The following is a 70,884-nucleotide window of genomic DNA, read 5'->3' on the forward strand; positions in this document are numbered from 1 at the left end:
ACTCACGCGATAAAAACCTTTTAACAGTGCAAATGCAATAATAAGTCTACCAATGCATATGGAACAAATAAAGTTCCATAATCCGAATTTAGACCAAACAAAACTAAGATGGTTGTTGATATTGAGTTATAACTCAAATGACATAGTCTTTCCATATTCAATTAAAAGGTTGCGGATTTGAGTCTCCTATCTTTGATATAAAAAAAAAAAAAAAACTAGGTGGTTGTTGATCTATAATTCTATATTCTAGCTACTTTGCGAATCTCAGAGCGATAATGCAACGAAATTAACATGGGTCGCACTATGGTACAGATGCTATTTGGTATAGATTTACAGATATTCCATCTGCTTTAATAACATATCAACACATGGCATTGATAGATATAAGTCTTGGCAGGGCTTGGATAATGGCTGTGGCTAAGCCAAGCCTGATAAATGAAAATGGTAGCTACTAACTTGTAAAATGGACTTTAACAGCAATAGATCACCGAATTGGGTATCCAAAAAAACAAAAATGAACTTGAAGTGATTTTGATTTTGTTAATATGAACAAAAAAAAGTTAAATCCATCTTTATAGAAGGTATTCCAGTTCAATTAAATAATTTATTTTTTAAATTAGTTCAATTAATTTTAAGCTTTTGCTAAAACATAGAAGATTTTAGTTTCTATTGTTATAGAAGAAATGCACACAATGATTTATTAAATTAAACGTATTAAAAATTATTTTTATTAATCAATACTTTAAGGTTCACTAATGGTACTAATTTATTAATAATTTATAAATATTTTTTTAATTAGTTTAATAATATTAAAAATTAAATATTTAACTATCTTCCGACTAAATTCAAAAACTAAATTCTTGTTAATATCTATTAATCTAATCAAATAATTTATTAATTTATAAATAAAGTTTAAAATATTATGATAATGAAATCTAAGTAAATAATTCCCAAACTCAATATATGAGCGTCATGTCAGCATTTTAAATTAATTCAATAATATTAAAAATAAAAATTAAATTTTTAACAAGTTTGCTAATAAATTCAAAAACTAAATCTTTATTAATATCTAACAACCTAACCAAATAATTTATTTTTTATTAATTTGTAAATAAAGTTTCAAAAATTTCTAACGACAACACCTAAGAAAATAATCCCCAAACTCAATATATGAGCGCTATGTCACCAAAAGAACTTTTTATTTGTATTACTACTAGTGTTAAACCCGTGCGATGCACATACTTATATTTTAATTTGTCGTCTTCGTCCAGAATTAGAACCTTGAGACCACTACGACTCTTAACTCTTGACAAAACAACGTAAGGGTGAACACTGATTTTGACAAATAAAGCCCTACATGTGATAATAATTGAAATAATAATCACCTAAGCAAAATAACTTAAAATTTAAAAAATAACAACCTAAGCAAATAACTTAAATTTAAAAAGTTACAATCTAAGCAAATAATAATTTATAATTTATAAATAAAATTTTAAAAATTCAAAAGAGTAATATGCAAATAAATTAAAATTAAAAAGTAACAACTAAGCAAATAACTTCAAAATTTTGAAAATAGCAACTTAAAGCAAATAAAATTTATAATTTTTAAAAATTTCTAGTGACGACACCTAAGCAAATAATTAGTTCAACAATATTAAAAACTAAATACCTAACAACCTAAAAAAACATAATTTAAAATTAAAAAAAAAACCACCTAAGCAAATAATAATTTATAATTTATAAATAAAATCCTAAAAATTTATAATGACAACACCTAAACAAATAAAGTCCCAAACTCAATGTATGAGCACCACGTCAGGATAAGAGCTCCCCATTTATATTATTATAAAGATAAATGTAAAACAAAAAATACTCATAGTAGAAGAAATTAAATTTACTCTTTCATTACATTTATAGGAGCGTAGATGATTCACATAAGAGTTGTGATATTTTTAATTTATTTTTAAAGTAGTATTCATTTTTTAGTGTAATAATTATAAACTAATACATGGTGGTAATTAGTTGGGATCGAAAAAGAGAAGGTGGAAAAAGAATAAGAAAATGAAAAAGGAAGAAAGAAGAAGTCAATATAACAATGGTCGTGAGACAATGATAAATATGTATACAGAGAATAATAAGAAAAAGAATAATAAAAATAAAAATTAAAAAGTCTAAAAGAATAATAATAGTATGGTGATAATTAATTGCGGTTAAGGTGAATAGATAAAAAAAAACAAGGAAAGGGAATAAAACAATGCAACATAATAATGACGGACTGATTGTGAGATAATAATAGTTATACATGTATAAAGAATGATAAAAAAAGGGTAGTGTATGATATGATTGTTGAGTAGGTGTGGTCGCTTGTGGTGTGATGTACTGTAATCTGGTGTGTCATCGTTGATGCTGTGATCTGAATTTTGGAATCGTGCCTGCAATTGAGTTCATTTAGTGGTGTATCATATTGATTTGCTTTCTTTGTACCGTGGCAGGTGAATGAGCTGCTGTATTATTGAATATGGACTTTAGTTTTGATTAGTGGTAGAAAGGAGGAGTCTGATTCAAAGAATTTAGAAAAGATCTGTAGTTACACTTTCTCCGATACAAAGAAAGACGACGATGATAATTTATACCTCAAACTATAATTAGAGAAAGCATAATAATAATAAATTTGAACCAAAAAACTCATTCATATAAACTTCAACTAAATAAGTTTATTATTTTATAATAATGTTTCAAAATTTTTTTTATTAAATTTGGTTTAATATGTATTTTATCTTATATTTTAAGATACAAATTATAGTTTAATTTCAATATACTAACAGTATAAAATATTTTCATCCAGTTATTCGATTACATTTGTTCCTTTGAATGAGACGACATAAGAGTTTAATTGTATTATTTTTTCTAAAATAATTTATTACTCTTTCATTTATGCTCTTCCAAAAATATAATTTTACTATCTTATTATTTTTTGTTTCTTAACACTATTACTATCTGTTTTTTATTGTTATTATTATTGATATTATTATTATCATTATTAAATCAAAATAAAATATACATAAATAACTAGTCAATTAGTCAATATTTTAAGATATTTTACTTCAGTAAAAATTATTTATTCAACATAAAATTAATTGGCATTGGTTTATTTTTTATAAAAATACTTATTTTGTATTGAATATCTAATATAATATAATATATATATATATATATATATATATATATATATAAATTCGTTAAAGCCTCTTTAATTTCTTAAGCTTAGCATTCTTAATTTAAAATAAAATAATTTGTTATCATTTCATTTTAAATATTTATATGCATTCTTAGAATTTCATAAAAAATAACAAAAAATTAAATACATATTTAATATAATATTTTTTTTTAAATAAAGTTCAATCTAACCAAATAAAAAAAATCAAGAAAAAAGTTTATCTAATTAAGCACTCACTATATGACCAAAAAAACAAAATAAAAAATAAATAAAACAAAAAGAAGAAATTTTATAACCACAAAAAACGGTTTATGACCAAATATTAAAATAATGGGTCACCTCCTTTGCAAGCAGCTGGTTATTTTTCTCTAAGTCGTGGCTCTCCTTGCAAGTGCTGCCAAGCCTATTTCTTTTCAAACATCATAGTGTCACTTGACACTTGTCACATAATCCATTAATCTGTATAAACAAATCTGTACGCTATAATTTTCCAATTAACATTTTCCTGTAAGGGAATATATCTCATGAACTTAATTCCATATATAATTAAATATTTTTCAAATAATGATTTAAGGAGAATGCTAAAACTAATGTCATTCTTTAGGTAAACGTTACTAAGTTTTACCATATAACTAGTAATATCGAATTTAATAATTTAATTACATTTTTAATTTTTTTTTTACCTAAAATTAGAAGTGAAATTTGAACTTACGATTTCTAAGTAAGTATGAAGAGACAATGTCATTTGAATTATAATTTATTGGCACACTTTTAATTTAAATGATATTTTTCTATCAATTAAATTAAGAGGTATTCTCCACATCCAAACAATTTTGGCATCCAAGTTCATCCAAGCAATTTTAGGTCACCCGCTTCTTCTTCCTCCTCATTCTTCTCCTTCTTTTTCGCGTTCATTTTTCTTTACCTATTTTTTCTTATTGTCATTCTTTTGTTGTTATTGCTGTTGTATTTTTTTTGTCTTTTCCTCCTTCTCTCCCTGGTAAAGAAGCAATAGAAGGTGAGAAGGAAGAGTTTTGAACTGTGCAAAACAGAAATGAACCGAACATGTTATTATAGTGAAACAATTGTATAGTACTAAATAAATGGAACATTATCCATTATAGAAATTCAAATTCGAACAGTTTTTTGCATAATGAACCGAATTGTATAGTACTGACTGAACGAAACATAATCTATTATATAAAATCAAATTCAAACAGCTTTCTGCATAATGAACTGAAACATGTACTCATGGTGAAACAATTGTATAGTATTGAATGAATGAAACATAATCCATTATATAAAATCAAATTCAAAGAGCTTTCTGCATAATAAACCGAACACGTGCTTATGGTGAAACAATTGTATAGTATTGAATGAACGAAATATAATCCATTATATAATCAAATTCGAAACACCTCTGTTTACAATTTAGAGATTATCAATTCAATTCAATCCAATTTAATTCAGATTCAGAACACCTGCATCCATTCAATTCAATTTAATTCAATTTAGCAATTGCATTTCATTCAATTCGATTGAAAAAATATTCTATTAGCAAAATGTTGATGTTGTTGGTAATGCCAATAACGAAAGAGGAAAAGAAGAAGAGAATGAGGAGGAGGAGAAGCAGAAGAAGAATTTGCGTGCACGAAGAAGAAGGAGGAGGAAGAGGAAGATGTATACATGAATTTGAAAGAAGAAGAAGATGACGTATGCGTGTATTTAAAAGAAGAAGAAAAAGAAAAAGTGCAGAGAAAAAGAAGAAGCGCGGGGAGGAGAAGAAGATAAAGTGCGTGTAATGATGCTCTTTTAATGAGAGTAATTTTTGTTGGTGTTAGACGTACTTGAATAAAATTTGGATAAAAAAATACTTAAATATATAGCATAGCTCTTAAATTAATATAATACATATACTTTTAAAGGACAAAATATTATAGTTAATTTTATAAAAAAAAAATAATAGTTAATATATACTATTTTTTATAATTTACTATTTTCGTTTCAAACTCAACGTTACCTATTTTTGAAATGGAGCACCTAGCGTTTAAAAGGCCATATATTTAACTAATTTTTAATATATATTTTATATAAATATTTAATTTAATAATTAATTTTTAGTGTATACATATTTTAAAATAGAGTATTTTTAAATTAGGATATTTTCGCCAATGAATAATAGCTCAAATGACATAGTCTTCTCATACTCAATTAAGAGGTTGCGGGTTCAAGTATCCTATCTTTGGTAAAAAAAAAAAATTAAGATATTTTCTAAATCATATTTTAATTTAGTTTATATATTTCTTCTCATTAAACTATTGTAATATTATTATAAATGTAAAATTACGTGTTTAAGCATCTTAATATTTGTTGATGGTTCTTTCTTGGTAAAACGGTAAAGACGCGGCTAGAAAAGAAGACATGAGAGTGGAGGGGTAAAATGGTAAAAAGGGGAAAATAGAAGAGTAGAGAAGCACTCGTGTGTTTTGAAAAGAGAAGCGGGAGGAAGGGACAGGTGGATTGTAGTTCTACTAAATAAATAACTAACTTTCCTGCTTCACAATTCGGTGCGTGCCACTCACTTTCCTCCTCCGCTGGCCCTAAATATTTTACAACTCATAATCTATATATATTCATTATTCCTCCCATTTTCCTTTTACTTTTCAAATTCAAAACCAACCACCCTTTCTTCTTCTCTGGGTTCACCACCCACAGGGAGCCATCATTTCTGTAACACTATCAATTAAACGACGTCGTAGCCTCTCCTGAATAACCTTCCACTTATATTTTCAATTTCACCTCTCTCTTTCTCTTCTTCTTCTTCTCCTTCTTCTTCAGGTACCGTAGTGTTTTCTTCGTTTCTTTTTTAATTTGTTGTTCTCCCTCGTCTGATCTGGCTCTATATTTTTTATGCGAATTTTTGTTAAGCCAATGCCAGATCTGCGCGCAGTTGCGCAGCGGTTTTAACATTAATTTCTCGATTAATTATTGATGTGTTGATGTAAAATCTCATTCGTGTTGAATATTTATTTTAATTTTGTTCGAAATTGGAAGCTTGAGGAGAAAGATTGTTTTCTAATCAACTAAAACTATGCACATGCAGGTGAAGAATTCAATTATGGTTGCTACTGCTGCTACGTCGTCGTTTTTCCCTGTGACGTCACGAACCGGTGGAGAAGGAGGAGGAGGAATCCCTGCCAGCCTCGGCGGAGGGCTCAAACAAAATCACAGGTCTTCAAGTGTTAAGGCCAATGCGCATGCTCCTTCAAAGATCAACGGAACCGCCACAAAGGTTCCAAAATCCATGGAGAGCATGAAGCTGGAATCCTCGTCGACGACGGGGGCTAATGCGCCGAGGACTTTCATTAACCAGATTCCGGATTGGAGCATGCTGCTGGCCGCCATCACGACAGCCTTCCTTGCGGCGGAGAAGCAGTGGATGATGATCGATTGGAAGCCGAAGCGATCCGATGTGCTATCTGATCCATTTGGTATTGGGAGGATTGTGCAGGATGGGCTTGCTTTCAGGCAAAATTTCTCCATTCGATCTTACGAGATAGGCGCCGATAAGACCGCGTCTATAGAGACGCTAATGAATCATTTGCAGGTTTGTGTGCTGATACCAAGAAGAATTTCTATGCTTAGTGGGATATGAATATGACTTGGTTGTTGTTATTTTCTGACTTGAAATGGTTATTGTTGGATAGTATTGTGGAAGCGTGTGGTTTGCACACACATTCTTGGTAATCTTACGTTGAGAATTTGGAAAGAGAAAGTCTAGCTAACCAACAATTTTTTACTCAACATGTAACTAACAATTCTGTTTTCTCTTTTTCCTCTTTCACAAAAGGAGATAAAGCATACTTGATTACTTAGCTTCCTTTGTTTTCTTATGTTAGTTATATGTTAGCTACAAAATTGTGCGAGAGAGTTTTGATTTTGGAGAGGAAGTATAAAGTTAGTTTATTTTACACTTTAAACTTGATTCCATCCTTGATTTTTAACCCATTTTTCTAAATAAAAAATATAATTTCATTACAACACAAAAAATGGACCTATGTATTGTCTGCACTTCAAGCTCAAAGATGCTATTGAATAAAAAGACCTGTTAGATATAGAACTATTTATGTGATAGCTTAAGGAGAGATGGTTCATGATATGTGTAGGATTAGAATCTTGTACAGGGAACAGAATTGTGAGGATTTTGTGTTTTGATAAATAAGACAGAAATAATAATTGGGTTATCTTGTTTTTTGTCTAAAAAACAGGAAACTGCACTTAATCATGTTAAGACTGCTGGGCTTCTTGGTGATGGCTTTGGTTCGACGCCGGAAATGTGTAAGAAGAACCTGATATGGGTTGTGACTCGGATGCAAGTTGAAGTTGATCGTTACCCAACATGGTAATTTGGTCATATTTTCCCTTGTGTAACTTAATTGCCCAGGTGTTCATGTTCGGCAGTGCCTATGTTCTTTGCTGTAATTCATGATTCTATAACATCTAGTAATAAATTGTTTATAGCTTCAAAGAATAGGTATGATAATAATGCTTTAGCTAGGAAAGTTCTTGTATGTATGAAATTATTTTGGGATCGTAGGTTTGATGGATTAACCTGGCTTTTATTTTGATAAAAAGTTGAGTACATAGGTAGAACTTGAACAATGTGTACTTTGCATATTGCTTTGTTCAGTAGTTAGAAATATGTTCTAGCTGATGGCTAGATGAAAACTACCAGTTAGGCTTAATATCAAGTATTCTAAATCTGTTTTCATATTGTTAAGCTAACCTGTAATTTGCTTCAGGGGAGATGTAGTTCAAGTTGACACTTGGGTTTCTGCATCAGGGAAAAATGGTATGCGTCGTGATTGGATCATACGTGATGCCAATACGGGTGAAATCTTGACAAGAGCCTCCAGGTAGAAATCAATTTTAGTGACTTTCTTCTGCTTCTGACAAATATGTTTCATAGTGTTTATGGAGAACTTAAATGTCTGATCAATGGCATTGTTTTGATGGTGCAAGCTTTTATGAAGGTTTTGTTGTACAAAAATTTGTTTCAATTTTAATTTGAAATATCGAGTCTGCTCATGCTTTTGGAGATCTTGATAAACACATGTGAGTTACTGGTTTGGATGTATAAGTTCTTGCACCTGAAAGTATCCGACTCTACGTACAAAAAATTGACATCTTAGTTTAATAATTTCTTTGGATGAGTTTTGTTGAAAATAATAAATTTTGTGTTTTTACCCTTCTAAAATGGAAAGATCTAATTTATATTAGGATGAATATTTAAAATGGTTGTATTTTAGCATGTTGATCTCTCTCTCTCTCTCTCTCTCTCTCTCTCTCTCTCTCTCTCTCTCTCTCTCTAACACAATGAAGCTAGAAATTAGTGAGCAGCTTTTTGAATTTTTGGTTTTGGTATACTTCAGTATTTGGGTCATGATGAATAAAGTGACAAGGAGACTATCCAAAATTCCAGAAGAAGTCAGGCAAGAGATTGCGTCGTATTTTGTGGATTCTCCTCCAGTTGTCGAAGAGGATAACAGAAAACTGTCTAAACTTGATGATACTGCAGATCATATTCGTCGTGGTCTAAGTGTATGTCAACTCTTGTTGTAAATGTTATCATTAATCTTTTCGTTCCTCCTATATTGCATTATATCTTTTTATTCATGCCTTCTTTTTTTTGGCCGTATCTTGTTTTCAGCCTAGATGGAGTGATCTAGATGTTAATCAGCATGTTAACAATGTGAAGTACATTGGCTGGCTTCTGGAGGTATTTTTATGTTCTTGTACCTTTTTTCCACTTCAGTCCATGATTGCTAATGTTAGAACTAATTGAACCAGACCAGTTGGAAGTTGCTTGACACTTTGGAATTATTATATGATTGAGTAGGAATTTGCTATAATTCATTGAAAACCATAGAAGATTCAACAGATCACTCACATCTTCCACAATCTTAATTTGTCCTTGATGATTTTTTATTAAGAAAAGGAAGTTGACATACGTGGTTGTTATGCATTAGTAGTGTGAGAGTTTTGCACTATCATTTAATCATGTATATGTTTGCACTTACATGGCTTTTAAGACTATGGCTAAGTCAACCGCTTTAGCTGGTGGCTAACATAAGATCAGATGTTTGTGTAAACTATGTTTACATTGACAGTGAATACAGATTAAATTAAATGCAAACAAATATACATTTGTCATGTATTAAATTAAATTGATCAAGTGACTTAACAGAAGAATTGTGCTTTGATTGCTGCAGAGTGCTCCACAGGCAATCTTGGAGAGTCATGAGCTGCGGGCCATGACTCTGGAGTACAGGAGGGAATGTGGCAAGGACAGTGTGCTGGATTCCCTAACTGATGTCTCTGGTGCTGATATCGGGAACTTAGCTGGCGGCGGATCTCTCGAGTGCAAACACTTGCTTAGGCTTGAAGATGGTGGTGAGATTGTGAGGGGTAGGACTGAATGGAGGCCCAAGCCTGTGAACAACTTTGGTGCTATGAATCAGGTTTTTCCAGCAGAAAACTGAAGCATTGAGTGCCTAAAATGAAATTGCTGGGAATGTCAATCTCCATTATACTTTACAAATTGGATCTGACCAATGGAGAGTTTTGCTGCTTGTTATCACCGCCATCATCTCCACCACTCCACCATCACCATCACCATCATGTCTACCTATCTTATATAAATATATGCATATCTAATTCGTGTTAATATGGTGGGGTTAAGGTAGGGGGAAAAGGAAGTAAAATATCAATCAATTTCTCATTGTAATTAGCTCCTGTTATATACTCTATCTAGCTTCTCCAATATTCAATTTGATTTATTGTGCCACTGCTAGGTTGTCATAATCAAACATTCGTCAAAACGATTACTGGTTAGGCATGTATATTATTATTATCATTGTTACCACCCCCCAATCCTTTTTAGTTTCCTCCTTGATATCAATATGACATTTTTCCTTGTCAACATGGCAAAGCTATTATTGTTGTTGTATGTCTTAACTTGTGGGCAAGACAAGAACGACTTTTTCGGTGTTGATACAGCTGTGGTGGCAAATGTCGTGGTCTCGTGGATTTTATGAAATTCAAATGTGGCTTACTCAAACTAGACGAGAGTATATATATATATATATTTTTTTGTAATCAAGAGGCCTTAAGGGCAGTAAGAGGCAAGAAAAAAACGAACTACGTCCTACAACTATTGTTTCTATATAAATGCCAAAAACAAAAATAACTATTGTTGCTATATGATCAAAAATCATAAAATCTGGTAGATGTAAGATTGGTCCTATTTTATGCTTTGGAGAACATGATGGTCTGTTTCTTTGTACCATTTAATATTTTGTTTTTTGAATCATCACTTGGAGTATTAGTAATAAATGTGGTAATTGCAACTTATTTCTTAATATGTTGTATCCGGGTTGTGATAACCAAGTAGTAGATAGAACCTTTAAATGTGTGTATGAGTATGTGGTGTGTGTGAGTGTGTGATATGATGTCTAGTATCCATCCGACAAAAAAATGTGGTAATTGATGTTTCATGAAAAAAAAAAAAAAAGAAAGAAGAGAGAACATGTTGCCTCGTTTGTGCTTTGTACTTGTTGATACCCTTGAGGAGCCATTTGAACTGTTGAAGGGTTAGGTCTTTGCTTGTTTAGCTTGTCTGGATTTAGAATTCAAATTTAATTTAGAACTGAGTCTTTGGTTGTTTAGCTTGTCTAGGTTTAGAATTCAAATTTAATTTAGAACTAGTTCTATAACAGGTCCAAGCCCATAAATCGAAATTATAGCTAAATGAAGATTCAAAATCATTCGAAAGGGATCTTCTTGAGATGTTAATGTTAATATACGAGATTATGGATAAATGATATAACATTATAACATTATGATATATATTGAATGACTCATGAAAGCAACAAAACGTTGTGCAAGTGTTACTCAACGACTCAATTAAGGGGGTATGCTTTTCTTTCTAAGATATTCTAATATCGTGATTGATTGGTAACTCATTGAGGTATTGGAGTGTCATTGTATGTACAAACCCTGCCTGTGGATGAAATTACGATTCCTTGGAACATTTGGTGCTGTCTATGGGGACCTGTTGAATCATGTCGCAGGCAGCAGTTGATGCGAATACCTGAGCATCTACAAGTGCCCCCGCAAACTCTGGTCTGCACGGAGCTGGTCACGACAATTTCGAGAATAACATGAAACAAGCTGGACCACCTCAGGCTAGTGTCCCAACTACGCGAGAATCCCCAAACACGTAGTGCTACTGGTAGGCGTGAACGTACACCACCTAGAGATCGTGATTCCGTGAGACGGTCTAGAACGATCTCCAATTCACCCCGCTTAGGAAAGAGACTTTAGAAGGCATCTAACTTCTAAGGATTTGACTTCAATGGAGGAAATTCAGCAAGTGGCATTGGAATACGTAAGAGATGAAGACGTTAGTTGGATAGTCGCTTTTAAGGAAAAGTCTATGGGCCAGCAACTTTGTTAAATTCTGGCTAACATGTAACCAGCAAAGATTTGATGGCTATTTGGATGAAATCTCACACTAATCTCACACCATTAAAACCATCATTGATGACTATTTGATGGCTACAAATCACAAAAGTTGCTGCCCCAAGCATTCCTCGAGAAAGAATGCTATCTAACCACCAAAAATTGGAGGGCCATCATCTTCCACTCTCCGAGCTCAAGTTCCAAGGGTTGAGAAATTCAACAATTATACTCCCTGAATGCATCATGGCAGAGGCTTATCCATAGATTTCTCAAAAGGGAAGCATACCGAAAGCTCGGGCAATCAATCCAAGACCTACTCTTAATCAAAGTATCTTTTGCATATATCACAAGGCGCATGGCCATCGTACAAAAAATATTGCTTTGATGTAAAGGATGCCATTGAACAAGCAGTTAGGGATGGTAACTGGTAAGCTAAATGAGTTTGGTCAGCATGCCTGGTCTCCTAGAAGGCAACAAGGCGATGATGAAGAACGAGAAGGGCTAAATTCCAGAACCAACAGATCCCTACCGTCACATAATTATACAACATTGGTTATTGTTAATGTGGTGGTAGGAAAATCGGTCTTCCACGGGCAGCAACAACAATAAAGAAGGATTTGAGAATTTTGACATTAGAGTTTTAGATAAAAACTCCAATTTTCGAGGTCATATTCTCAACTGATGATTACAAACACGAGGTTATCGGAAGATGATGAACTGTTAGTAATCACTGCTAGGTTGGGAAATGAGGTAGTGCGAAGAATTTTGGTTGACATGAGAGATGATTCAAATTTGTTGTTCGGAAATTCATTTGATGCGTTGGGGTTAATTGATAATGTTGTGACTGCAGCCAATTATGTTGCTGCTGGTAGGCTTATCTATAAGAAATATGATAGTATTTATTGGTCATTATGTTTTGTTCATTGTCTTAATTTTATTTTAAAAGATATAAGCAGTATGGTGCATATTTTTAACCTTACATTACATGTTTCAAAGATCACAATATTTGTATATAATCATATAGTTTTCTTATCTTGGCTTAGAAAAAGACCTAATTGAAAAGAAATTGTACATCCTGGTGCAATCCGTTTTACAATTGTGTTTATCACATTGAAAAGCATCTTTGATCATAAAGCGGATTTGCAAGCATTGATTGTAGATTCATTTTTTATTGGTCACAAATTAGAAAGGAGTGCTAATGGTAGAGTTATGAATACTATTATTTTGGATAATAAATTTTGAGATGATTGCTTTACTGCATGTAAACTTGTGGGCCTTTTGATTAAATTGCTGAAGCTTGTTGATGCTGATGATAAGCCATTTTTGGAATATGTTTATGAAAGAATGCTAAGGACAAAAGATATTTAAGTAAAACAAAACTGCATATTACCCATACACAGATATTATCAACTCCAGATGGGACAAGCATTTGAAGAAAGATATTCATGCTGCAGCTTAAAAAAACATCTGATGACTTGATCTTATTATTTTGTATTACAAGTGTAATAATTTGGATTCAGTTGAGACGATGAAAGAAATATATTTATATAGAGATCAGAAGGAAAGTAGTTTTGATATACCAAAAGCTATTCGAGCTGCATCTAAACTTAAGCATGGTAAGAATATTTATTTAATAGTAACTTGTTTTATGCTTTTATTTTCTTAATTGATAACTACTAATATGTTATGATTTTATAATTGGTAGATGAATGGTGTAGCCGTGTAGGTTATTATTCGGTAGTTTTGCTCCATGTTTACAAAGGATAGCTGTTTGCATTCTTATTCAAGTACCTGCTTCCTTTGGGTGTGAGAGGAATTGGAATCTTTTTACTAGATTCATACAAAAAGAAGAAATAGATTGGAGCATAATAAACTGAATGATATTGTTTATGTTACTTATAATTTGCGCCTTAAATCCAGGTAATATATGTTTCATGCAAATCATATTATTTCATATGTAATCTTTATAGTAACAAATTTGTAAATTATTAATTCTTCATTTATTGTATTTAACGTTTTAGGAAGGAAAAAGAAAAAAGAAAGCAAAAGACAATATGATCCAATTGATTAAGAAAGCATCAATTTAGTTGATTTTTTGGTGACGGAAGAGGTTGTAAAGAAAAAGCCTAATCTTCCTAATAATGTAGATGACTTAGTACGTGAGTATTATAGTTTATTTTCTAATGATTTATTAGAATGTTGTTAGATTATAATATAATGACAATATGTGTATTTTATTAGCTAGATGATATTGATGCTGATTTATATCAAAGTGGCATTAGTAATAGTGGTCTTTATGTTGCATTTCTTGATTCTTCTGCTCAAGAGGATGGAAATGAAGGAGAAGATGATCCCACCGAAGCAAATTTACAACAAATTCTTACGAATTTTGATGATTGATAAATTTTTATGTTGACATTTAATATTTAGATTTTTTTTACCGGAAAAGCTCTGCATACAAGCCCTAATGGCTTGTACGCCATACAAGTTCATTAAACAATAAGAACAAAATACGCGCTGCTTCAGGTACGTTGATTACACGCGCTATATAACATCGCGCGTATATCTAACTACCAGATTTAAAATATTTCTTTCCCTTTTCGTTTTCGTTATTTTGAGATTTCGTTCTTCTTCTTCTCCCGCGTTTACCCTCCTTCTTCTCCATTGTTCTTTTCTTCTCCTTTTCTCACTAGCATCTTCTTCGTTTAGGTTACCTTTGTCTCTCTCTGCAAATCCATCTTCGTTTTCTATTTTTGATTTGTTGTTTTTCGAAATCAAAGTTTGATCTCGTTTTGAAGATAATGGATCATTCAACCTCAGATTGTCATCTGAATGCAGGCGAAGTGGATTATGAGTCAGAATCTAACGAAGTCCCTGAGGTTTGATTTACATAGGATTAGTATGAAATTTCTTTCAGTAATTTGTATAGCATTGTGTAGTTGAAAAATTGCTGAACATTACTGTGAAAGTAACACGTTTACGTGAATCTGTCGATTCAATGTATTAGTTGTGATTAATTACCTGGAATTTGTAGCAGACGCTCGGGTGTAGATCAATTCTTGTTTGGGTGTATTTTAGCTAGAAGTGTGGGTGTATCTACACTTTACTGGTTTTTTGTTATTTTAATTTACTTGTTGTTGTTCAGCTGTATTATAACAGACATGATTAGGTGTGTTTTTAGAACTGTATTATATCTGCATGCTGTGTATTTACAGTTTATGGCTTTAAAAGTCATTCTGTAGTTGAGTTGTTGCGGTTAGGGTGTATCGTATTAGACATGATTGGGTGTATTTGAATCATATCTATGGGTGTATTTACAGTTCTGACACGGTGTATTTTGCAGCCTCTCTCAGTTGTTGATGACGAGCTTGTTCCAAAGGTCGGAATGACCTTTACCACCCTTGAAGATGCTGGAAAATTTTACAGGAACTACGCCAAGGCTGCAGGTTTCTCTACAAGAGTTCGGTGCACAAATAGGAAGGGAAACGAGATTAAGAACCAACTGATTACATGTAGCAGAGAGGGAAAATGGAAATCTAAAATATCTCCGACCGAGAAGACCAATCCGACAGCCGGTCTAAACTGTCCTGCAAGAATTTATATACACACATTGAAGGATGTCGGTGCTTGGATCATTTCAAAGGTTGTGCTGGATCATTTACACCCCTGCTGTCCAAGCAAAGCAGAGATGCTCAAACAGCACAGGGAACTAAGCATGTCCATTCGTCGTACGATAGAGAATAACGAGGAGGCCGGTATCAGACCAAGCAAAACCTACCAATCATTTGTTGCGGCTGCCGGGGGTCACCGCGAGTTAAATTTTATCGAAAAGGACGTGAGGAATTACATTACCAGGGAAGTGCGGAATGTTTCCGAACAAGAAGATGCAAAGGAATTCGGGAAATATTTCTTAAGAATGAAAGAGAAGAATCCGAATTTCTTTTTTGAGCTCCAACTCGAAGATGATCAATCGATTAAGCTGGCTTTTTGGGCCGATGCAAGAAGCAGAGCCGCCTTTGAGTATTTCGGAGACGTCATTTCATTCGACACCACCTACAACACAAACAGGTAACAAACTGTCCCTGTTTATGATGCCAAATTAATTTATTTTTTACGAATCCGCAGTAGAGGTGTATATTGGCTGTTTCATTGGGTGTATGCGAAGCATTTGTTAGGGTGTAGCTAATGATTTTGCATTCTGGACCATGGTAATTTGTTTCAGGTATAATTTGGTCTGTGGTTCTTTTGTCGGGGTGAATCACCACGGTCAATCAACACTTCTCGGATGCTCTTTGATGAAGAACGAAGAAATTGAATCATTCAAATGGTTATTTCAAAGCTGGCTTCGTTGCATGGGAGGAAACGCTCCGAAAGGGTTTCTCACCGATCAGTGCGCATCCATGAAAAGGGCTTTAGAGGCCTGTATGCCAACAACAGTTCACCGCTGGTGCATTTGGCACATCATGAAGAAGATTCCAAGCAAATTAAACGGGTACAAGGGACATGCCGATATCGAACAAGAAATGAGCCAAGTTGTTTGGAACTCTCATAGCAAAGACTCATTCGATAGGAATTGGAACGATTTTCTGCTGAATTTTGGTCTTGTGGACAACAAGTGGCTTTCAGGTAATGTCTTTTTAAAATCTGCATCAGAGGTGTAAATTGCATGTTTTTTCGGGTGTATTTATAGACTGTCTTTGGGTGTATTATGCAGATCTGTACGAAGACCGTCACATATGGGTTCCTATCTATCTGGATCACCATTTCTGGGCAGGGATGAGAAGCACACAAAGGAGCGAGAGCATGCATTCATTTTTTAACAAGTATATCACCCGGAACAGCTCGCTTATTCAGTTTGTCAAACAATACGATAATTGCCTCGGAAGCAGGGAGCAAGCAGAGAGAGAATCAGATGCTGCAGATTTTCATACGGTCATACCGTGTGCAACGAAATCCTGCATTGAAGCTCAGTTTCAAGATGCGTACACTCACGCAAAGTTTAGGGAAGTCCAAGCGCAATTCAGAGGAAAGGCGAATTGCATCACCAGACTGAAGAATTCCGCTCTAGGCTATTCAGTATACGAAGTCGGAGAACAAGTTTCCAGCTCAATATTCAACAAGTTCGTGGTTACTTACGACTCGGTTGCAGCCGAGGTAAAATGCCATTGCTTATTATTCGAGTCGAGAGGGATACTGTGCCGTCACGCACTAAGCGTGTTAAGCTTCGAACAAGTAAGCCAAGTGTCACCGAGATACATACTGGAACGATGGAGCAAGAAGGTAAAGAGGCGACACACACACATCAAGAGCAGCCACGACGAGCCACTAATGGAGCCAAGAAGCAAGAGGTTCGACCAATTGGTTTTTCGTTCGCAAAATATATGCGAATTTGCCTCCGAATCGGAGGAGCTGACTGCAATTCTGCACCGTGCGTACGATAACATCATGGCCGAGATGGAAGCATTAAAAGCCAAAAGGAAGGGGACATCTTCTTTATCCCACGAAGACGCCAACTTGGAATCCGTTAACGAGCTTCAAAGCCCGCCAAGGATTCGAACAAGAGGACGTCCAAAAAACAGGCTAGGTTCAAAGCTGGAGAAACAGATCGCAAATGCCACAAAGAAGAAGAAGACGAAAGTTTTAAGCGAGGTAAAAGTAATGTTCTTTAAATTTGTGGCGATTGAGTTTATTTTTCTCGTTAATAGTTTAGGTAATGTGTGTGTGTTATATTTTCAGATAAACCTGTTTGATGCTGCATCAGCGGCGCATTCAAATTGCAGCCAATATCAAGGACACGTTATGAGTTATCAGTTCAGGGTACCAGCAGCAGGGGATAACTCGTTGGGTGTATAGTTTTACAGAATATGGGTGTAAAAGCACCGTTATTTTGGGTGTATTTTCGTTAATTCACAAATTAGATATAGACACATATATAGATATATATAAAACAAAAGCTGTAAAAATTCTCAGGTTATGGGTTTATATTTGATTTGATGTTTTTCTTCATATTTTAGTACATGTAATTCATACATTTTGAATACAGCGCAGACAGTTTGGGTGTATATTTAATACAACCTTGGGTGTATTATTAGACTTGCGTTGGGTGTAGCAATTTATTATTTGTGTTTTTTCCTTCATATTTTACCACCTGTAATACAACTTTTGAATACATCACAGACAGTTTACCAGCACAGATAGTTTAACTATGGGAAAAAATATACATGGAATAGAAGTTGTTGATAAATGGCAAATATTTACATCATTTGTTCAATTTACAAAGTTGGATTACCCAGTTTCTATATCAGCAGAATTAATCTGACAAAACGGACTTAATAATATAGAGGATGGCTTCGACAGCCTTATAGCACTACTCTCTCTAATTGCCTGATCTCTCTGTGTATTCATCTCACTGAATAGTATCCGGGATGCGTACTCCACTCTATAGTGGTCCACCTCCTCCTACAATAAAAAAGTATATTCTGTTTAAACAGCAATATTAATTCAGTAAAGTAATACAGAGTTATATGGTTTTAAAGACAGTTACCTGTGGCCAATTATCCCATTGATACTTCCCCTTTTTGATGTTTTCCGGCTCAATTATCTCCATCCACTTCATAACGTACACAGCGCAGTCATAGCTGAAAACAAAGAAAATAAATTACAAATCTCATTTACAAAAGTTTAATGTTCAGACTCACAAATTTATACCTTGTTTTTTGGCCTGATATTTTAACATATGGTGATTTAATTTCCTTCTCCCTCTCTCCTTTCTGAAGAGGTCCCCCGCCGGCATATGTTATCAATCTTGAAAATACGTATCCCTTAAATACGAAAACAAATCAGTAATACACCCGAATGAATGGACAAGATACACCCAACTGAATGGACAATATACACCCATCACAACTAACGAAATAGACCTATCTATTAAAGTAAAGAAGACAGAGGCAACTTACAGTGAATTTATTAATGGTCTTTCTCTCATCAGTGGGAGCTATTTTGTGTAGCGGGTCAAGTATTTGACATTTCCGCTTTCTTGTATTTATCAGCCATAACCACCAATGCCCGGCGTAGCAGACAGGGGCAAAAATCTGAAGGATTCCCACACATGAACAGTGTGTTATTTTATTTTGCAAATAAGTAAATAAGCGTAGTAACAAATTTAGCAAACGAAAACTTACATATGGGTGCGAAGTCAATTTTTTTCTATCTATGAAGGGAATGAAACTCGGGTAGGCTTCCACCCTGAATTCCTTTTTCGTTTTTGGTGATACGAATTCCCCGTTTGGGTGATCCGAAAGCGCCATGCACTGCAAGAATGGGAAACGAGAAATGAAATACTAAACTTACACCCAATGGAACGTGACAAATACACCCAAATCAATACAGAAAATACACCCGAAGTTCGTAGAAGTAACACTTACCACAATATCGGGGGGGAGACAGTATATTTGTTCTTGAAATCTCTTTTCATTTTTGTTGTTGAGGATGAGGCAGACGGCAGATACAATCTAGAAATATATGCCGAAATCAATTTTACATTAATAAGCATTGTAATTGACTTTGGTGTAAAAACAGTAATCTTATTCTAATATTACCTGAGATTCTATATCACTTTTTGCCTGGAGGGAAGCAAGGTGCATTCTCATCAAAATGTATTCTCCTTGGCCAATCAGAGTGCACATCTCCTCATACTCGTTAGTATTGCCATCTGCATCTTCCTTCAGTCTCGTCCCCCAGATGTAGCACTTTTGTTTCATATCATCCGTAATCTGATATAATCCCCGAGGAGTTTCAAACTTTGCAGAACTTTCTCCCCCAGTCTCCCTCTGAATTTGTGGACTTGTGTTTTTTCCCTTCGTCGCGCTGCTTGCTATTCTTTGGACCAAACTGTCCAATTGTTCTATCAAATTCGCAGCTTCTGGAGATTTTTCCCTTTCTGTCTCCTGCGTTGACGCCCCCTCCTGGCTTGAATCAGTCAATCCAAGGCTGAATGATGGCACCCCTGGATCTGTTTTAGGAACATAGGAAGCTGTCCGTGCCATCATCAACAGGGCAGCAGCGTCTTCTGCGTCTGGATGACTGCGTCATCATGTATAAGAATAAGAATAAGAATAAGAATATACAGATGATAAGCAAAGATTGATTTTAGTCTGATGAACTTACACTTTAGTTGGAGCTGGGGGAACCGTGGGTGTGGTCTCTTGAAGTTGTTTGGGGGTTTCAGGAGTGCTGCACAGTTACAAAAAATTAATCACGGCGTAAAAGAAACTAATCAGGAACAATATACACCCAAACTGTTAGCTAATATACACCCAACTCCAAACAAATATACACTCAATACTATTTCTTACGTTTCTATAGTCCCTTCAATCTGTAGCATAGGGGTTGGTTCAAAATCTGTCTCTGTGGTTGTTTGGGATGCCGGCACAAAAACCTGAATCGGGACTCTAAACAAGAAGAAAAATGAAAGGTTAACAACGCCTTTGAAAATAATAAGGTTATAAGGTTGAATATTATTGTAAAACTCACATTGCAAGCGCTTCGGACGGTCTCTGTTCCCTCACAACCATCATATTCGAATCAGACGGACTCAACCTAAAATACACCCAAAGAAATTCAAGAAATACACCCGAACAATTCAAAAAGAAGACAGGCTTTGTTTTTTTGAGAACTTACATACTTGCAGTTTTTGCTTTTTTTTCCTGCCTTTTTTTTCTTGAATAAAATAATAAAGGGCTTTTTTTTCTAAAAAAAAATATATACAGAATTAGAAGTAGAAGGGTAATAGAAGAACAAAAGTAACGGTTATTTGAAAGAGAAATTACATGCTCTGTGACGGCTGGTTTACACTACTCTGTTCTGTGTTTCCTTGAGAGGAAGGAGCATCAGTTCCCAAGTTCACAGCCGGTATTCTAAGACAGATTTGATCCAAGCAACACAACAAAGTTAATATTCCAACTTATTAGACAACATACACCCAACTTGATCCACTCAATACACCCAAATGGTACCACAAGACACACCCAATTCATGATAACAAGATTTTATTAAATAATAAAGCTTCTTACGTTTCAGACGACACATAGCGACCTTCTGTCGATCGCAGGTCAGGTTGGTTCTCCCTGCAAAACAAGAAACAATTATTAGCATGCAAAACACAACAAAATATGAAATAGACAGCCCATCAAGACATACCCCTCTGCAGCAGATTTATCAACGTTTTGCCCTAGCCATTCATCCAGTTCATCACTTGATATTTCATATGTCTCACTACATTCATAAAGGAAGATGTTAACAAAAATAATTACGACGATAGACGGTAATATAGCTTACGAGGTACTGTACCCGTCAAAGTATTGGTCTTCTTTAGGAGGTGAATCCTCCACGAGAACTTTTTTCTTTTTTGGTTGTGTTCTGGGTGGAAAAAAAAGAGTACCAATCAGAAATAAAAAATTAATTTTATCACAGAATATTATGCAAAGAAGTGCTTACTTTTTTGGTGTTGTTTTTGTTTTTTTCTTCTCCTTCTCCTTCTCTGCAGGTGATGATTCTTCACTCCTATAAGTTAATAACAGACACTTCAGTTAATACACAAAATCTTTATAATGAAGCCAAAAGAAAGGAGTAATAATTTCAGGACATTACTCATCACTTTGTTCAGATTCAGATTCTGAATCAGAATCTGGCTCCTCTTGCCTCTGCTTTCTTTTTCTGGAGTCCATTCTGGAAGGCAAACAGTGATTATTTAGAACATATTAAAATACACCCAACGTGATCAACAAGATACACCCAACTCGAAAAAGAAATTACACCCAAGTATGGTACTTACTTTTTCCCCTTTTTGATGGGTTGTTTTCTTGCTGAATCCTCCGAGTCTTGTTGAGTCTTAGACTCAGAGGTAGAAGTGTCACTGTCAGTAGCTGTTTCTGTCTCCGAAGACGATGTTGGACTCGCCTTCCTTTTTTTTGTTTTTTTTGATTTCTTGTTTTTTTTCTTTTTTTTCTTTTTCTTTCATTTTTTCTCTTGCTCTTGTCTCCGCCATCTTCACAATTCCCTGAAACATGAGATATTTTAGCTAGCAGCATTCAGGTAAATAAAATACAAGCAACATATTATGTTTACTTACCAAAATTTCTTCTTTTTCTGCAGTCATTCTTTCCACCAACTTCTCCTTAGTCCAGTTGGCAATCCAAGGCTTTGGTGGTCTTTCGGCCCTCTTCTTGCCTTTGTTTTCAGAAAGATGAAAGTATATTATCATGAGGGCAAAGAGGCAGCCATCAATTGCCTTCTTCTTCTTATCCTGGTAGTCTGTGATGCCTTTGATCAAGAACGTCAAAACATGCGCCCCCCAGTTTCTCTCCGATATGCCGTCCATCTTAAAAATTGGGGCGAGGTGCACGGGCGATATTTTGTTTATCGTCGTTGGCAAAAGGAACGCCATCTGTATGTAGAGGATGAATATCCTCTTGAACATCAGGCGTTCCTCTTCGCTGCCAACGCCGATTTCCATCATTTCATCGGTAAGACTTTTGAGGGTCTTACCCTGGAATCTTCTATAAATTATTTTGTCATCATCAGAAAGTTGCTTATAAAGTTGCTTATACTCAACTTTCTCAGGAAACAGATTTCCTACAAAAAAGAAAACAACAAAGTATCAAAATCGGTTCAAAAACACCCAAGCATCAACCTTAAATACACCCAAGCATGAACTTAATATACACCTATAATTTTGAGCTAGTTACCTGTTGCATTGATGCCAAGCGCATCACCTATTGTCTTTGGTGTTATTTGGAAAGAACCATATCCTGTCTTCAGTTTGTTCTCCCCAAGTTTGAAGTTGTTTGCCAGTTCCCTTAAGAGTTGGTGATCCACCCTTAGAGGTGGGACATGCATCAACCCACCAAATCCGAGATCCCTGACAATTGCCTTCTTCTCCTCAGCCATGTTTCTGAACTTATCACTCAGGAGATGTGTGGCACACTTAAGGTCTTTCGTTTGGTTTCTTGCTGCCATTTTGTCTGAAACAAAAAATACACACAAATATATTCCCATTAGTAACAGTAAGATACACCCATATGTAAGAATCAGATACACCCATTGATAACAGTGAGATACACCCATTGAAATTATTCAGATACATTCATATATATCAGTCAGATATCAGTCAAACATGTTTCAATATCAAGCAACATTACAAGGTCTAATAACAGTAAGATACACCCATATGTAAGAATCCGATACACTCATTGTTAACAGGGAGATACACCCATAGATATTATTCATATAAATCCATATATATCAGTCAGTTATCACTCAAACATGCTTCAATATCAAATTAATTCAGATATCAGTAAGATACACGCATATATGAGTCAGATACACCCATTGATAACAGTAAGATACACCCATATGTAAGAATCAGATACACCCATTGATAACAGTGAGATACACCCATTGAAATTATTCAGATACATTCATATATATCAGTGAGATATCACTCAAACATGCATCAATATCAAGTCACATTACAAGTTCAAACAGTATACAACCCCCAATCTACGGAATAAAGCCCCAAAAATCAACAACAGTAGCAAGAGAACTTAGAACAAGAATGTAGAACGACGTAAAACTTAGAAGAATGACGTAGAACTTAAAACAGTGTGACAAAGAAGCAAGAATAATAGCACAGTAAACCCTAGAGAAGAACGACGTAGAAGAAAACTAAAATTGGGAGGTTTTCTTGATGAACTTACGTTGAGTGTATTTGCTTCGTTTTCTCTTCAGATTCTTCACGGAGAGTTTGATGTTGTTTTGATGGAGGTTTCGAACAACGATTTGTATATTTTGAACTTTGATTTTTGCTCGAAATTGGGAGCGTTTCCTTGGTTTCGAAGCGTTTTGAGAAGTGGAAGAAGTGGAGGAAGTGGAAGAGTCTGCCATACGTAACTGTTTGTGTTGAGCGCGTGATTTTGACGCGCCATGTTATGCTTCCTTATGCGCGTGTCTTCGATTTGGGTTGGGCCAACTTGGAAGCTTGGATACTTGTATGTGTAGCAGGCCCGTTTTTTTACTATTTAACTTTTGAGTTTGTATTTTGATAAGATCAGACGGATTTGGTTGATGATATTTTATGTAGTGTTTTAAATTTTAAAGATATTTTAAGATTTATATTAGATTATAATTATATTTTATGCTATTTATTTATAATTTATTTATTATTCTATTCTAAAATCGTTCTTCCGATTAAACCATCAATTAGACCAATTAGACCAATAAACTAATGAGCCAGTGACTAGAGCAGTTTGATAACCGATCTAGTTCTTAAAACCTTATAGTAAAAATAATTATTTTCATCTATAATCTAAAAAAATAAACATAATTGAATAACTGTGTAAAATAATTTACAATGTCAGTATATCAAAATTAAACTCTTAGATATTAATATTAATTTCCTCAAATTGAAAAAAAAAGAGGTAACTGAAAAAATAAAAAAAATGTATTATTTTTTTCTTTTAATTTAATTCTTTCTATATCCCACGTTTTAAAATCAAATTACAAAAAAAAAAAAAAAAAACCGAGAACAAACAAAACAAAACATGCATGGAGCTTAGTAGCTAGTGCTTACCAACTCACCTACCCAACCCGTCTCCCTCTTCGGTCTTATAGTCAGTCATGTCCTTCCCACCAACCTCCAAAACTCAAAACACGTTGTTTATTATTACTTCACTTCACTTTCTTTCTTTCATCGCTCTTGGCGGACTCTTCCACAAACCCCAACTCTTAAAACGCCACCCTATAAAACTTCACGCATCCCTTTTTCTCTTCACTCTTCATCACTCGTCACACAAAAAATCAATATTTTAAAAAGAATTAAAAATAATAATAATAACAAGAATAAGAGAAAACTTTCTTTTTCTTTTTTTGGTTCCTAAACAATGGCTTTGAGTTTCACGCCCCAAACCACCAAAACCGTTTCCCAAACACCTTCCTTTATTGCCTCCAGGCCGGTAGCGCCGCCGAAGTCTGTGCCCTTTCGCAATTCGCGACGATCAATCGCGGTGCGTGCCTCGGCCTCTGTGGCGTCTCCGTCTGCAGCGGCGGTAACGGCGGCGCGGGAGTGTTCTGTGAAGTCGCTGAAGGCGAGGCAGATCGTGGATAGCAGGGGAAACCCGACGGTGGAGGTGGATCTGGTGACCGACCAGCTGTACCGATCGGCGGTGCCGAGTGGCGCCTCCACGGGGATCTACGAGGCGCTGGAGCTGAGGGATGGTGATAAGAGCGTTTATGGAGGAAAAGGAGTGCTTAATGCTGTTAGGAACATCAATGAGGTCTTGGCTCCTAAGCTTCTTGGCGTTGATGTTAGGTAAACCAAAACAACGGTTCTGAGATTCTGTTGTGTGTTGGACTTTGTTTGTTGCACTTTTGAGTAGCTGTGCCTAGGTTTAAAATTTCTGAGTAAATGGTTATTGTGTTGTATTTGTATAGTAGGAAGGTTGAACCTTTTTGTTTCAATTCTTTTTTATGAAACCTACGTGTTTTATTGTGCCTTTTAATTCATGTTTTTATCGTTAAATGTGTATGATTAATTAAGATAGTAAATACCTTAGACTTTATTTAATTGATGTTGGATTTGAATCTTAGAAATAGCATAAAGTATTATTTATAAATAGACTTTTTTAATTTTGTTCATGCCGTCAATCTAAACGGTAGTTATTTTCATTTATGATCATTTATTTATGGCGCTACGTAATTGGATGCACGTATAAAATTGAATTCTTATACATAATTAAGGATACCTTAAGGGAAAAAAATGAGTACACCAAACCCTTTTCCAGTCCCAATTATATATAGTAGATAAGCTGATGTGGCTGAATTTATTTTTGAAACATCTAAATATGCTCATTGTCTTTTAATTGAGTGTTGTGCTGCTGAATATTTGTTTTTGTGTTTCACAAGGAATCAAGCAGATGTGGATGCTATCATGCTGGAAATAGATGGAACTCCTAACAAGTCAAAGCTAGGGGCTAATGCAATATTGGGAGTTTCGCTGAGCGTGTGTAGAGCTGGTGCAGGAGCAAGAGGAGTGCCTCTATACAAACATATCCAGGAAATTTCTGGAACAAAAGAACTTGTAATGCCAGTTCCAGCTTTTAATGTTATAAATGGGGGTAGTCATGCTGGAAATAATCTGGCCATGCAAGAATTTATGATACTACCGGTTGGAGCTACTTCGTTTTCTGAGGCACTCCGCATGGGTAGTGAAGGTTAGAAATCTAGTGCTTTATAAATGTAACCACATTGAAGAAGTATGCTTGTGAAATTCTTTTACTTCTGGCTGCAACTTAGCATATGCGTGTGTTTATTTTCTCATTTTGGTATTGAACTTAATAATGCCTTCCTTTCCGTTCAATTATTGTGGTGTATGTGAATTGATATGATTTGTGAGGTTAGTTAGACCTATAGGATTCTGTGACATATAATTTGATTTGATGATTAATTCTACGCTCAAATTATCTTGACTCCATAAGTTCATATTATTCGGCATACATTGCATGAATTTTTCAATCTTGATGTATTCATACTGACAACCAGTCAACTTAACTATTTCCATGAACAGTTTATCATGTATTGAAGGGTATTATCAAGGAAAAATATGGACAAGATGCATGTAACGTTGGAGACGAAGGAGGATTTGCTCCCAATGTTCAGGATAACAGGGAGGGGCTAGTTTTACTCATTGATGCTATTGAGAAGGCTGGTTACGCTGGCAAGGTAGGCATTGATATGACTAGTTTTATGCCTTTGCGTGATTTGAATATCCTTCTTATTGATCAAAATTTAAAAAACAATGGTGCAGATTAAAATAGGTATGGATGTTGCAGCTTCAGAGTTTTACACTAAGGATGGAAAATATGATTTGAACTTCAAGAAACAGCCAAATGATGGAGCTCATGTTCTCTCTGCCCAGAGTCTTTGCAATCTTTATAAAGACTTTGTGAAGGAATTTCCCATTGTGTCAATTGAGGATCCATTTGATCAAGATGACTGGGGTTCATGGGCTTCACTACAGTCTTCAGTTGATATTCAACTTGTAGGAGATGATTTACTTGTTACAAACCCGAAGAGAATAGCTGAAGCCATCCAGAAGAAGGCTTGCAATGGTTTGCTTCTAAAGGTGGCTATTCTCAAACAATTTTTTATTATTTGATGTTATCATTCATATAGTACTTTTTGCTTCAGATTAATTCTTCTATGAATTCTTTTTGACATTTTGCTTTGAGACAAGTTTTTCTTTCTAGACATCTAATCAAATAGTAATTTGAGATATTGCATATTGTCAGAATTTGTAGGGGAGACATGCCAATTAATGCTTCAGTTGTTTTATCTGTTATCCAACCACTGCAGGTTAACCAGATTGGCACAGTGACCGAATCTATTCAGGCTGCACTTGACTCAAAAGCAGCAGGCTGGGGTGTCATGGTTAGTCATCGGAGTGGTGAGACTGAAGATAACTTCATTGCTGATCTCTCTGTCGGCTTGGCCAGTGGACAGGTTATATTTCCTTAATATATTTGTTTGGTGTATTTAATATTTTTCTATTGTAAATTATACCATGTTATGGCTTGTGTTGATGATACGAGCTTTTGTCATCTAGATTAAGACTGGTGCTCCGTGCCGAAGTGAGCGATTGGCAAAGTATAATCAGGTAATTGGCATTTTGTGCTAACTTCCTCCTCTTAGCTTCAAGATTTTAGCATAGACTATAGGCTATAGCATTAGTATTTTAGAATAACTCAGAAATCCTTAGGACTAAACTATCATAACTTGTTTCATTCAAATTTCACTATATACTCTTCTTTGACTCTGAGGCTGACAATTTTTATCTTGAGCTGGCATGGCAGAGATTGGTTTAACTAAAGAAATTGATCATTATGCTGACTTAGAATAAATAACGAATGTGCAATAATGCTGTTTTAGTTCTTAGTTTTAAAACTTGAATTTTGATAGAAAATAGAAAACCATCGTTGTCCTTGAAAAAAAATTTTTTGATTGCTTCTTTGAATTGTTATATAGTATACTGTGTGATCATTAGTTATTGTTTGATGGAATGATCTAAAGAACTTTTCCCTTCAAAACATTGTTCAATATCTTTTCAGCTTCTTCGCATTGAAGAGGAACTTGGAAGCGTGCGATATGCTGGTGAAGCCTTCAGAGCCCCTTAGAGCGAATCAGGGCTGATCTCAAATATGTAGTCTTGAAATATTTCTGCAAGAGTCATTATCATTATCGATTAAGTTAAGAAAACAAACATGACCAAGGTAAATCCAGAGTTTTGAGAGCTGCAATTGATGGGTTTAGCCTTCAAATGTGTTAGTTTTGAACTGAAATAATTACTCCAGAAATAAGAAACTTGATCTTGGTGAAGCTGCTATTATGATGTGAACTAGCTTAATGTAACTTCATGCAGGGACTATGGTGTAACTTTCAAACAAATCTACGTGATGAGTTAATTCGAATGTGTTGTTTTGGATGAACTTAAACCACTTTAATGAATTGAGTAACTTAAATTCATAGTCACCATTGTTCCCTTTTTAGGAAAGCCATATTGTTCACTCTTTTTGGAGTATTGACAATTGTTCACCAAGTTAAAACACTATAAATTGTTTTTTTATTTTGTGTCGGGGGGACTCATTATGTAAATTTCAGATGTCACACAAGTTAGTTCTTTCATAACATTTTGAAACGATTTTACTCATTTTAGTATATATTGATCCTTAATATAATTATTTATAAATCGGTAAAAATTGTTCATCATGAAAATACAAATATAAGGTCAAAATGTCCAAAATAGGGATTAACTTAGTAGGAGATATATCGAGATCATTTTTCCCATGGCCACGTATTTGCACCTCTTTAGCAAATACTAATAGTAGATATTGCAAATGATAAGAAAGTATTGCCATTTCACTGATACTACAATCCACCGCATCCACTATACAAGGAATATTACAGAAATAGTTTTGCTTGTCAAAACATGAGGACTGTCACAGATTTTATGTATCAAAATCTTATGCTCCAAATATGCTTCCAGCAAAAGGAGGCATAAATCAACCTTCACATGTCGTGTTGTAAACAAATTTAGATCCTCTTCGCTCGCCATCAGGTGCAGAATGGGAGATGAATAATTTTCAGGCATTAACGTCATCGCTCGTCATTCACAATAGGAAGCATATAATCACTTTTAAATCTGAGCAAAAGACCTAAAGCTGGATAGCCGGACCAGTGTACTCTCTTGAGCGCATATAAAGATCCGCAGGCGTTCCTATCTCTACAAGCCAAGCATATTCCTCTTCGCCGTCACATATCTTAGGGCCATTTTGTATTGCTGTAGTGCAACAAGCATTAAAAAAATATATAACTGAGATGCTGATCAGATAATGCTTTTCCATTCCCTCAAGTGATTTGCAAGTTTTGAAAAGGGTAATAACTTTCAAAGGGGGAAAAGCTGAAAATCTAACTGAACTTATAAATCCTCAATCGAAGGCTTCAAAACTCAAGAAAGGGAGCAAACTGAGTTTTATAGAACTTCTAAGATCATTCCTACTACCGAATACCAACGCTATATCCTATGGTGCATGGAATATAAGTAATAGTTCGAAGAGTTACTTACAGAATGTTGAATATGGATAATCATGATAGTAAGTACACTTCCTTCCTTCATCTTCTCTATAAGGAGGTGAAAGAATGTCTAGCACAGCACAAGGTGTTACTGCTGTGAAACAGTGCAGATTTCCACCATGCTTTGGATATAAAACCGATGTCTCGCATGGTGCAGTCATGACCTTATCAACAGCTAACTTGGCCAGTCTAACTACAACAAAGAAAAATTACAACAAAAACATTTTAAAACATGGATGCAGAATAGCAAGTTTTATAAGCCACTAAATATGATATCATATTGTTTAATAATGTTGATAAAGAGATCTCCTGGATGAGATATACAATTATGTAAATGTAAGCCCTCAACAGTAGTAGCAATTAGCCATAGGAAATTCTATAGGAAAATGATTAATCCCCTAATACTCTTACTAATAATTCCCCCTAACTAATAGATTTAGCAAATCTTGAATGCTTTTTTATGTTTACAAAGCATTGAATACCTTTACTTTTTCACTTAATACTTTTTTTTAATTTAATATTAGAAGGATTATTAGGAGTACATATCATGAAGATGTATCATTACTCAGTGCTTTTTATATTTACATGCTCTCGTATATGAGTGTGGGACAAGACAAAAATGTGTTCCAGCGACAAATTAACAAAAGCGATATCACCTTATATGAAAAACTGTAAATACTAAACCTTTCAAAAATATAATACTTTATTTATTTCTCTTCGCAATCTAATACTACATATATAGGCATCAATTTAATCCTTAATTTGACAGTTATTTTATACTATAAAGTACCAAACAGAAGTAAATTTCATGTCTCATATCTTTTTTGAGGATTATTTTGAGAGTTTACTTGCCCGATAAAAACAAGAAAAATGTCCAATCATAAGAAAATGCAATATAAGGCTACATTTAGAAGAGAGACTGAGACTGAGAGACAGAAATTAAATTAAGTCTCTGTATTGTGTTTGGTGTAAAATGTATTGGACTGAGTTATGTCTCAATATCATGTTTGGTTTAAGATAAATATGGAGATTAAATGGTAGATTTGAAATTTGAAAAGTTAAATGAGTATATTTTTGGAAAGAAATGTTGTAAAAGTTTTCGTTTCCATCCCTAAAAATTTCAGTCTCCTATGACACTATTTTCTGGAAGTACTGAAGGGACTGAAATTTTGTGTCCCAAGACTGAAATTTTAGTTTCAGTCTCTAATCACCAAACACAATACTCAGTCCCAGTCCCAAGAAACAAACGCATCCTAAAAGCCAGACCTTGAGGATGTCCTGGTCCCTTGCTTTCTACAGTGCAGGGAGGTTCAACCCAATCATAAGCTTTCACATGCAAAGAGCCGTAGAGAATTTTGCTAAATACAGTCATGCCAGGATGGTCATGCAGTGGTATAACCGAAGAAGTGGGAAAACAGAATATACACATCTGCACCAAATAACACTGCTTACTTTAAGTCCAAATCTCATTTCACACAAACTGAAATTTTCACTAAAAAATCACTATATACAATCAACTCACAATCAACTCATTTGTATATCCGAAATATAACAACACAACATATAACAAAACTGAGAATATCTTTGATAATAAGAAACTCACAGAAATATTGAAAAAACTGTATATACAAATATGCATGCATAGGCAAAGCCTGAAGTTTGCATCAGTCCAACATCGGTATGGTTGAAGAAAGAGACAATGAGAGCTAGCTATATATATGATTAAAGTATGCCTGACTAAAATAAAAATTCGAGGTTTAAACAAGCCAAGATGTTCTTATACCATCTTAGTCTCTATATATTCAAACATTCAACATATAAGCCGAATCTGACTTTGACCTGATTCCCATTATAATACAATGACTAGCAAATTTTCAAACATACAGGGCCTAAGGATTCAGTAATCTTTTTTTCTGTATCTTTTTAGCACAATGCAATTTAGCAGGACATATACTGTGATTGTAACAGCCATCGCCAATAATTTGACAATATTGTCACTGTACTAATTTTAAGCAGCCAACTTATTAATGTACATGCTAGAAAGGTAAGCTCACCGTAAAACTATCGGACTCGTGAATGTCAATATAAGTTATTGGTTGAGCCCATCGAGCTGCCCTATTCAGTTGATTAATTCCAAAAAACCCATGCCCTCGATCATCATCTGTACTTTCCTCCGAAAGCCCAACATCTGATGGTTGGACAGTATCTACCAAGTCAAGAACAATAACAAAAGATCAGTAACTCATTGCCAAAGACAATGTAACATCTGCATTTCAGAGTTCAAATATATATGATAAAATAAAATGGTTTCTAATTTGATTGGAAAATGCTAGAAATAAGAATAGACTATTTATGAACAGCAGGCACGGAATAACTGCCATATTACTGTGGACAGATATATCAGTAGTGTTATTGTTCATTACTTCATATTCCTAAACAAGTCAAACTTGCCAACATTTTAACAAATATCATATAGTATGTTTGTTGAATAAATTGCTCATATTGATGCAGCAAGACTAATTCTCCACACACACGCACGAACTCACGCATGCACAGTCGCTCGTGTGCACCCACACATACACAAATCCGAGCTGTATAATCATCTGCGGATAGTTAGTATTAGAATAAAAAATGTTAAAAGGCTACGTGCCCTTTTGTTTTAATGTTGACCATGCAAGCAATATTGAACGTTCCAGAGTTAATCCTCCCACTCTTGTATAAAACTACTCCTCTTGCTTGCACTACACATAAAAAACAAATTCAAGGTGATTGTGTTTTGTCTAAAAGATCCCATACATTACCCACAACATCACCTCTTCATAATATCCTTTTTAGTTTTACAGTTCAAATATGCAGCCTTGATAGTTTCAATGCCTTCATTAATAACTAAATCTAAAGAACTTAATGCATTGCAATGCAGATAGAAAAAGAAAATCATCACAAAACCAAAAAAACAACCAACACTTCAACCTAGCCACAAAACAGCCAACCAGCAAGAAACTCACTGAAATCAACAAGCAACTCACAGCATTCACATAAATAAATAAGCAACCCATAAAACCTAATTTGACCAACTGAACATGCCTCTACAAGTTGATAATAAACACATATAATTTATAATTTTATTTTATAGAAGTAAAAACAGTTTGATTTCAATGAATAACAACATTCTAAAACACTATCACAAAACTAAACTTCACAGTTCACCCACACTCTTTCAAAAAGAAATTACTTTTATCCATGTGATAACATTTAATTGATCCTCATTCCTCAGTTGCATGCAATATTCAAAGAATGATTGGAGCATAAACAGATTAAACTTACATTATTCACTCTACAAACCATAACCTAAACACAATGAAATAAACAAATAAGGGGGCAAAGAAAGAAAAAAAAAATAAACCGAGAATTGAAGAGAGCTTGTGCAAAGCTTGCGAAGAAGGTGGTGGCGTTGAGGAAGGGGAGAAAATGGCGTTGCAGTGGTCGTAGAGAGCCTGAACCTTGTTTGAGGTGTGGCTATGGCGGCCCATGCTCAAGTATCTGCGGAATAACGAGAAGACCATATCCTTCCTTCTTTCTTTGCACAATTTTTCTATTCTTATCGGATACTATTTTCTGTAATTTCTCACAATTCTTCTTTTTTTTTTTTTTTATTGGAAATAAGTAATGTGTGTGGTGCAGATCCAGAAATTCGTTTACCAAGCCAAAGAGCATTCTGATTTTTGCCGCTTATTTAATTTTGGTGGTGTGTTTTCGAACAACGATGAGATTTGATGTGTTTGTTGTGAAATATATAAATAAATAAATAAGAGGTAATAAAAAAAAAGTATAATTAGATAACTTTGTAATAATATTTATTATAATTATTATTTTAATATAATAAAGATAATTAATATATTTATTAATATTATATATATTGTAAATTTAAATTTACATAGAGTTAGGAAAAAGAGAGAATTTATATTATTATAATTTATAGAGAGAAAAAATATTTTATTATTATGGTGTATTTTTTTCTGAGGCTTAGCCTCTTATTTATATGTAATATTTTTAATTTTATTAAATTCATTCTTTCTTCAGAATGGACATCTACGTAGTGATCCTTATCACAACACTTTTTTTTAAATGTCCATTTAGGATTATGTTTCGTTAAAACTTTACTAAAGAAAAATTCAATGGGAAAAAACTTTAGTGAAGGAAAAAGAGTACAAAATCTTTTGTGATAGGAAATACCTCATTAAAAACATTGTCAAGAAAAATTCAATGAAAAAAAAAAAAACATAATCAAGAAAAAAAGAGCACAGCCTCCCCCTCTTGTCATCATTATTTAATATCTCGAAATCGGCACATCCCAATCTAATGTACCGATCTTTCAAAGGAGAATTTTGGAAGTGACTTTGTAAATAAATCTGCCAGATTATTGCTTGAGCGGATTTGTTGGAAATATAGCTGTACCACCATATGTAAACATGTATCTTGTTTGAGATCTCCTTTTATGTGAATCAGACAAGTATCCTGCATCTGCATACCCAACTAGTTGTGACTTGGATCCATATGGATAAAACAATCCCATATCAACTGTTCCATAAAGATATCGAAAGATTTGTTTGATTCCATTCCAATGTCTTCTAGTTGGATCGGGTCGTGTATTATTAGCAAGATACATTAGCGCTCCAATGGCACTAAGATATGGTACTTCAGGACCAACGATATCTTCATTTTCTTCTTTAGGACGGAATTGATCATTTTCCACATCCAAAGACCATAGGATCATTGGGGTACTTAATGGATGTGACTTATCCATATAAAATCTCTTGAAGATATTTTCTGTGTATGTTGTTTGATGAATAAAGATCCCATTTTTTGTATGCTTGATCTGCAGGCCGAGACAAAATTTAGTCTTTCCAAGATCTTTCATCTCAAACTCTTCTTTTAGAGCTTCTTATAATTGTTGGAATCTCTTCAGGGATTCCAACGATATTTAAATCATCAACGTACACAGCAATTATAATGAATCCAGATGCAGATTTTTTTATGAAAACACGTGGGCAGACATCATCATTCTTGAATCCGTTTTTGGCCAGATACTCAGTAAGACGATTATAGATTGCTTTAAACCATATAAAGATTTTTGCAATTTAACTAAGTATAACCCCTGCGAATACTCATTGGATGGTTTAGACATCTTTAGTCATTCAGGGACTTTCATATAGATATCACAATCTAATGATCCGTATAAATAGGTTGTTACCACATCCATTAAATGCATATGCAATTTATGGTATGCGGATAAACTGACCAAATAAATAATGCAATGTTATTGCATCCACAGGAGAATATGTTTCTTCATAATCTATACCGGGTCTTTGTGAAAAATCTTGTGCCACAAGTAGAGCCTTGTAGTGTACAACTTCATTTTTCTCATTTCGTTTTCTCACAAATACCCACATGTATCCAACATGTTTTATATCTTCTTGTGTATGGACTATAGGTCCAAAGACTTCGCGTTTTGTAAGTGAGTCTAACTCAGCCCTCATAGCTTCTTCCCATTTCGGCCAATCATTCCTTTGTCGACATTCTTTGACTGTTCTTGGCTCAACATCCTTACTTTCATGCATGATATTTAATGCCACATTATATGCAAATATTTCATTGACAATTGTCTTATTTCGGTCCCATTTTTCTCCTGTAAAGACATAATTTATTGAGATCTCATCATTTTCACAATTTTCAGGTACTTGAACATCTTCTGGCATTAAAACTATATCAGAATTTTGGACAACTACAGGTGTCTTTTCTATATCTTTTTCAACAGGATGTATTTACCTCTTTTCTTTCTCGAGAATTTTTGTCTTTGGAACTGACAAGCCTACCACGCTTCTGACGTGAATTTGTTTCGGTGGCTATTTGTCCGATTGGGACATCAATTCGAATTGGAGCATTTTCAGCTGGTATATAGGATTTAGTTATCCTTTTTGTATCAGAAAATGCAGCATCACACAATTCATTTGCTATTCTTTGCAAATGTATAATCTGTTGAACTTCTAGTTCACATTGCCCTGATTAAGAATCTAAATGCATTAAGGATGATGCATTTCAATTAAGTTCCTTTTCAGGAAGCTTATTCTCTCCCTCCTAACGTTGGAAATTTTGATACATCAAAATGACAATTTACGAACCGGGTTTTAAATACATCTCCAGTTTGTATCCCAATATACCTCACTATAGAGGGACAATCATATCCAACATATATCCCCAATTTTCTTTGGGGTCCCATTTTGGTGTGAGAAGGTGGTGCAATGGGAACATATATCACACACACGAATATTCTTAAATGGAAAACATTTGACTACTGGCCAAAAGCTAATTGCATAGGAGAGAACTGATGGTTACTTGTTGGCCTCAAACGAATAAGTGCTGCGGCATGTAAAATAACATGCCCCAAGCCGAGGTTGGGAGATTTATTCTCATAAGTAAATGTCTAGCAATTAATTGGAGACGTTTAATAAGTGATTCTACTAACCCATTTTGTGTGTGAACATGAGCTACTGGATATTCAACGCTTATTCCGTTAGCTACACAATAAGCATCAAAGGCTTGAGAAGTGAATTCACCAGCGTTATCAAGACGAATTGCTTTGATTAGATTTTCTGTAAACTGTGTTTTTAATCGAATAATTTGAGCAAGTAATCTCGCAAACGCCAGGTTGCGAGAAGACAACAAGCAAACATTTGACCATCTCGAAGATGTGTTTATTAGGATCATAAAATATCTAAAATATCCACATGGTGGATGAATAGGTCCACATATATCACCTTGAATCCTTTCTAGGAATTCAGGAGACTCAAATCCAAACTTTACTGGTGATAGCCTTAAAATTAGCTTTCCTTGAGAACATGCAGCACAACAAAATTCACTAGATTTAAGAATCTTCTGATTTTTTAGTGAATATCCATGAGATTTTTCAATAATTCTCTGCATCATGGTTGTTCCCAGATGACCCAATCGATCATGCCAAGTTATGAATTCATTTGGGCTAGTAAACTTCTGGTTTACAATGACATGTGATTCAATTGCACTAATTTTAGTATAATATAACCTAGATGAAAGTGAGGGTAACTTTTCTAATATAACCTTTTTATTTGAATCATGAGTTGTGATATACAAGTACTCATGATTTTTCTCATTCATTGTTTAATATGATATCTATTTCGGCAAATATCTTTAAAACTCAATCAGTTCCTTAGAGACTTAGTAGACAATAGTGCATTATTTATTATGAATTTTGTTCCTCCAGAAAACAAAATTATAGCTCTTCCGGAACCTTCTATCAGATTGCCCGAGCCAATAATAGTATTAATATATTCTTCTTTTGGCACAAGACGAGTAAAATATATATTACTTTTGAGAATGGTGTGTGAACTTGCACTATCCGCAAGGCAAACATCTTTACTATATGTCCTTGCCATTTTTTCAAAGACAAATAATAATAAAATGAGTAGAAATATTTGCGCAGTAAAATTATTTTCTTGATTAAAAATATTTTTCTAAAAAGCATAGTATATACTAAAAATTTTATTATTATCATCTTGGCAAATTCAGTAATTTTGAAATTCATAAATATTTTATTAAACAGTATTTATATACATTGTACTTGAAATTCAAATGCATAAAAAATAAAACTTAACAAAAAGTTTCTTACATTATTTATTTACATGAGTACTTAACAAATCCACATATTAAAATATTCAATCATTGATCAAATGACCAATATTTTCTTCAAGATCCTAAAAAAAATCAGATACTTCATACTGAGTGGTGTAATTTTCAGCATCATTTGAAACAAATTCGTCTCCTTTCCTTCTTCGTCCCTTTTCAAAGATACTTGATAAAGATCGACTAGGTGCCTTGGGGTACGACAGGTACGCGACCATTGGCCCTTTTCACCACAACAAAAAGTTTATTTTGCCCATTGTTTCTTTCTTTATCCCACTTCTAATGAGATCCTTTCTTATGAACATAATTTTTCTTCCTTCCATAATTTTTCTTGTTGCCAAAACCTTGCCATTTACCTCTTCTGGGGTTATGATTTGCCGCATTTACTTCAGGAAATGGGGCGGCGCTAGCTGGGCACGTTTCATGATTTTTTAAAAGCAAGTCATTGTTGCGTTCAGCAACAAGAAGATAAGAAATTAACTCAAAATATTTTTTAAATCCTTTTTCTCGATACTGCTGCTATAGGAGCACATTCGACGCATGGAAGGTCGAGAAAATTTTCTCTAACATATCATTATCAGTTATCTTTTCCTCACATAATTTTATTCGTGAGATTATTCGAAACATTACTGAATTATATTCACTTATGGATTTAAAATCATGTAGACGTAAGTGCGTCCATTCATATCGAGCTTGAGGAAGTATCATTGTCTTTTGATGATTATACCTTTTTTCAAGGTTTTTCCACAGATCTGCAGGATCTTTTAATGTGAGATATTGGTTGTTCAATCCTTTGTCAAGATAACAATGAAGGAAGATCATGACTTTGGCTTTATCCTTTTGGGATGCATTATTTTCAGCCTTAATAGTATCTCTAAGATCCATTGAATCAAGATGAATTTCATCATCTAGTATCCATGATAAGTAGTTGTATTCCAGATATATCAAGAGCATTAAATTCAAGATGAGAGAGCTTCGACATAATAAAAATTTGTTACCCGAGTCTTCCTAAAATTTGATTATAGTCTCGTGCTGATAACATGTTGTGAAATAAATAAATAAATAAATAAGGAAGAGGTAATAAAAAAGTATAATTAGATAATTCTAATAGTAATATTCACCACAATTACTATCTCAATATAATAAAGATGATTAATATATTTACTAATATTATATATTGTAAACTTAAAACCCACGGAGATATAAGGAAAAGAGAGAATTTATATTATTGTAATGTATAGAGAGAGAAAAAAATTTTTTGTTATTGCTGTATGTTTTTGCCTGAGACTTAGCCTCCTATTTATATGCGTACAGAAGGTAACATTTTCAACTTTATTAAATTCATTACATCCATGTAGTGATCCTTATCACAATAGTTTTTTTTTATTATTTTGGTAGGTAATTAACTAGGATCAGTCAATTTAAATAACTTTTAAAATTATTTAAATATAAATTTTTAAATTTTTAAAAAATAAGATTTTAAATTTGTAACTTCTTCATCAATGTAAAACTCCATTTCATCTCCTTTCATCATGTCGTCGTATCTCGTTCTCAACCGTTCGTCGCGTTGTCGTTGTACCTTCCGTCGCAACTCTTTTGTGCGTCATGCGAAACCAACCTCTATCGAACAAAAGAAACATCCCAAGTTAATGAAAAAAAACATCTAAAGTTAAAAAAAAAAACATTTCAAGTATAACAAATAAAATCTCAAAATTAATAAAAGAAACATTACAAGTTAAACAAAAAAAAACATCTTACGGTTAGTTTAATAAAAGAAAACATTCTAAATTTTACAAAAGAAACATCCCAAGTGTAACAAAAAAATTCCAAATTTAATAAAAAATATCTCAAATTAAATAGAAAGAAACATTTCAAAGTTAGTTTAATAAAAGAAACATCTGAATTTTAACTAAAGACACATCTCACATTTACTTTCTAAGGTTATCCATTTGCAAGGAGACAAGTTTGGAGGGTCCGATCGCGCAACAAAAGATGCTGTACTTAGTGCTGCGTCTGGAACCCTTTGTGATCAGCAGTGAGTGGGGTTTTGCGTGTCTGTCACAGCGCACAAGTCGCAGGGGTCGTGGTCGGTGAACATCTGCTCGAGGTTCTCTCTAAAGCTCCCTTCATGAAGGCTGCAAACGACATTTTGAACGCTAGGCACGATGACTCCTTGATGTGGGAGATTGAACGGCGCGGTGGGTATGGCGGCGCAGCGGTGTGACGGTGGCTAGGAGTGGATGAAGAACGGCGCTGGGAGTGGAGAGAGGAAGGAGAGGAGGTTGTGCTTGTTTCGACGCTAGATGCAACGACTCTTTGGTGCAACGGAAGATTGCACGACGCGGTGGGTACGGTGGCGCAGCGGCATCACAGTAGGAAGACGGTAGCGTGAATGGCGTGAGTGGAAGGGAACGTGAGGTGTGCGATTATTTTTTTTATTTTCACAGTGAGTAATAGTGAGAAATTAAATTCGAGTTAAGTTTAGGTAATGTTATTGGATTTTTTTGTTATTGGACCTTTTGATGCGGCCCAATTGTAGTTGGTAGAGTTGGTTAGTACCTTAGTTGGTTCGCTAGACTTTCTCTTTCTTTTTTGAGTAAACTACCATTTCTATCCACGAAAGTTGAAAACGCTGACAGATCTAACCATAAAAAAAATTACCATTTGTATTTATAAAATATGAGTTCCATACAACAAAATTATCCAAACACTAAAAAATTACATAAAAACCCCAAATTACCCTTATCATCATCCGCATCATCTTTCTCCTCCCTACTAACCACTCCATCATCCTCATCTGCTCATCACCTTACCACCACCACCACCACTAACCCCATCCTCTATCTCTCACCAATACTCAATTAATTTTCAAACAACCCTAGCAGCAATCTTTTTAGCCGCGAACCACCTCTCCTCCTCCGTGACAAATATCGTGGCCTCTGTTTTCGTTCCTATAGCTTCCAGCGTTAGCAACCACTGCCGTCGTCCTTCTTCCACGTGGCCACCCCTCCTTCTCTCCTTTCCTATCTCGCCCTCGCCGACCAGAGGACCTTTGCACCAGCCCCTGCTTCGCCGCCACCAACAACCCTAAAGCCGTAGTTCCCTGCCTCTCCTCTCTTCAACACCGACCACCCTCACCTACCGTGGCTACCTTCTCTTCATTACCGAACCAGTGCCGCTGACGGGCCACTGCGCTAGCTGCCACCACCGTGGTCCCCTTTGCGAAACAAAACCACGACGAGCTCTCTCTCTTTTTGTCTCTTTCACCATTTGTTTTAAACCACCGAACCTTAATTCACTTCTCCTTCTCCTCTTCTTCCCCTTCTTCTTTCCTCTTCAAGAACCAGAGACCTTCAAATCACCATCACAGCCCTGCCATCATCGCCGTCCGCATTTTCAGCCACTAGAACTGCCGCGAACCACCGTCATCTCCACTATCTGCGACGAACCCGAGCCACCGTCACCGTCCCAGTCGTTCTTTCTCTCGATCTAGACCACTGCTAGCGAGTCACTCACCAGTCTCGCACCTCCTCCACCGAACCCTAACTCAGCTCCTGTTCTCACTCTCTCTTCTACTCCAACGAGCTGCCAGCCACGTCACCATCATCATAAGCTTCTCAGTCGCCGAACCTTCAGAGCAACTGCTGTAGCTAGCGTTTCTCTCACCTAAACAGAGCTGAAACAGAATAAGCTCACCCCTGCCTCTCAAAGTTTGGCTCCGGTGAGGATTGCTCAATTTGTTCAATCCCCACATGGCCTGTTTGAGTTTGGCAATTGATTTGTTGCAGAGGCATTAGGTGGTAGCACTCTGTTTTGAGTTCAATAAAAGGTTGAAAACGATGATGATAAGGGTAATTTGGGGTTTTTATGTGATTTTTTAGTGTTTGGATAATTTTGTTGTATAAAACTCATTTTATGGGTACAAATGATAATTCCTTTTTTTATGGGTAGATCTGTCAGCGTTTTCAACTTTCGTGGGTAGAAATGGTAGTTTACTCTTCTTCTTTTTTTTTATGTGAAGATTACAAATTTGAGGATCAGATTTGTGACTATCAATTTTCTTTAAACATGCAAATCTGAGGGTCAGATTTATTTATTTTTTATTTTAACCATGCAATTCTGACCCTCATATTTGTATTTTAATATTAAAAAATTTAAATATATAAATCGAACCTTCTGATTTACTTCACAATGTAAAAAATTATTGTCCACTATGAAATCTGACCCTCAGATTTCTCTACAAATTTTATTATTTTTTAAATTTGGATTTTTTAATTAAATAAATTAAAAATTTATTTACGAATATAGGTAATTTATAGCGTATTTACCGATTTGCGTTGCTTAACTTACCTCGTTTACAATGTAAATGAAATAAGTTTGTGTATATCTCGTTTACATTGTAAAGGAGATAAGACACGTTTTCTATTGCACGTATCACGTGTGCACACGTGTTATGTGAAGTAGAGTGATCAACACATATCTGCAAGATAAAGTACGACAAATTTCGAGCAGCTATAAAAATATCTGCAACCATTTGTATTCTCCACAAATATTTCACTTATTCTTCTCCTCTCTTTCTTCAATAAATTTAGTAAAAATCTTTAGTGCGTAGATATGTTGTTGTAAATGTGTATCTCAATTGTCATAGGAAAAATAGTGACATTGAAATTATATTTGAGTGTGATAATTGACGAACTAATTCTTGCTAGTAAAGAATTTTATAAGAATAATCACGTTGTAAGTATAGTTTCTAAACCAACAGAGAATCCTTTCGTACAAAAGTTTGGTTGTCACAAGTAACAAAACCCAATAAAATTTATAACCGAAGTATTTAAATATCGGGTCGTCTTCTCAAGGAATTGCAGGGAAGTGTATTTATTATTGGTTATGAAAAAGGTAGAATTTTGGGTTTTTGAAATAGGGAACAAGTAATTTAAATGGCAAGAAAAATAAATTAATAATAATAAAATCTCTTGGCAAGGTATAAGAACTGAAAATCCTATCCCAGTTATCCTTATCAGGTGTGATGAGAATTGGCTTTTGCTCCCACTTAGTTAACCCTTACTAAATAAAGGAAAGTCAAGTGGACTAATCAACTTGATTCCTCAAGTCCTAGTCAACTCCTATGGAAAAACTAGCTTTAAAGGGATCCAAATCAACCAGCAAGAATTCTAATTTTCAATCAACAGCTGAGTTTAACAACTCAAGTGTCACCAATTACTTAACCAAAACAAAGGGGGATAAATCTAAATTAAATTAAAAGCATTAATAACATAAATTTGAAGAAAGCAATCTTAAATCTGAAATACCTCAATATGCATTAAATAGAATATTCAAATCTAACATGAGAAGGTTCATAAGCCAATTTGGCAACATAAGTCAAATACAAGTAAAAGCATTAGAATAAAAGTAGAAGAGAAACATAAATTAAAGGAACATTGAACCTGTGATTGAAGAGAAGTAGCCTAATCACAATAGAAATCCTAAATCCTAATCCTAAGAGAGAGGAGAGAGCCTCTCTCTCTAAAAGCTACATCTAAACCTAAAATTATGTGAATGAATGTTGTATCTGAATTGTTGTTGTTGATTTTCCCATTCTCTGGCTTCTATTCTGTGTTTCTGGGCTTGGATTTGGGCCGAAAAAGGGCCCAGAAATTGCTAAGGGTGTTTTCTGCAGATTTCTGCACGTAGCGTCTGCCACGCGTGCGCGTGGGTCACGCGTTTGCGTGATTTGGAGTTTTTTCCTTGTCACACGTACGCATCGCTGCCATTTTGCGCTAGGCACGCATCCGCGTCGTTCACGCGTGCGCGTCGCTGCCTTTTCTTCAAAACTCCATTTTGTGCTTTCCTTCTATTTTTGTATGTTTCCTTTCTGTCCTTTAAGCCATTCATGCCCTATAAAGCCTGAAATTACTTAACTCACAGATCACGGTATCGAATGGTAATAAAGGATAATAAAAATTATTATTTTTAAAGCATAAGAAACATGTTTTCACATATATCATAAAATAAGGAAGGAATAGTAAAACCATGCAATTTACATGAATAAGTGGGTGAAGAATTGATAAAAACACTCAATTGACCACAAAATACATCATAAAATAGGGATTTATCAACCTCCCCACACTTAAACAATAGCATGTCCTCATGCTAAATCCAAGAGAAAAGAATGAAGGTAGAATGGTGGAATCTTATGCAATGCAATCTATTCTAAATGCAAGCTACCTAAATGAATCATGCAATTCTAATTACTGTCCACCTATATATATAGAGCTTACATGTGGTTAATTTGATTCATATTTTCAAGGAATCATATATGCATAGCCAAGCCTAAATCATGTTAAAGCTCTTTCACAATTGAGTTGAGTTAAAGGAATTCACAAACTTGCAAGACAATTAATAATTAAATTTGGATATATGGAGATGAGCTATTGAACCCTCACTGGATTTTGTGTTTACTCTCTAGTCACTCAGTATTTGGGGTTAATCACTATATTCTTTTTTATTCATGCTTTCTAAAACTTTGTTCTTCATCTAACCAATAAACAAATATACAATGTATGCATACAAAATATCATGAGGTCTTTTTCAAGGTTGTAATGGGGCCAAGGTAAAGGTGAGGATATATATAAGGCTAAGTGAGCTATAAATTGAATCCTTGATTAGTCTAAGATCTCAACTAACATATACATACTCTATTAAAATTATCCTAATCTTCCCATAATTTTCCCACTTTTGTGTCACATACTCATGTACCAAGTTTATTTTGATTTTACCTCCATATGCATTGATTCCTTTACTAAACTTATTATTCGGGTGATTTTGTCCCTTTATTTATTTATTTAATTAAAAGAAATTTTTTTAAATCTGAAACATAAACACAATATTTTCAATGCACATGGTATTTTAATTATTTTGGTTTCACATGAGCATGCTTACAAATTTCTGATTATTTTATTAACTTAATACCCTTTTCCTATCATCCCATGTTTCCATAAATTTCCCCACACTTAGCTGATGCATAATCTCTATCTTAAGCTAACCAAAGATTCAATTTGGGATTTTTTTTATTTGTTTTTCTGCTTAAGGCTAGTGATGTGGTTATATAACAAAAAAAGGGGGTTAAAAAGTTCAAGGGGGCAAACAAGGGTAACATAAAAGGGTAGGCTTATTTGGGATAAGTGAGCAAAAATAATTAATGGCCTCAATCACATGCAGGTATGTATCTACATTTTATATTGGACATATAGATTGAAACAAAGTAAAGATTGCAATCATAGAAAAGAAGTGCGAAACACACAGGAATGAAATTTATGGTTAAATGTAACCATGCAATTAAGCTCAAAAACTCACGGGTTGTGTGTTCTTTGGCTCAAAAACCATATATCAGTTATGTATGTCATGCAAGTAGAAATCAAGAGTTTTCATTTAACTCATTGTGAATCTTGGAATGGCTTTTATAAAAATAGGTATTTTTCTTGAAAAAATATTGTCAAATTAACTAACATTTATTGCTATATATATTAATGTGTGGATTGTTGTGATTCTGTTAAACTAAACTTTCTAGTTTACTCTTTTATTTTTAATTAAACACAGTTATCGTATGCTAAAAGGGCAAACTAAGCTAATTAATCCATATTTTCTATATCACAACTTAATAAGCTAAAAGTGCAAACTAAACTAAATATCTAAGATATATACAAACCAAAGTGTAAAATAAAGTAAACAGAAATACAGTAAAAGGAAAATGTGCAAGTATTGAAGGATAAATAAGATAAAAATAAAATACAGAAAATAAGCAAAATAGGATAAAAAGAGTTTGAAAGTGGTTCACCAAAAAGATTCGCTAGAGATGGCGACCTCCCCACACTTAAATAATAGCATCGTCCTCGATGCTCAATCAAGCTGTGTGTGAAGAAGTGTCGTCTCTGGAAGGATGTGCTGCTGGTATCTCGGTGGTGGCCTGAGGGTCTGCAGTCTCTATGAGTGTCGGAGGGTTTGCCTGCTGAAGCGGAGGCTCTGTCTGTAGAGGGACCTCTGGATCTACTGGCTGTATCTGATGGGGCTCCTCATGACGTGGTACAGCCTGCTCAAGTCCTGCCTGCTCAGCCTCTGCACTTGCCTCCTCCTCATGATCGTCTGTCTCCGCATCAGATGGCTCCGATGGTGTGTCAGGCTCAGAGGGGATGTCACTGTCGGATCGGATCATCAACTTTAAGTACTCATAGCGTCGCTTATTGTGACGCTCCATACAATCCAGGCGTGCGAAGAGTCGGTGTACGAGGTGATAAATGGGCTCGGGAGCAGGGGAGGGTGCAGTGGTGGTGGCTGGCCCAGTAGGTGCTGAAGGGGCAGCAGAAGATGTGGCTGCCTTAGCAGAGGCAGTGAGAAATAGAGGTCTGTAGCCCAAAGCCTGAAACTTCCTGCTATGAGGGATGATCTTCTTGCAGTCAGCGGCGGTTGGCTTCTCATCTGCGAGCTCCCAGGGCACCTCAGCTCGACGGCCCAACTGAATGATCAAATATAGGAAAGGGAGGGTGCCTCTGACATGGACTCTGACCATGTAATATCGGATAAAGCGGGGAAGATATAAGTCCTTTCCCTCCATCACACACCAGATGAGGGTAATCGTGGCAGCTGGCACCTCAGTCTCATGAGTGCTCGGCATCACGTAGTTACTCAGAATCTGCTGCTAAAGCCGAGCCTCATCGTTCAGGTAGATAAGCTTTATGTCCTTTGGGTTTGTTATTGTCTTACCCATGACCCAGGGACAGTGGGATCAATAGCTATTCTCTGCTTCACTGCGTCCCAGTCAAACCTCATGAATCTCATATCCTCTTCAGCCTTCTGGTAACCATCTGGCTTATCTGATTTAGGTAGGAGCTGGAGGATTTCTTCAATTACTTCTTCAGTAACCAGAATCTGTTTGCCTCTAAGCTGTACTGCATCCAGGGACGTTTTGAAGTAGTTGCGGTAGAATTTCCTGACCTAGGATGAGTTGACTTCAGTCAAGTTCCTTTCCAGGAAGAACCAGCCTCTCTGTTTAATTTGTTCTGAGGTGTATTGTTTGAGTTCTTCTGGAATTTTCAGGGTCTTTTCCAAGTATAGGTTCCTAAAAGATGCAAAGACCGGATACTTTAGCTCACAGTATCTGTTGGCAAATTTTACTGGGTCTGTGGCAGGCACCAATTGATCAGCCTTTTCCTGTGGGGTAAAGTTCTTTTCCCACCAGGAATCATCATGGAGGATATCCAATATAGAAGTAGAGGATTCTCCTATTTTTCTTTTTCCTGTGGTTGCCTTGCCCTTTTCTTTGCTTTTAGGGTCAGACATCCTGAAAAACAGAAATTTCAGGATACAGTTTAAGAACTAAAGCAGGAAAATAAGTAAGCAAATAGGATTTTATGAATATAAGCATAGAGTGGCAAAAGAAGAATAAAAGAGCAATATAAGCATGAATTGAGTTAAATGGATGTAAAATTTTGGATTATATTCAAGTTAAAAGTTTGAGAATGAAAATCACAATCCAAAATCTATGATATGCAGAATTCTTGTTAATCAGGAAAAACAGTAATCATGCCTTGAAGTGGTTTTAAAATGGTTAGTTGAAAGCTAAAAAGTTAGAAAGTTAAAAGTGGTTAAGAATTTAAAATGAAGTTAAAGTCAGTGGCATGGTGTTGTGGTTTCCAATTAACTAAAATTGCACAAACTTAAATGACAAGTAACTCATAGTCAAGTAAATATTGCAGATTATTTATGATTAATCATAGAAAAAAATTACAAAATTAAAGTAGAATCATCAATAATGTTATTTAATGAATACGGGAATAAGAAAGTATAGGAAAGCTAGCCCGTGCATTCATGAATTGCCTTGGTTAAAACCATTTAGTGCAAAATTTGAAATTTCCAAAACTAATTCATGAATGGGAGTTGAGTGAAACAATTTGCTGAAAAAAATTGGACAGCATTTTGTCTAAAAATTGGACATTCCCGGGTAATAAACAGCAGCAGAAACAGTTCATATGATAATAAGGTAGTGCAAATAGTAATTCTCATGAATTCAGAATAAACAAACTCAATCTGTATTAAGGAATAGTAAAGAACAACATATGAACAGCATTATCATCACAGCAAATTCAGAATTACGAAACAGATAAAACAATTAACAAGAATGGCGCAATTATCAGGCCTAAATTCACTAACCACATCCTAGCTACCTAACCACCTAAAATCCACTACGATCATGCATCTCTAACTATCATAATTTGAACATAATTCGAAAAGAAAATATGCAGAATTAACTAAAAACTGGGAACAGAATCGGCGTTTGGCGGAACCTGGTGTGCGGAAGTATAGAATTTGGATTCAGAGAGTTGGTGGTGGTGGTGACACGGCGGCGCTGGGAGGCAGTCGCGGCGGCGGTTCGGTGGAGGCAGGGTGGCGGTTTGGTGGTTGGGGATGAAAGGGGGTTATGGGGGAGGAAAGGAGAAGAAGGGGTGAGGAGGGGAGGGTTGGGGGCATGGTGGCCGGTAGGGGGCGCGGCGACGGTGATGGTAGTTCGGTGGTGGGGCTGGGAGGCAGTGGAGTGGAGGGGAAGATGGGGAGAAAGAGGAGAAAGAGGGAAGAAGAAGAGAAGGGAGGAGGAGGGTTCTGCGAGGGCGGCGCGGTGGTGGGGTGCGGCGAGGTGGGGCGGGGTGGTGGTGGCAGAAGGGAAGAGGGAGAGTGCAGAGGGGAAGGGGGGTTTTGGGGACGCGAAATGGTTAGGGTTCCACGTCGAAGGGGGTTAGTGTAATTAAATCCACGCGGACGCGTGGTTAGGGCAGAAAGGTAATGACGCGAACGAGTCATTGACACGATCGCGTGATGGATGGAAATGCAAGTGACGCGTACGTGTGGAGCACGCGTACGCGTCGCTCAGAATTGTGCTAAACGCACAATTCCAGCGTCGTTTTGGCGCAACTCTCTGTTTCCATTTTAGGAGGCAATAATATTCATGCGACGCGTACGCGTTGCCCACACTGTCGCGTGGTGTGTGTGAAGTGAAAGTGACGCGTTCGCGTCACCAACACGATCGCGTGGCCTAATTTGTGCCTAACGCATACCAGCCGCACGATTCCAGCCCAACTTTCTGGGTGTTGGATTGTTACGTCGATTTCGACTCGACGCCCATGCGTGGCCCATGCGCACGCGTGGGGTGCATTTTTTTATGCAATATACAGTATGCAATATGCCAGATGCAGTGCTAATATGGATGTTATGAATAATTCCAGGTTCAATAAAATAAAATTTGAAAACAAACAAAACGAAATAAAATTAAAATTGAAAAAGGAACGATCATACCATGGTGGGTTGTCTCCCACCTAGCACTTTTAGTTAAAGTCCTTAAGTTGGACGTTTGATGAGCTCATTGTTATGGTGGCTTGTGTTTGAACTCGTCCAGAAATCTCCACCAACATTTGGAATGCCAACAGCCTCCGGGGTCCCAAACAAGGCACGTAAAGCCTTTGAGTAAGTTCAAACATGTTTTCAGGCTCCCGGGGTACTGAATGTCAGAATAGATTCCAGGATCCCAAACCTTATTTTTGTATCCGCCTTTGTTTCGATTTACATTGGTCCAGCCGGGCGGTATGAAATTTGTATTCTCACTAAGATGACCAAACATCTTCTGAGACCCATGCAATCGAACTCGAGACCAATCCTTGTACCTCAAATTGAAGCGTGGAACCTCATTGAATCTTGCATACCAGCTCTGAGTATGAACCATCTCTCTTTTACTCTTAAAGCTGCAAAGAGCTCGAAGCTGGCCATCTGTTTCAAGCAAACCATATTCAAGTGGAAAAGTAAAGATAAGGGCTAAGGATTTTACCTACTTGAAATTTGTATTGGGTGGTAATGGCCTTGGAATAGGTGTTTCCAGTGGTTTTGCAAGCTCTACTTCTTCAACCAATTCTTCTTCTTCGATAATTTTGGCTTCTTCCACTTGTTCCAGTACAAAGTCATGCTCCTTACTGTCCATCAGAGTTTCTAGTATCTCCTTCATGCTACGTTCTTCATTAGATTGTCCACATAAAGCCATGGGGGTTCCTTGAGTGTCCGAATGTCTGGAAGGTAATCGATTGATCGCTTGCTCCAGTTGGTGAAGGGTTGCATGAAAATTTTCCACTGTTTCCTTGAGACGCTCCTGTGATTCTTGGGTCGATGGATATGGACATGGTGCATAGGGAAGTGGTGGTTCTTGGGAGTAATTGGATTGGAATTGGGGTGGATATAAGTTAGGGTCATATGGATGTGAATCGTGGTAGGGGGCTTGTGAGTGTGGTGGTTCATAGCTATGTTGAGGAGGTGGTTCATAGGTATATGATGGGGCTTGTTGGTAATCATAAGGGGGTCCACCATATCTATTATCTTGGTACGCACCTCGGAATGGCTTTTGACCATAGTAATTTGGTGAGTGATGGTTGTCATGAAGGGGTCCACCATAACTATTGTCTCGACATGCATTGTTGAATGGTCGTCGTCCATGGTACTTTGGAAGGTGTTGTTGCCTAAAGGGTTGATCAGATCATCGTGGCTCCGTCCATCTCTGATTGTTTTGACCTTGATGCATGTTCCTGTTATAGCTTCCATTCCTTTCAACAATATTAGAACCAAACTCAAAGCGATGGGTGTGAGAACTCATAATAGCTAATAAAAATTAAAAAACGAAAATAAAAACAAATAAACAGGTAAAAGAAAATATTTACAATAACCAATAATAAGGCACACAGTTGCAATTCCTCGGCAACGGCGCCATTTTGACGAACTGATTCTTGCTAGTAAAGAATTTTATAAGAAGAATCACGTTGTAAGTATAGTTTCTAAACCAACAGAGAATCATTTCGTACAAAAGTTTGGCTGTCACAAGTAACAAAACCCAATAAAATTTATAACCGAAGTATTTAAACCTCGGGTTGTATTCTCAAGGAATTGCAGGGAAGTGCATTTATTATTGGTTATGAAAAAGGTAGAATTTTGGGTTTTTGAAATAGGGAACAAGTAATTTAAATGGCAAGAAAAATAAATTAATAATTATAAAATCTCTTGGCAAGGTATAAGAACTGGAAACCCTATCCCAGTTATCCTTATCAGGTGTGATGAGAATTGGCTTTTGCTCCCACTTAGTTAACCCTTACTAAATAAATGAAAGTCAAGTGGACTAATCAACTTGATTCCTCAAGTCCTAGTCAACTCCTATGGAAAGACTAGCTTTAGAAGGATCTAAATCAACCAGCAAGAATTCCAATTTTCAATCAACAGCTGAGTTTGACAACTCAAGTGTCACCAATTACTTAACCAAAGCAAAGGGGGATGAATCTAAATTAAATTAAAAGCATTAATAACATAAATTTGAAGAAAGCAATCTTAAATCTGAAATACCTCAATATGCATTAAATAGAATATTCAAATCTAATATGAGAAGGTTCATAAGCCAATTTAGCAACATAAGTCAAATACAAGTAAAAGCATTAGAATAAAAGTATAGAGAAACATAAATTAAAGGAACATTGAACCTGTGATTGAAGAGAAGTAGCCTAATCATAATAGAAGTCCTAAATCCTAATCCTAAGAGAGAGGAGAGAGCCTCTCTCTCTAAAAGCTACATCTAAACCTAAAATTATGTGAATGAATGTTGTATCTGAATTGTTGTTGTTGATTCTCCCATTCTCTGGCTTCTATTTTGTGTTTCTTGGCTTGGATCTGGGCCAAAAAAGGGCCCAGAAATTGCTAAGGGCATTTTCTGCAGATTTCTGCACGTAGCGTCCGCCACGCGTGCGCGTGGGTCACGCGTACGCGTCACTTGCGTTCTGCTCAAAGCACGCGTCCGCGTCGTCCACGCGTATGCGTCGCTGCCATTTTGCACTAGGCACGCGTCCGCGTCGTTCACGCGTGCGTGTCGCTGCCTTTTCTTCAAAACTTCATTTTTGTGCTTTCCTTCCATTTTTGTATATTTCCTTTCTGTCCTTTAAGCCATTCCCGCCCTATAAAGCTTGAAATTACTTAACACACAGATCACGGCATCGAATGGTAGTAAATGATAATAAAAATTAATATTTTTAAAGCATAGGAAATATGTTTTCACATATATCATAAAATAAGGAAGGAATAGTAAAATCATGCAATTTACATGAATAAGTGGGTGAAGAATTGATAAAAACACTCAATTGACCACAAAATACATCATAAAATAGGGGTTTATCAATAATCCTATTTCGTTACGCACTCGGAGAGTAAACTCTTTGTTTGAGCTAAAGAGTCTAATATTGATGAACCTAGGTGCTAACGGGACAAAAGAGGTTGAAAGAGTTGGGTATAGGTTGCTATTACCGATGAGCAATGGAGTATTTCGGTTTCGTCTAGTTTGGCTCGATGGTGATGAGCATGTGCACCTCATGATTGATATCCATGGGAGAATCATGGCGAAACAACTAATAGAGCTTTCTGCGAAAGCTGGTAATATTAGTGGTGGTGGTTCTGGCCACTTGAATTATGTCCAGGATGACCCACCTCTTGCATCACCATGGCTACACTGTGCTAGGCCAGTAGTAGACATGGACATGGATGATGAGGAGTCTGATGAGGAGTATGTTGCCGATAGCAACGACAGTAGTTCTTCTGAGGATGATGACGAGGAGGAGTTAATACTAGAGACTCTGGTCAGTGCTTTAGTTTGGTATATTTTGCCTGTCTCGCAACCAATTCTGGAGTTATCAATTATACCTAGTCACTATCATACATTGGATCTGGACTTGATGCACGAGAAAACTCCATTTTCCAATATGGATGGGGACGATTACAACATAGCGGTGGTGTGGAGTTTCGCATTGGTCAAGATTCAAAAGCAGAAAGGCAATCATGCAAGGTGTAAAAAATTACAGCATTCGGAGAAGTGCTGAGTACCAAGTTGTTAAGTTGGATCGATTAAAGTACCATCATGTGCGTTACAAGAAATTTGTAGCAGGATGTCCATGAAGTCTCTGTATTGTCCTCCAACAGAATCTCGAATATTGGTAAGCCTTACTTTATATTGTAGTGTATATTCTTATTTATCATGATTATTTTGGTTTTGAATGCCTACCGATTATATTTTTATTCGTCAGGGAGGTGCGTAAATTTAGTATTCTGCACACCTGTTTAGCCCCCACCATGTCTCAGGACCATAGATAGTTGGAGTGCAACCTAATATGTAACGTCATCTTGCCCTTCATACAGTCCAGCCCATCAGTTATTATCCCTGTTCTACAAATTAAAGTGCAGTCAAGCAAAGCTATCACTTCAAACCTCATGCAGAAAGGTCTAGATGCCAAAGCAAAAGGCAATTGTGCAGATATATGGTGATTGGGAGGAGTCATATAATAAGGTTCCGAGGTTGTTTCAAGCATTGCAGAGTTGTTGTCCCGGAACAATATGTGATTTCAGGGCGGTACCGTACTTGATGGGCACTTGGTGGTACGCGACTGCAACTAATTTGATAAGGTGTTCTAGGCTTTTCCTCCCTGTGCGGAGGATTTCAAGCATTGCAAGCCCTTCGTCTCCGTTAATAGTACGCATCTACATGACAAATATGGTGGTGTGTTGCTAATTGCACTGGCACAAGACGGTAACAGTAACATCCTTCCTGTGGTATTTGTAATTGTCGAGTCTAAGACTATGGATTTGTGGTTGTTCTTCTTTACCAAGATGAGACAATATGTGACATCACAAGAAAGGCTTTTGATTATATCTGATAGATCCCAAGTGATCAAGGCCGCACTTAGAGCCGATGATAGTAGTTGGAAGCCTCCTAGAGCGTTCCATAATAGTAATATATAATGTAATTTTTAATTATTGTAGAAATAAATATTTTAAAGTAGATTACAATATATAAAGATAAATATTTATAATAGATTTGTTTATAATTTTAATTTAAATTTAAAGTGTATTTAGAGTAGTATAGTTATATTATTAGCATTAGTATTATGTGTTCTTTATTATTAGTGAAATATGATAATAAATTATTAATTATGTATAGTAATAAATTACCCTGCGAAAAGGAGGGGAGGTGGTTATTAGGATAACCTAATTTTGGTTCTGGATCAACATTAGCTTTGTAATAAACAGATTCGATCACCTAACTTAGATTAGCTGAAGAAAGGACAGATTGTAGCATATTAGATTAAAATATATAGAAATAAATTATAAACCAAGTAAGAGTACGTTGATATTCTTTATTATTAGTATAATATGATTTAATTTTTATGTGAATTTTATTTTAGCTTTAATTTGTCCTTATTATTTTTATATTTTTGAACTTTTATATAGACCGTACGAATGAAGCAGAATTTGCTAAGAGGATATGAGTAAAACCTGTATAGACTAGATGGGGATGATTATATTATCGAATGACTTTGGCACATAATATAAAATTTAAATTATTGTATTCAATGTATATAAAATTTATATTTTTGCAGTCGAAGTTTTATATAATTTTATTTTTTTTAGGGTGGTAAGATCTTATGTACTAGAAGACATATATTAACATGACATAGCGAGTTAGCCAGACCATTCCTCACACGAGTCAACTTCGAACATGTAGCTTACATGTTTGAGTGGGACCATGATTGGGCACTAGTGTTTGCATTCATTGAGAGGCGTCATTTGTAGTCACACACTTTTCATTTGTCCTATTGGGAGATGACAATCACTTTGCAGGACGTGGCTTATCAATTGGGTCTTCGGACAGAAAGAGATCCTGTTCGTGGTTGCATGATAAGGTGGGAGCTGTTCTGTGGTGGACGTAGCATGGAGGAGTTATGACAACAGCTGCTAAGAGTCGTACCGTAGCCCACTAACAGACAGGATCATAGTAAGTGGGTCGTGAATCTATCGTGGTTCCAGAAGAGAGTATGTCAGGGTTTAGATGAAGACTCCACAGAGGAACATGCACCAGAGGGAGGGATCATGCAGATTATAGGAGGTATCCTATTTTCGGATGCATTAGACTCTCAAGTCCACATGAGGTGGTTGCCACTTTTAGAAGATCTTGATTGGTATAGACAGATGTCTTGGGATATGGTTGTGTTGGCCTTTTTCTACCATCAGATGTGTCGAGCCACACATAGCAGGCAGCAAAACTTGGGTGGATGCAGAGGTTTACTCCTATCTTGGGCGTATCATCGCATCATTCCTTGTTGACCCAAATGATTTAATGAGAAGAGGTTTTTCTTGGCTCAAAGGTATTTTTTATTTGTTTCATTGTTCTCAAAGATTTTTAATAAGAATGTTAATTTATGAGAACTAATGGGATTTGTAGGTGGTTGGGATACGAGTCTACTAGGGACCGTGAGGAGACTAGGCTGAGGATTTGGAGACGAGTTCTTAACAGTATTAGGATGACCGATGTATGAAATCCATATATTTGTGTTTAAGTACAAAAGTGTTCATGAATAATTGCATTATTATGTATTTTCTAACGTGGATTCTTTGCAGGTTGAATGGATTCCGTATGATGATCCGCTCTTCCAGCACATCATTCCGGAAAGCATACTACAGGGCGAGAGTATGTAGAATGTTGTGTGCTCTCTACTATGCTTTCCAATCATCGAGTAGCATCAAGTGGACTGTGTGGTCAAGCAGTTTGGTGCTGATCAGCATATCCCTACAGCAACATTGAACATTGATGAGATGCTCGGTCATAATGGTCATTGAGAAGAGGTGAGTGGTATCCAGAGTTTTTACAGGGCTAGTATGACATGTAGCATGCTCAAGGTGACCATCGATTACATTTGCATCACAACTTCGATTTGCACCCGTTCTAGGAGTATTTGCTGTGGTATTACTAGTGGGCACATTTAGTGTTCGTTGGTGAGGGAGATCCGCAAGATCAAGTTATTGCCGATATACCACATGATTTTCCTGTATATCATCTAGATTCTCCTCAGTTGCATAAGCTAGAGGATGACCACCTACCTCATGTGCAACTTCGAGGGGAGAAACGGGGCATATATAACTATTAGAACATAAGGCAACATCATGTGCTTACACCATAACAACTGTTAGAACAAAAATTTGTTTAATACTGCATATATAACTAAAGACAATGTCTTGACAAATATCTGGTAAGTACATATGCATTGCAAATAGCTACCTAAGAAGTTTATTGTACGATTTTCTTCAATCTCCGTATATTTTAGCAATTATCCTCTGCTTTGCAAGTCAAACCTTTCTATATGATGCTTTGTAGTCAAAGTGGGTCTCAACAGATCCTTGCATAACCCTTATGCTAATGGTCAAATTGGCTTTTACTATTGTAAAGATCGCTTGAGCTATCACCTTCGAGTCCAACCTTCGATGACCTACCCTATTAATGTTTGTATACAAGAATGAGGACTATTATATCTCCTCAACTCCTATTTTTCGGGTCTTTGATAGTAGAAAATGCATATGAACAATTGACAACCCACTTTAAATTGAGTGCACTAAATTAAATATTTCAAATGGTAACTCTCTAATAATTTATACTCTATGGATCTCCTGATGATATACGTCTTTATTGTCATAAGAACTTCTTCCTTGTTCTCAAACGGTTGCCAAACTATGAACTCATTGGTCGGATCATCGGGGCCTCCCTAACCAATAGACAAATCTTAGTTTATTGCATCGAGATTCAACATGGTAAAGTGATGGGAATGATCATATGGCTGAAAAATAGCAATCTGAATCAGTGTAAATTGTGAGTCTGTGAAATAGTTCATTTCAACATCCTCCTCCTCATCATCATCAAGTATATCAACTGGTTTAGTTTCTACCTTCTAACAATTGGATACAGGGTTAACTTGATATGGATCGATAATTGGGTTTCTAATTATAGATCCTCGTGACTTTCAACATCTACTTGCCATATGTCCTTTGGCGATATATTTGGATATTCATGATTTGACCCATCATTACTGTCCTTAAGTGACATGTTTAGATCAACTATTAATCTTATAATGTTCTTTCTCATAGTTCCACCTGACTGGTATCATCACCAACTTCTAAAGAATCCTCCTCACACAAATCAACCAAAAAAATAAATAATTCTAAAACATGAATTCTGGAAAAATAATTATGCCATCTCCTGACTAAGTTTACATCATCATCATCACATAGTTGATACCTATGCCAAATAAATAAGAATAATGCTATCAAATACTTCAACACAAAAAAATTACCAAGTAATTAATATCTATTAGAAAATACCTTTGTAATAAAAAGTAGAGTTAAGCCTCAAAATGGTATTTGAAGTTGCATTCGAGGTTTAAAGTGGTCTTTGAAATTAATAATTACTTAATTATATCCTTGAACTTGCACTTTGGGACTCAAAGTAATCCCTCGAACAGTTTCCGTTAGCTAGGCCCCATCGAAAAGCACATGTGGCATCAGTCCTGACACACTGGCAAGCCCAACGGCTATCTGATGTGGAAGAGAAAAGGTATTTGAGGCAATTTGGTCTCTAAATCAATTTGAAAAACCCTAATCCCTAAATTTGATTCAATAAATGCAGTTCTTCTCTTCTCTTTTCGTCGCATCTATTCTGCAAACCTTGTCCTCTCTATCTTCATAGGAACTTTACAAGCTTACAGTATTGCACACCATAAATTCCTCCTCACCCCTCCCCATCTCTTCGTATAATAGACTAGAACATTCTCAGCCACATAACCTATAATCTTCAAGCAAAGCATCTCGCTCAATCTCATTACCATGTTCCCAACACTTCTCAATAATATTAATATCTATACTTATGCTTACCCAGTTGCATAATACTCCCAATAAACTTACTTAAAATTTGACTCCTTTCATGTGGTGTTCCTTTCTCCATAACATGCTGCAATTTCAATTCAAGCATTTGATTCAAATAAAAAAAAGGGAAAGACACTAAATAGAGGTAGAAAAAGAAAGTCAAAAGGGATGAATACATGGATCAGATAACTAGAGATTTATTGTCTCGCGTTAGTAACAAAAATAATCTCTCCACTCAGGTGCAAGACTTGAATATATAACTAACACTAATCAAAGCAGAAATTGGAGATGTGCATCAACAGATTCATAATTGGAGTAAAAAAAAAAAAAATCAAACCTGTCTACAATATAGAGTCCAAAATATGAGAAAAAATTTTAATAAGGTAATAGACCTCAGATACAGCATAAGCTACAGAAGAAAAAAAATCATACTGTAATGCAATGCTGAAAGACAATATTAGCTGAAAAATAACTAATCCAAAAATTAAAAGAAAGAGTTCTATCTTTATAAATTAAACATCAAAAGATGAATTAGAAAATAAAAAATATTTTAAAGGGGACAAGAGTAAGTTATAATTGCCTTAAAGTGCATGACCAACCTGAATCACATAATTGCTATACTGGTCTTCAACAAGAAAACAAGCATATTATAAGATTTCATCTACTATGCATTGAATATTTTGGTGGCGGCACTGATGCGGGACTTGGGGATGAAAAATTTGCCAAAGGCAGCACGTATGGTTGAGGTGGAGGTGAAGTTTTTGATGGTGGTGCAGATCGTGGCAGAGAAGGAGAGAAGAGAAAAGACCAATGTCACTGAATTTCACCAAATTTAGAGATTAAAGTTTTTCAAAATGATTCAGGGACCAAATGGCCACCAAAATCTTTTCTCTTCCACATCAGATAGCCCAAGCGTGTCAACGATCTCATATGTGCTTTCTGATGGGCCTAACTGACGAAAACTGTCTGAGTGATTACTATGAGTCCCGGAGTGCAAGTTCGAGGACATAATTAAGTAACTATTAACTTTAGGAACCACTTTGAGCCTCGAGTACAATTTCAGAGACTACTTTAAGACTTAGCTCTAAAAGATATTATCGGATTCTGTTAGATATTTGTAATAATTTTTTTTTATCATTTTTTGTATTATTGACTAATAACATACATAACAAAATTATTTAGTATCATTAGACATTTCATGAGTTAAGTCTCAAATTAGTCCTTGAAGTTGTACTCAAGCCTCAAAGTGGTCCTTAAAGTTAATAGTTACTCAATTTTATCCTTGAACTTGCACTCTGAGACTCATACTAGTCCCTAATGTGCTTTCCATTCATCGGAACATTAAAACGTCGTCGTTTTATATTTATTAAAAAAAAACTGAGCCTCCCCTTTTCCTTCCCTAACCCGAGCCCCTTCCCCTTCTCTTCCCCTTTCTCTCTGTTGCCGCTTTTCGCCGGCCTCCGTCACGGCGCCGCGCCCGCCGCATGCCCCCCTTCCCAACCTAATCTCTTAAACTCTTGTCTCCTCTCTATCTCTTTCTGCCTCTCCTTCTTCTCTCGTCTCTTCTCTGTCTCCCCCTGTCTCCCTAATCCCAAAATTAATTCCTCCATTACCTTATTTTGTTTTTCTTCATACACTCCGTACAGAATAACAAATGCATAGAGACATTATATATGCTTTCAAATTACATGGACTTTATGTAGTGAACTAATGAAATAAAGATTCCAGTAAAGCAAGAAAGGGACTACAAAAATAGGGTTAAAAACAAATGCCAGAGAAAAAAACCATACAATAAAAAAAATTGAAAAAAAAAAGAACCCATACAAGAGAAAAGACAGAGACGAGAGACTAGATTGGGAAAGGGATGAGTAACGTGGCGCCGTGACGGAAGCCGACGAGAGGTGGTGGCAGAAGCCTCGGGTTAGAGAAGGGGAGGGGAAGGGGAAGGAGAAGGAGAAGGGCCTCAGGTTGGAGAAGGAGAAAGGGAAGAGGAAGGGAGAGAAGGAGGGGGAGGGAGAAAGGAAAGGACCTCAGGTTAGAGAAAGAGAAGGAGAAGGGGAAGGACCTCGAATTGGGGAAGGGGAAGAAGAGCATGTTTTTCTTCTTTTCTTTTTTCTTTTTAATAAATACAAAATGACGTTGTTTTTAGTGTTTCAATGAACAGAAAGCGCCTTATGAATCAGTATGAGTCCTGGAGCGCAAGTTTAAGGGCAAAATTAAATAACTATTAACTTTAAGAATCATTTTAAAGTTTAAGTGCAACTTCAGAGACCACTTTAAAACTTAATTCAACATTTCACATGTAATAATATATTAATAAATATGAGTTAAGCTGAACTAAATATAATAAATTTATTTAATTTAATAAGATTTTTTTATCATAATAAATTGTTAAAAACGATATTCAATATATTTTACAAATAAAAAAAGTGAGAGGGAAGGAGATAAAAGTTTTCTAATTCAAGTAGCAAAATACTTAGATTGAAATAGGCTTCATTCTTAATTCTTATATACCTGAAACGATTTCCTTACAAAATGAAAATTTTTCGTTACTCTTTTAAGATTATTACAAATGCCATTCTCCTTTTTAAGTTTTAAGTTTTAACAAACACACGATTTCTGATTTGCGTAGAGACGTAGAGTTCAATTAACGTGCAATCAGAATCAGAAATCACTTGCCTCTTCCAAACACGATCTTAAAACAAAAACAGAACAACACTCACTGCATGCGAAGAGTGATTCGAGTGAGATGGGGTGCTCCTTCTCTGGTCTGAACGCCTTATACGACGCCGTTAGCGGCGGAGCCGACGTTTGGATCAACGAGAATCGCTTCCGCGTCGTCCGGCAGCTCGGCGAAGGTGGATTCGCCTACGTTTACTTGGTCAAAGAAGTTCCCGCTGACTCTTCTTCTCTCACTGGCCTCGCCAACAAGCTCAAGAATCCCTCTCTTCTCTCCGGTTTGCCGATTTCCAATTTTACCCACTCGATTTACTCTTTGCTTATCTGCCTTGCTTGGATCTGAAATGTTATCTTAATTCTGATGATAATGAAAAGAGGATCTTCTATCGTATGTATGCTCTTTCTTTCTCCACAGGTGATGGAACTTATGCAATGAAAAAGGTTCTTATTCAGAATAGTGAGCAATTGGCATTGGTGAAGGAAGAGATCCGTGTTTCTTCTCTTTTCAGTCATCCGAATCTGCTTCCACTTCTTGACCATGCAGTCATTTCAGTAAAGGTAACTAGTGATTGCTACTAACTCTTATTTCCATGTCCTAGAATTTAGATTTAGCGTATCAGCTAAGAATGTAGAGGTTCCAACTTCCAAGTCACTAAGAGACATGAATCAAGAGTGTAACCTTAGAAGTCTAGAATGACCGTATGATGAATGATGTGCTTGTATTATTTCTTGATTCTGGCTTTTCCAACGAAGACTTTTTGGGTAACTTATAAGTTGTAACCCAACATATGAAATTTTGTTAGTGTCAATGTACAATCTGCAAGTATAAATTGTGCTCTGTCGGCTGAAGATATTTCCAATACATGTGAATTGTTTATGCAATTATGATTTACAAAAGAGACCGAAAATTTGGAGTGTAAAGAGATGCCCGTGAAGGTCACATCACACATCGCATGGTTTCCACCTGAAGAAATTGTTTTGGAATTTAGATACGATATTAGTCTTTGGGATTATTTCAGAATACTTTCTAGCTTGGGTAAAAAAGAAAATATAGTAATATTAATATTAATATTCTTTTCTTGGGAATTTGTAACTTTTTTCTCTGCATTTCTCTGTTTTTGGGTTTATTTTGTTCCTTGACATGTCTCTATGCTTTTAGTTGTGGATTAAGTAAATGTGCTTTTTGCTGGCAGCCTACTCAAGAGACATCTTGGACCCATGAAGCTTACTTGCTATTTCCTGTTCATTTGGATGGAACATTGTTTGACAATGCTAATACAATGAAAGCCAAGAAGGAGTTCTATTCTACCACAGATGTTCTTCAAATATTTAGTCAGGTAAAGAGAACCACTTTATTGTCTTATTACCTTATTCTGAAAGAAAGTAGTGGAGTTTAAGTGAATAAATTGTTGCTTGTTGCAACCCAAGATTTTCAATTCATGATCACTTGTTTATATTTTAATATGATGTGGAGATTTGTGGAGTATATTGTGATTAAATGGCTGAGATGGGGCCTCAGTTTGATGTCTATTGTATCCTCTTTTGATATCTACTCTTAATGTTCTTTAGGTATCATTGCTCCTAATTGACCACAGCTGTTTAAATTCTTTATAATCCTTTTAATCACTTATAAAAAGCCTGGATTGGACCAGTTGTTTGGACAGGAAACCAGTGAATTTCTGGCTTGTCTGGTCTGGTGCTTGGCTTGGATCAGATAAGCATTCAGCTTGGATAATTTTGGCCAGATCTGGTGAAAACCAGTGTGAACCGGCTGGTCAAAGTTAAACCAGTTAGCGAAGCAACTCATGAACCTTGCACCATAGAAATCTTTGCATAAATTGAGAAGTTCCACTAAGTGGACTTGAACGTATTACATTTTACAGAGTTGGCATAGACAACTACAACTTGAGCCAAACTTGTTATTGTTGCATAGTATCCATTTTTTTTTCTCTTTTGTTGGGGTCAATTATTTATGTTTGTGTATTTATTAAATTGAATTTTTATATATTTACTCCCTGCTGTCCCAAATAACTGTTTGTTTCTAAAACTTTATTTGGTCTAAATAAGTGTCCATTTATAAAAGCTAGGTAACATTAATATAACTTTTCGGTACAAATGCTATTAAAGAAAGGAGAGAGAAAGTGTGATTAGTAGAAAGAGAAAATAAGTACTAAAGAAGAGTTAATAAAGCTAATTTTGTATAATCAGTTGAGTTTATCTAAAATCAAGATGTTCTAATCATATTTCCGCAAGCATGAACACAATTATAACTGGACATTATGACCAGAGGGAGTACTTTATTAACTCTAGTTCAAGTGCTTTGACAAGTGACCCACTGGTTCACAGTGCCTTGGTCAATTTCATGGCTGGGGCAAGTTAAATAACTATGCTTTTGACCCTGTAAAATCAATCCAACAGCTTTGTGCAGGACTCAAGCATATGCATGGTTTAGATCCTCCATATGCACATAATGATGTCAAACCAGGCAATGTTCTCATAACACATAGAAAAGGCCAACCGCCACTTGCCATACTGATGGATTTTGGCAGTGCTCGACCTGCCAGGAAGCAAATTCGCTCCCGATCAGAGGCTTTGCAGTTGCAGGTGCTTCTTTCTCTTTCCCTTTTTTTCCGTCAACAAAAGTTAATTGTGTTTTACGTTAATGTCCTAGCATGCTTTCTGTCTTGCTGATTGCTACTTCCTGTGTAGGAGTGGGCGGCTGAACACTGCTCTGCCCCTTACCGAGCTCCTGAGCTGTGGGATTGCCCAAGCCAAGCTGATATTGACGAGAGGACTGATATTTGGTCACTTGGATGCACACTGTACGCGATTATGTGAGGATCAGACCTTTTTTTTTTGGCGATTCTGTTCATTTGTATGTTGTGCATTTTCAATAGAGAAATTCTAAGGGGCCATCAGAATTTATTGTTTTTGGCCATCACTTAGCCATCAACTCAATTTCTTTAGTCTAGTAATCCAATAACATACTTTATCTCATACTTTTAAACATTGATAGCTAATTGATGGCCAAAGACAATAAATTCTGATGGTCCTCTAGCATTCCTCGTTTCAATAAAGGTAGATTGTGATTTGTGACAATGCAATAGCCTTAGTTTGGTCATTTTGTTCATGGTAAATAATCTCTACTACGAGGTTATATAATATTATACACGGAGAACACCCCTTCGTTTATAAAAGTATACACCAACCTCCATAAGATATAGGTTACATGACACTCGGAATCCATATATTTTGCAACATGTGACACTGACCTGACCTCCCCTATAAACATGGCACTAGCTTGGTTTGTGTTTTATCTTCTTTTCTAGTGCTATAAGTTTGATTGCGGCTTTTTGATGAAATGGCTGGGATATCTTGCAGGTATGGGGTATCTCCATTTGAATATGCACTTGGCGAGTCCGGCGGGAGCCTGCAACTGGCTGTTGTAAATGCTCAGGTGAAATGGCCAGCTGGACCTAAGCCTCCGTATCCAGAGGCGCTGCATCAGTTTGTGACTTGGATGCTTCAGCCTCAGGCCACCGTTCGTCCACGAATAGATGATATCATTATCCATGTTGACAAGTTGATCTCGAAGTTCTCTCCTTGAAGTTACACTGCGGTTAGGCATGCTCATTGCAGTGAAGATTTAGAAAGAAAACTTCTTGTGCTGCCATTACTGTCCAGTGTCCACTTATAGATCTGATGAAAGAAGCAGTAGCACACATTCTCTCTAAAGTACATAACATCCCCTTGTGTAAATGACCATTTTCCCCGTGTGATCCTCAGAATTTATGCACACTAATTTCTTTATATGGCACTGAGGTTTGAGCACAGGATTTAAACAATCATGCTATGTGAACACTAAAATCAGCTAACAAAATGAGCCACTAGTATAAAAATACATGTTAAATACAAAATACGCATTGAAAATAAATTAAATAACACATATATTTATATATATAGTGGCTAATTTTTTTGGTTGATTTTGGTGTACAAATAATATTTTTGGATTTAAATTATATTACTCAAGTTCACTGTTAACTCATTCTTACTCATTCTTAGTAGCTTCTCGAAGTGACTTTTGCATCGGGCAATAAACAATATTGTTTTGTAGTATTTGTACCCTCAGGCCTCAACCCAACTTCTCTCCCTCTTTGTTTGGATCTTTATCACTGCATCTTTTAAAAGTTCTCAATGAAATATGTACCTAATTGACATCAAATGTGGGGTGTTACAAACACTTCTAGAAATTAAATATCAGAAATCCCATGTTTTTTAAGAAAAAAATTTAATCAATTTTTTTTTGTCAAGTTACACCCTTAACAAACCCTCCCCTTTCCATGAATTCTATTATAAGAGTTTTCTAGTCACAGCTAAGATTCGAACTGGGTACTCGGGTGCACTTCCACAAGGCACATAGATGCCATTAGAACAGGTCTTCTGGCCTTGGAGTGCAACCAATCTTTTTTTTTTGTCCTGTCAGATGGATTGGACAAACTCCAATTCTAAGTATCACAATACGTCCACATTACACACTCACCCACATAATACTAAAAGATTCCTTTTCAATACTTGACGCATTCAATATATTAAGAGGCATATATGGATTACCAATCTTGTTTTAAGTACTACAAATTTGTACCATTTTTTGCATAACTAGACAATAAATGTAAATTTCCAATTGATTTAACCAATTGAAGCACGCTGTGCTTTTGTACCTATGGCAACAATTCGTTATTTCGTTCGCAATAAACCAGAGGGTAGGCTTTGATACTTATATAATTGAGTGGATAAGTGGATTTAACTCAATTGGTGAGAATTGTCCTATATTTATAAACTATCAATACCATAGATATGGATCTTTCTTAATACACTTTTTGATACCTATGATAGTTATTTGGAGTGTGTATGTTGCAGAATATTTGCATAATACCCAACTAACAAACACAAATAAATTTTAATACCATGAAATATTTGAGTAGTCTTAATGAAATTCCAAAAGTTAACTGAAAAAAAAAATTGCTAAATATTTATGAAAGTTATCAGCACAATACGAAACTCTAGTGTAGCTCTTATTTGCATGACAAAAAATCTTTTGACTAGTGACAGCCTCTCTCGCTGATAATTGCAAAATTTATTTGCTTGAGTTTGTACTTTCTACCACATTTACTTAAAAATATAAAATAAAAATCGGTGCATTGCCTCGCGAACTTCTTGTTGCTGGTTATACACAGAAAGTTATGTGAGACAACTACTGGTAGTAACTAGTAACTAATTGTGGTAATCGTATAACTAACACAGGCATAGAAAACGTAACATCTTGGGCCACCAATCACAGAGCAACAGGCAGCAAGCTACCAATTTTATTTGCCAAATACAGGAAGATATGTATTTTTGTAACATTTTTAAAATGTATTCCTTTAAATAACAGAAATTCTAGGTGAAATTTTATTTTTGTTGGACTTACAATATAAAATTCATGCGTTTAGATGAATTTTAAGTAGTGTATTTAAAAATTAATTATTTTTACTAATGTGATAACACACTACTAGTCTACCATGGAAACGGGATACGACATAACATGAGACACACGGATATACTAATTTTAAATTTTTATAAGGTATAGAGACATGACATATATATAAAATATTTAAAATTATAATTTTGTTTCAATAAATAATAATATATTATTTTTAAATTTATTTTAATAATACATGTTTAGAATAAAATTGAACACGCTGATACCCGATAGTATTTAGGTGTGTTTAAGTATGTTCGGAGAATATTTTTTAATTTTTTATCAAAACATAGTTGGACATAAAAAAAATATACGTTTTTAACGAGTATCAAATGAATACCATATCTAAAATGTGTTCGACTAGTTAATGAAAAGGAAACAAAAAAAAAGGAAGAAGTAGAGAAGAAGATAAAAAAAAAAAAAGAAAAAAGAGAGAGCAACAGAAAAGCACAAAAAAAAAGCCACGAAATCCTAATTGCTGAGTTCTTTTAATAGTCTTTTATTTATTTATATTTATTTGGTTATGTGTTAGAAAGATTCGAAAGAGAAGAATCGATGAGGACAAGCAGCATGTCCATGCGTCCCAAAGAAAAAGAGGAACCACACAATGCAATCATCTCTTGACCACATCCCATCCACAACCAGAAACATTGTTTTTTGCCCTTTTGTGCTTTTCATCAGGTTCCTTCTCTTTCTTCATTATTGCTTCTTTTTAGTCGCACCAAGTACTACGTAGACCACAACATGCTCTACTCATACAATAAAAAATAAAAAATTAGGTATTTGACCAATGTTATTTTTGATAAAGATGAGGTTGTTCATGGCAAAGCTCCTACTTATGATTTTTTTGTTGTACTTTGTAATCATTTTCTGTTTCAATGCTTTCTTTCTTATCCGAACATATTTTTGGATTTTTAAGGAAGAAATTAAGCTTTTCTTTTTATGTTTGAATGTTGTCGACTTCATTGTACAATCTTATTTTTTGATTTTTTTTCATTCACTTCGACGAGAATCATAACTTCTATATTATAGGCAAGTCGAAATGGAAATTTTTCAGGTGTTGATGGAGAAGGGAAATTTTAGAGTGCTTTTTCGCTCCTTTCCTAAAGTCCGTTCCTTCCCTTCAAAGGCTAGCTTTTTTTTTCTGATTAGTTTGATGAAGAACTTACTTCGGCTGAAACCAGAAAGACCTTCAAACAATCCCATACTTCTGGCTCTAGCCCCCGCTTCACTGCATGAAAGAAAGGGCTAGGTTAGACCTCTGGCATTTCTTCCCTTCTCAATAGGGCTCATGCCCTTTTTGCTCTTTGTATTCTCTTTTTGAGCTCGGATAATATAACTTTGTTAGTAGTTTCTATTTGTCTGTTGGTTTGGAGATGTTTGACTGACGTGAACTGGTGTTTGATTTTTAAACTTGTTACCAAGCTTTTAAATATTGAATCAGTGAACTGAGTGTTATTGTCAGTTGTGTTTGAGAATGGTACTCCAAATCTTGTTATAATATTCTTGTAGAGGAACTTTCGATTTTTTTGTGCAATGATGGAGGCCAAGGATTTTGCCTCAATCTACTTGGTATAGTAGTCGATCCCCACTATGAGGTATTTGACTTATCCGGGTGTTTAAGGAAACAGCCCAAGCAAATCTAATCCCCATTTTGCAAAAGGCCACGGAAAAGTGATACTGATGAGCTCTTCTGGAGGTGTTACATGGAAATTTGTACGCAACTGACAAGGCGGGCATTTCTTGACGAAGTCGATAGTGTCTCTTTATAAGGTCCACCAATAAAAACTAGCTCGAGCACTTTTTTTTGCCAGCGACTTTGTCCCTAGATGATTTCCACAGATGCCACTGTGGATTTCATCTAAGACCTCTTTTATCTTCGAGGTCGGAACACATTTTAGTAGAGGTGTAGATATCTCTCTTCTGTAGAAGATATTATGAACCATTGTATAGTGTTTAGCTTCTCTTAGCAATCTCTTTGCTTCCCTTTCTTCTTGAGGGATAATATCAAACTTGAGGTATTCGATAATTGGAGTCATCCATCCCAAGTTCATATTGGAGACTATCAAAGTATCCGATTTGTTGACTTCTTTTGCCATTGATGGTGATTGTAGGATTTCTTGGATCAAACTTTTATTATTGCCTTCTAACTTAGTACTGACCAGTTTGGAGAGGATATCAGCTCGACCATTCAGATCCTGAGTTATATGTATGACCTCAACTTCTTGAAACGTGATCAGTTGGCCTAGAATCTTTTTCAAGTTCCTCTTCATATTGGAATCTTTGGTCTGATAGTCACCATTGATTTGTGAAATTATTACTTGTGAGTCGCTAAAGATTACGACCTTCAAGGCGGCCGACTGCTTTGGCCATTCTTAGACCAGCAAGCACAATTTCATACTCAGCTTGGTTATTAGAGGCTGGAAAATCGAATTTTAGTAAGAGCTCTATTCGATTCCCTTTTTCAATCTCAAGGATGATTCCAGCCCCACTACAAACTTTGTTTAATGATCCATACACATACAAGTTCCAAGAGGCAAAGCTCTTTTATTGTCCCAATATATTCGACTAAGAAATCGGCGAGGTACTACAACAATGGTCATCCGTGCTTCATATTTTAAGTCGAACTCAGACAACTCCACATCTCACTGTAGCATTCATCCTGTTATATCTATTTTTGCCAGATATGCTTCATGTGTTTATTAGTTTGGACTTTGATGGTGTGGGATTAGAAGTAAGGTCGTAATCTCCTAAAGGCCAAAACAAGAGTGCAGACAAATTCTGCTCCTTGCAACGCCTTTCTTGCAAAGTAAACAGGCTTTTGCCCTTCCTCATTGATGCGGGGGCGTTGCTTGAGTCATCAATCTTGACGAGGTTAATAACCCACTATGGTGAAAATAGCCAAAATTCCACCTTAGTTGGCTAAACCAAGGATGCACCTCTTACTCTCAAAGAGTCTAGAGGAAAATAAGCACACAGCTTATTTAAATATATAACTCAATCAATTCAACTCATAAGTAAAAGGGGTACATATGCATATTTATACTAGTAGGGGAGGGAGAACCTTCATGACTCGGGCGATGTGGGACTAACTCATAATACAATATAATAATATATGCTAAACTAGACTACTTTAATTAACGACACAAATGTAAAGATATATGCTCATGCATCATTCTCCCTAGGTTGGAAAGAGCTCCTGCATTATCCTTCTTGGGTTGAAAAAAGCTCATCTTGTATTGGCGAAAGATTCCATTGGTGAGTGCACTTGGTCTTGAAAGATGTGAAAAGACATAGCTCAGCTTGATTCTTTTAACCATCTACATATTGTAATGTAGTTAATACGATCTTCTTGCCATCTTTGATAAATGAGTATGTATTATTGAAACCATCATGAATAGCTCGACGATCATATTGTCAAGGACATCCTAATAGTAAATGACACGCGTCCATTGGGATGACATCACACCATACTTTATCCTTGTATTTCCTTCCCATAGAAAATTGGACACAACATCGCCTCATTACTTTAACTTTATTCTCCTTTTTTAACCAATACAACTTGTAAGGATGAGGATGTAATTCGATTAAAAACTTCAGTTTGTCTATCATATAATTTGAAATAACATTTTCACAACTTCCGTTGTCTATGATGACCTTGCAAACCTTCTCTTCAATAGTGCATCTTGTGTGAAAGATGTTGTGGCGTCTTCAACTCTCGTCTTCTATTACCTTTGCAGTATTCAAGCTTCGACAAACTACTAAAGCTTCTCCACAATCGGCTGAAACTTCTTCAATAGCATAGTCAACCTCACCTTCCTCCTCTTACTCCTGAATTGGTTTTTCATTAACCTCTTCCTCGACAAGAGTGATAACCCTTCTGTTTGGACAATCAACAGCAATAAGCACAAAACCTTGACATTTGAAGCATTTCTTACCTGATGATCCACGCTCCTTGTTGCTTCTATAAGATCCTGTTTTCATTTCTTGTTGAACATCAAGGATGACTTCTTTGTCCTTCGGCGATTGAGTGTTATTCCTTTGTGTTCTTTGCTTTTTAATCTTTAATGACAACCTAATGACATCATCCAAGGTCCAATATGGTTGTAGCTGAACAACATTAGAAATTTCTGTGTTTAGTCCTCCAAGATAACGAGCAATTGTTTGTTCTTCAGGCTCTTGGATGTCACACTTCATAAACAACTCTTCGAAGTCTATTGTATATTCTTCTACAGATAATGACTTTTGTCTCAAATTATAAAATTTGATGAAGGTGTCTTGTCTGTAATATTCAGGAAGGAACTTGCACTTGAGCTCACGACGCATTTTATCCCATGTCTTGATCTTTCTTCTTCCTTCTCTTTTTCGTTGACGCTTGAGATTCTCCCACCATACTGACGCGTGCTTCTTTAACTTGATTGCTACAAGCTTCACGCGCTTATCATCCAGAATGTCTTTTAGCTCGAATACTCTTTCTATTGTGCAAAGCCAGTCGATGAAATCATCTGGTTGGAGTCTCCCTTCAAACTCAAGAATATCAATTTTGATTCCTAAGTCTTTAGCTTTCGTGTTGTTGTGTCGTGCTCTTCGTGTGGACAAATCTTCAGACGAAGAATAATAAAATGGATTTGCATTATCTTCTTCACTTGAAGAACTGTCATCACTCTGCTTGCCATGATTATTTTGAGCAGCTTCATATTTTGCAAGTTGCTTTTGTAACTCCTTAACTTGATGGTGTAACTCCTCCATTTCAATCTCTTGAGTAGTTCTACACTTTGAAGCCATCTTTTACTACTATGCAATGAGGTTGATGCTTGGGTGTCGATGTTATGATGATGATGATGATGCACAATAATGATGGGAATGCACCAATGATTATGATGGAAATGAACGATAATCACCAACAGAAAAGGCACCAAAAGAAGAGAAAAGAACAATATTACCCGAAACTTTGGAGCAAACAATCCGTACAGTCGACGACTCATACCAACAGCGAGAGAACCGTACTAAAGACCGTGCCCACGAACTAAATAAAATTTTACTAGAGCAATTCGAGGACCGACCTTGCTCTAATACCAAACTGACGTCGAGACGTTTCTTGGGTCACCAATCTTGACGAGGTTAACAACTCCACTATGGTGAAAATAGCCAAAAGTCCATCTTAGTTGGCTAAACCAAGGATGTACCTCTTACTCTCAAAGAGTCTAGAGAAAAATAAGCACACAACTTATTTAAATATATAACTCAATCAATTTAACTCATAAGCAAAAGGGGTACATATGCATATTTATACTAGTAGGGGAGGGGGAACCTTCATGACTCGGGCGATGTGGGACTAACTCATAACACAATATAATAATATATGCTAAACTAGACTACTTTAATTAACGACACACATGTAAAGATTTATGCTCTTGCATTATTATTATATTTTATTATAAATACTTTTGTATATTTTAAATACTTTAAAAGTTTAAAAATTTATATAAATATTAAATATGACATATTATATATAAATATTTTTATTAAAAAATAAATTTTTTAAATAATATTTTTATTTTTGTAAAAAAAATTATCAAGCCTTTTAACAGGCTTCAAGCCAGGCCAGACTGAATAACATGTCAGGCTTAGTACTTTAAAAAAAGCCTATAGCAGGTTGCAGGTTGCATGTCAGTCTAATTAACTACATGACAGGCCAAGCCTGAAGAGCAAAGTCTGGCCTGGTCTGGCCTATTTTCACCCCTAGTTGTAC

At 35.6% G+C, this 70,884-nt stretch overlaps 7 protein-coding genes across 7 annotated transcripts; 4 read left to right on the forward strand and 3 right to left on the reverse strand.

Moving 5' to 3' along the window:
* Positions 1-5,717: 5,717 nt before the first annotated feature.
* LOC112782702 (palmitoyl-acyl carrier protein thioesterase, chloroplastic) lies at positions 5,718-10,199 on the forward strand. Its single transcript, XM_025825221.2, has 7 exons — positions 5,718-6,055; positions 6,321-6,824; positions 7,486-7,619; positions 8,020-8,133; positions 8,650-8,818; positions 8,928-8,996; positions 9,490-10,199. Exons 2-7 carry the CDS (start codon positions 6,336-6,338, stop codon positions 9,757-9,759), a joined length of 1,245 nt encoding a protein of 414 aa, XP_025681006.1. The 5' UTR covers positions 5,718-6,055; positions 6,321-6,335; the 3' UTR covers positions 9,760-10,199.
* Positions 10,200-16,543: 6,344 nt separating this feature from the next.
* LOC140183220 (protein FAR-RED ELONGATED HYPOCOTYL 3-like) lies at positions 16,544-17,660 on the forward strand. Its single transcript, XM_072231245.1, has 2 exons — positions 16,544-17,389; positions 17,477-17,660. Exons 1-2 carry the CDS (start codon positions 16,544-16,546, stop codon positions 17,591-17,593), a joined length of 963 nt encoding a protein of 320 aa, XP_072087346.1. The 3' UTR covers positions 17,594-17,660.
* Positions 17,661-18,025: 365 nt separating this feature from the next.
* On the reverse strand, positions 18,026-21,697 carry LOC112783982 (uncharacterized). Its single transcript, XM_072231246.1, has 18 exons — positions 21,573-21,697; positions 21,389-21,466; positions 21,236-21,301; positions 21,089-21,157; positions 20,939-21,013; positions 20,812-20,865; positions 20,569-20,655; positions 20,420-20,488; positions 20,273-20,338; positions 20,095-20,190; positions 19,907-19,972; positions 19,339-19,822; positions 19,165-19,251; positions 18,922-19,050; positions 18,697-18,831; positions 18,449-18,561; positions 18,285-18,378; positions 18,026-18,199 (listed from the first exon to the last, which is right to left on the reverse strand). Exons 2-18 carry the CDS (start codon positions 21,463-21,465, stop codon positions 18,026-18,028), a joined length of 1,941 nt encoding a protein of 646 aa, XP_072087347.1. The 5' UTR covers position 21,466; positions 21,573-21,697.
* On the reverse strand, positions 21,573-23,753 carry LOC114926143 (uncharacterized). Its single transcript, XM_072230115.1, has 4 exons — positions 23,497-23,753; positions 22,486-22,761; positions 21,870-22,372; positions 21,573-21,797 (listed from the first exon to the last, which is right to left on the reverse strand). Exons 1-4 carry the CDS (start codon positions 23,681-23,683, stop codon positions 21,657-21,659), a joined length of 1,107 nt encoding a protein of 368 aa, XP_072086216.1. The 5' UTR covers positions 23,684-23,753; the 3' UTR covers positions 21,573-21,656.
* Positions 23,754-24,359: 606 nt separating this feature from the next.
* LOC112784093 (enolase 1, chloroplastic) lies at positions 24,360-28,278 on the forward strand. Its single transcript, XM_025827208.3, has 7 exons — positions 24,360-25,106; positions 25,700-26,007; positions 26,361-26,515; positions 26,601-26,918; positions 27,149-27,295; positions 27,399-27,449; positions 27,901-28,278. Exons 1-7 carry the CDS (start codon positions 24,679-24,681, stop codon positions 27,964-27,966), a joined length of 1,473 nt encoding a protein of 490 aa, XP_025682993.1. The 5' UTR covers positions 24,360-24,678; the 3' UTR covers positions 27,967-28,278.
* Positions 28,279-28,687: 409 nt separating this feature from the next.
* On the reverse strand, positions 28,688-33,199 carry LOC112784094 (plant cysteine oxidase 3). The gene is made up of 5 exons (XM_025827210.3): positions 32,826-33,199; positions 31,477-31,628; positions 30,689-30,851; positions 29,415-29,615; positions 28,688-29,129 (listed from the first exon to the last, which is right to left on the reverse strand). The coding sequence occupies exons 1-5, from the start codon at positions 32,983-32,985 to the stop codon at positions 29,005-29,007; spliced, it is 801 nt and encodes a 266-aa protein (XP_025682995.1). The 5' UTR covers positions 32,986-33,199; the 3' UTR covers positions 28,688-29,004.
* A 26,160-nt stretch (positions 33,200-59,359) lies between these two features.
* On the forward strand, positions 59,360-63,730 carry LOC112783380 (uncharacterized). Its single transcript, XM_025826313.3, has 6 exons — positions 59,360-59,892; positions 60,030-60,172; positions 60,808-60,951; positions 62,033-62,218; positions 62,324-62,448; positions 62,996-63,730. The coding sequence occupies exons 1-6, from the start codon at positions 59,685-59,687 to the stop codon at positions 63,219-63,221; spliced, it is 1,032 nt and encodes a 343-aa protein (XP_025682098.1). The 5' UTR covers positions 59,360-59,684; the 3' UTR covers positions 63,222-63,730.
* Positions 63,731-70,884: the final 7,154 nt, after the last annotated feature.

Source organism: Arachis hypogaea, chromosome 20 (genome assembly GCF_003086295.3).
Source record: "Arachis hypogaea cultivar Tifrunner chromosome 20, arahy.Tifrunner.gnm2.J5K5, whole genome shotgun sequence".
NCBI classification, from domain to species: Eukaryota; Viridiplantae; Streptophyta; class Magnoliopsida; order Fabales; family Fabaceae; genus Arachis; species Arachis hypogaea.

Bases quoted from the DNA above. Each gene is read 5' to 3' on its own strand.
- LOC112782702 (XM_025825221.2), top strand. From the start codon at position 6,336: ATGGTTGCTACTGCTGCTACGTCGTCGTTTTTCCCTGTGACGTCACGA. The intron at 8,134-8,649 runs GTAGAAATCAAT...GGTATACTTCAG, and splicing joins ATCTTGACAAGAGCCTCCAG to TATTTGGGTCATGATGAATA. The intron at 8,997-9,489 runs GTATTTTTATGT...TGATTGCTGCAG, and splicing joins ACATTGGCTGGCTTCTGGAG to AGTGCTCCACAGGCAATCTT.
- LOC140183220 (XM_072231245.1), top strand. From the start codon at position 16,544: ATGCATTCATTTTTTAACAAGTATATCACCCGGAACAGCTCGCTTATT. The intron at 17,390-17,476 runs GTAAAAGTAATG...TTATATTTTCAG, and splicing joins AGACGAAAGTTTTAAGCGAG to ATAAACCTGTTTGATGCTGC.
- LOC112783982 (XM_072231246.1), bottom strand. From the start codon at position 21,465: ATGGACTCCAGAAAAAGAAAGCAGAGGCAAGAGGAGCCAGATTCTGAT. The intron at 19,973-20,094 runs GTAAGAAATAGT...GTAACTGTGCAG, and splicing joins ATTGAAGGGACTATAGAAAC to CACTCCTGAAACCCCCAAAC. The intron at 18,200-18,284 runs GTAACTGTCTTT...TTTTTATTGTAG, and splicing joins AATGGGATAATTGGCCACAG to GAGGAGGTGGACCACTATAG.
- LOC114926143 (XM_072230115.1), bottom strand. From the start codon at position 23,683: ATGGCAGACTCTTCCACTTCCTCCACTTCTTCCACTTCTCAAAACGCT. The intron at 22,762-23,496 runs GTAAGTTCATCA...TTTTTGTTTCAG, and splicing joins ACGAAGCAAATACACTCAAC to ACAAAATGGCAGCAAGAAAC. The intron at 21,798-21,869 runs GTAAGTAAACAT...CTCATGTTTCAG, and splicing joins CAGAAAAAGAAGAAATTTTG to GGAATTGTGAAGATGGCGGA.
- LOC112784093 (XM_025827208.3), top strand. From the start codon at position 24,679: ATGGCTTTGAGTTTCACGCCCCAAACCACCAAAACCGTTTCCCAAACA. The intron at 26,516-26,600 runs GTAGGCATTGAT...ACAATGGTGCAG, and splicing joins AGGCTGGTTACGCTGGCAAG to ATTAAAATAGGTATGGATGT. The intron at 27,450-27,900 runs GTAATTGGCATT...ATATCTTTTCAG, and splicing joins GATTGGCAAAGTATAATCAG to CTTCTTCGCATTGAAGAGGA.
- LOC112784094 (XM_025827210.3), bottom strand. From the start codon at position 32,985: ATGGTCTTCTCGTTATTCCGCAGATACTTGAGCATGGGCCGCCATAGC. The intron at 30,852-31,476 runs GTGAGCTTACCT...TATTTGGTGCAG, and splicing joins ACGAGTCCGATAGTTTTACG to ATGTGTATATTCTGTTTTCC. The intron at 29,130-29,414 runs GTAAGTAACTCT...GTTGCACTACAG, and splicing joins TTATCCATATTCAACATTCT to CAATACAAAATGGCCCTAAG.
- LOC112783380 (XM_025826313.3), top strand. From the start codon at position 59,685: ATGGGGTGCTCCTTCTCTGGTCTGAACGCCTTATACGACGCCGTTAGC. The intron at 59,893-60,029 runs GTTTGCCGATTT...CTTTCTCCACAG, and splicing joins GAATCCCTCTCTTCTCTCCG to GTGATGGAACTTATGCAATG. The intron at 60,952-62,032 runs GTAAAGAGAACC...TCAATCCAACAG, and splicing joins TTCTTCAAATATTTAGTCAG to CTTTGTGCAGGACTCAAGCA.